Genomic DNA, 70,509 nt, shown 5'->3' on the forward strand with positions numbered 1-70,509 from the left:
ATGATTGCATCGTGAGGTTGCATCGAGTGGTACTAGGTGATCGAGTTGTAAGCCGGTGGTGCTTGTTACTCTTGGAGGTTGCCACCTTCTAGACGGCTTGGTGGCTAGTTCTCCATCGTGAAGCACATAAGAAGATTATGCGGTGCTCCGGAGAAGGATTTGTGAGGGGTACCAGGCTCACCCCGCCGGAGCCACGAAGAGCAACACTAGTAGAGCGTGTTATTGAGTTACCCTCACTTGTGGGTAGGTTCTTGTGATGCCCAACGTATGGGCTTGGCGGGTGATGTCAATAAGCCGTCGAACCACCAAGTGAGCGATCGACACAACGGGGACTAGCGTGTTGGCAAGCACGTGAACCTCAGGATAAAATTCATCATGTCATCCTTGTCTTTCTGTTGGTTTGCATCCCCTTTACACAAGGTTGTCTTTACATTTCATACATTGTGCTTGTGTAGTTGCTCTTGTAATTAGTTAGCTTGTGTAGCTTGCTAGTTATCTTCTTGCTTGTGTAGCATAGAAGTAGCTCCCTTATGTGGCTAGTTTGGTTTTGGTAACCTTGTTAGTCATATTGCTTAGTTTGTGTAGCTAAGTAATTTGCGCTCTTTAATTTGACATTAGTTGCCTTGTTATTGAGCATTGCTAGTGAGCTTAGGAGCTTTGTTCTTTTGCTTACTAGTTGTGTAGGAGCTCTCCCGTGCTGAAGTACTAGTAGTATAGGTTTGTGTGACCTTACTCCTAGAATTAGTTAGGTGAGTTTTAGCTAGCCCGACACTTTAGTTGCTTGTTTAGGATCTTTTTAAGGTGCTTGCGAACTTAGATAGAGGGGTGTAGTCTTGGCTAGATCGATAGTTTCAATTCCGCATTTGTTTCGTTTAGCCAGCGTGATTAATTTTAGAAAAAACTATTTATTCCTCTAGTCCGTCATCTCGACCCTACAACGTGACAAGAGCACTTCTCCCCATTTACCATGCTGATTTCTGGGAGGCAGAGGGATCATACTGTTTTCTGAAAGCCCACGGAGGGATCGTACTTTTTTTCTGAAAGCCAGCAGAGAGATCATACTACATGGCAGAAGTAAGCAGGACGTAGCAGTGCTGTGTTCAAAATGCAGCAGAGCTGAAAGATGAAATCGAGGGGACTATAAACGTCACGTTTGTTTGGGCTGGTTTGGCTTATAAGTCATGGCCGAAAGTACTATTGGTAGATTTGGTATTAGAGAAAAATATTATTCGTTGGCTGATAAGCCATGGCTTATAAGCCAAATACGACCCGGCGAACAAACAGCTGGCCTGTTAGAACAATATTCGTAGACCAGCACTGGATTACAAGAAGAGCAGCATAATTACAAGAGAAGAGTGGTATTGGGTGGGGTGTGTGCGTGTGGGTGGGTCCGTGGGTGTGGGTGTCGGGTGGGGGGTGGGGGGGTGGGGGGCGGGGGGAATATGTCGTCAAGGCAAGGGCTCCTCTGAATCTCCCAGCCGTGACAAGTGGAGGTAAGCATCGGTACCTACACGACGGATAGAAACAGTAGTTATGTTCCCATGTCTGATACTCTGATGCGGACTGCAGAACATGGTTGAGTTGTTTAACGCTTGGATTGACTGGCTATTTACTGTATCAAGTGAAATATGGCCATACCGTATCCTTCCATTGAGATGATTTGCAAGTCGCCACCAAAATACCGAGCATAAAGCCGGCTGATTGGGAGCCCGAAACCATATCCGGCCATAGTTACTCCGAAATTAGGTCTATCTAGCTCAGGAGGATTCTTTGCAGTGCTATACAGATACGTGAAAATTCTTGGGAGGCCACTTCTTGGTATCCCGCCACCTTCATCACTAACCTGCGTTAGAAAGCACTCAAACTTCAGCACCACTTTTGTGCACAATTTAGTTTTCTTACAGCAATACATATAGTATCATATAGATCCACAAACTTAAACTAGCTATAGTTTACATGTAGTCTCTGCCATATCAAGAATGATATGTAGCACCAGACTTCATTTAAGTTACAATTAACTAATATAGTACTGCAAAGTATATATCAAATATCAGTGGCAAACGTCAGCGGAAGTTCCATCAAATTTAGTGAAGTTTGCAAATTTCCATTAAGTTCATTAGTATACTATTGCACTTGACAAATGACAGTGGAAGTTCCGTAAGTTTTGCTGGCCTTTACAAATTTTCAAATTGCAACTGTCATTAATAAATAGCTGTAGCTAGAATGTTGCCAACAATTCATGATAGGTGATGACAAAGACTACTACCTTGATAGTAACATCCTCTTCTCCATCAGCAACTATAATTCTAACTGGAGGAACATCTTTATCAGAATTCATATACCGTTCTTGCACTGCACGGAGAGAGTTCTTCACCAATTCAAATAACATCAGATGTAGGTGATGTGTGACATATCTGCATTTGATGAAGCCAAAAAGTTAGCTAATGTTTCATATTTTGTATTTGTTTGCTTTTCTCATCGAAGAGTAAGCCAATTAAAAGGACTAAAACAACGACGCAATAAAAATGTACACAGACAAATTATGTGATCTATAAGAGGCATCCAAATTGAATTCCAAAAACATTTTACGACATCACATTGGCAAACAAAATGATACAATCGCTAAAGATCCAAGTCCATAAAGGTAACTTACGAGAGACTACAGGACTTACGGAAATGTAAAATTTGGATCACCATAAATGTTAATATCTGGAGCTGATCCATATTCCCTTAAACAAATAGCACGGGCATCTTCACAAGCAGCTTGAGCCACCTGTATTGGGGATAATCTTGTATTAATGAGGCCTATGACACCAGAGGGTTGAGGATCATGCAAAGCCACATGCTGCCCTGAAATTAATCAAGTCCAAATAACTCAGGCCACATATCTAATAGCAACAGACGCTCAACTTTCCATTAATCATTTGACTTAGGCCCCACACATGGGGCCATGAAGATGCAGTTTCAGTTAAAACCATATCATATTTTACATGACCAAAAATCCCAAAGTATAGTTTAGCAACATATAAATGAGGCCAAAAAGGTGTGCTCAGTTTGATAGATTTACAGTGAACTTTTGGATATGTTACTATACTGCTTTCAGGGGGAAAAGTAGTATATGTTAGTACAGTAACTGTTATAAAAAGAAATAGCATATAAGAGAATATTTACCATAGCATATCCAAGAACTAAACTGGCCAAGAACAAAGTTGGCAGTAGATTTTACCCTTCATAAATTAAGCTCCTGACAAAGCAGTTTGAAGGTTGCGAACCTATCAGCATGCGGATGCCAATCCTTGACATGTACAATCGATCAAGGAAATCGTGGATCTGATCATCGAATTCAAAGGGAACCTTCCTTGAGTGGCCCAGTTCCTTCTTCAGCTGCTGCACTCCCAAAGCCATTGTTGGAACCACATTATTGTGCCGCATTTTGACCATATTGATCATCTGTGTGAAAGCGAGCTCGTCGTTCCGGCTCCTCACTTCAGGGAAGTATCTGATGTCGCGGAATGAGTCCAAGTACCAATCCCGCACCTTAATTAACAAATAAGAAATGGTTAACAGACCAAACATCAGTCCCACTCCCACAGCAGAATGGTCACATCGGTAATAATATTCATCTAGCTAGTTAACGAAATATCCCTTACTAATAAAATACACATTCTTTGCTGACTTAATAAAATACTCATTCTTTGCTGACTTGAGATATTGCGTTGACGAAGTTAGATAAAGGAGTTGAAGAACCCCACTCATCACCGAAAAAAAATGTAAGCAAGTCAGCAAGCAAGAATCTCTCAAAATTTACTTTTACAAAAGGAGGAATTAATGATTCCTTCTTATCACAACTTTTTATTGTTCCTACAACACATGCAACTATAATTTCGTAAGAACTAGGAATCGAAGCTAAAATCTACGAGTGGCAAGTTAGAATGAGATACTATGATTTGGACCACGAGTGGAATAGAAAGAAACAGACCTACAAACAAAAAGGAAAAAGAAGCAGCATCTACCCATAAATGAAGCACCTCTTCAGGATTATTCGGAACTAAAATCCTGCTAAGGATCCCTATCTGCTTCAGTTAATTAGGAACTAAACCAAAAGCTAATATCTGCTTCAGTTCATTAGGAACTAAACCAAAAGCTAATCACAGCGGGGCAAATAGTAAAGATACGTATCAGTCTATAAAAAAAAAGCACCCCAAATGAATCTCATGTAAAAGAAAGACCACCCCAGATGAATCATGAACTGAGGTGCGCCAAACCTGTGGATTCACCAGCTGGGCAACAAGGACAAATTAACAATCACGACAAGGGAATGGCCACCCAATCAAACACACGTACCGAGTAAAAACTAACCAAATCAATTCTGGGAGACAGAGACCAGAGACAGAGACAGAGACAGGGAGAAGCGTGGGAGGCATCCAACGAGGCGGACCTTGAGGATGGCGGGCTTGTTGGAGAGGCCGAAGGGCAGCGACTCGAGCTCGAGCGCGCGGCGCGCGAAGCGGATGGGGAGCTCCTTGTGCAGGAACTGCGCGGAGAGGAGCAGGTTGCGTGGGGTGGGGCGGGAGCCGAACTCCATCATGTACCGCAGGCTCACCCCCGTCTGCTTCATGCTCCCCCACCGCCCCACCTCCTCCGCCACCGCCCGCGCCACCGGCTCCGACGCCATCGTCACCCACTCCGCGCCAACTCTATCAGCCGGCAACCGCCGCAGTCACCGGTGGGAATTGGGATCAGCGAGCGAGCGAGCGAGGCGCCCAATCAAGGCTGCACGAGGACACACCAGCAAGGCGCACGGAGTGGAACCAAAATGGCGGAGCCGCGCCCGCGCTTATAAAGGCTGCCGGCCGGAGGCGGAGAAGGGATCTGTGGTGGGCCCGCTTGTCAGCGGGCCGGTGTGGCCGGTACCTCGTGATCTGGCTAGGCCCACTTGTCAGAAGGTGTAGCGGTTTGTGTGGACAGCATCCGAATCCGTTCCGTTGAAGCGCTGCATGCAGGGAGAGGAGAAGGAGACACTTGGCTTTGCTTATCCACGAGGATTCCGGAATAGATCCCCATGCTAATCACACCGCCAGCACGGCAGGCGCAGAACAGAACCTGGTAACTTGACTGGATCATATCATGTGCTTTCAGCGAACAATTCTCAGGACTTTCGCCAAAATTCGCCGAAAAAGGGTGTCCTGCTGGTGTTGAAATTTTTTGGCATCTGTGATTCTAAACGACTTCTGACAGGACTTCCCATACGTGTTTGTGTTAAAGATGGAATCGTAGTTAGTAGTAGATTAGGCTAGCAAAGAGTAGTGGTGGATCAGTGCTAATTAATCCCGGCCACAGCTAGCTAGGCTAGGGACGGTTAAGATCTGGAGGACGCTGTCGTCGCCGTCGCCGTCACCGTTCACCGACGACCACGACTCGTCGGGAGAATTTCCGGTGCAATGGCACTAGCGTCGCGCTAGCTACCAGGAGAATAAAGGAGTGCCAGACGATTCATTCTCGGCAACTAGTGGACAGGATCCATGGCTGGATACACACCACAAAGGCATTGCTCATGTAACAAAAAAATCTTACAAAACGACTAGCTAGTTGCCTTGCTTCGGGTGCAACATATGCATGGTCTAGTTTAGTTTCTCACTGGAGAGCGAGGATTAGATAGAGTTCTCTCCTTTGTCCTTTGTCCTCTGCTGTGAGCTGAGACAGTTACTCTGGGAGGAATTTGAGCCACAATAATCTTCTCCATGGAATCCATGCATGGTTAAATTTGAGTGCAGATAAAGATGGTGCCCTGATAGAATCTATCATCTGATCTCTGCGAAAGTAAATTAAAATGATTCGGAGGTTGTGTGCTGTACCCACTGGCGGAGCCCAGTGGAGGTCAAACTGGGCTCCGGCCCCCCCTTATCCGAGATAACTTTGCAGTACCAGTAAGAAAGATTGAGTGAAAAGATGTTGCATCTCCGCTCTAGCAAGACTGTATTTCTTTACGTGAAGTCTGCATCTCATCTGAGGCAGGGACTCCATGAGTGGCGGCGACTGCACACTACTCAATGTTCAAATGCTATACTAGCCGGTCGGAGACCAATACTAAGGTACCCGAAGAGGAGGAGATAATAACCATCAATATTGACTCATCCGAATAGTCAAGGGCGCAAGCTCCGCTTCGCCCGGCCTCTAGGAGAGGGCACCGCTTCGCCTAACCTTTGGGTCTGCGCTTCGCCTCGCCCGGCCTCTGGGGGAGGACTCTGCCTCGCCCCACCTTTGGGTTTACGCTCCGCCTCGCCCGACCCTAAGGCCGCGGGCTCCGCCTCGCCTGACCTTTGGGTTTATGCTCTGCCTCGCCCGACCCCGAGGCCACGGGCTCCGCCTCGCTCGACCCTTGGGTGTGCGCTCCGCCTCGCCCGACCCTTGGGTGTGCCTCACCCGACCCTTGGGTCTGTACTCCGCCTCGCCCGACCCTTGGGTCTGCGCTCCGCATTGCCTGACCCTTGGGTTTGCGCTCCGCCTCGCCCGACCCCGAGGCCGCGGGCTCTGCCTCGCCCGACCCTTGGGTATTCGCTCCGCCTCGCCCGATCCTTGGGTCTGTGCTCCGCCTCGCACGACCCTTGGGTTTGCGCTCCGCCTCACCCGGCCTCTAGGGGAGGACTCCGCCTCGTCCGACCCCGAGGCCGCGGGCTCCGCCTCGCCCGACCCTTGGGTGCGCGCTCCACCTCGCCCGACCCTTGGGTCAGCACTCCGCCTCGCCCGACCCTCGGGTATGCGCTCCACCTCACCCGACCCTTGGGTTTGCGCTCCGCCTCGCCCGACCCCGAGGCCACGGGCTCCGCCTCGCCCGACAAAGACCCATACCATCGCCAACCACTCCAGGTCCAAGCGTATGGGCCTGAGTCAAAGCTCTGACACCAGGAAAGAGACCGTCACGCCCCGATGTAACCCATGGCCTCGACGGGTCATACCGGAGGATTCACATCAAGAACAGCGTCGAGCGTAGCGGTGCTGTTCTGCCTAACCCCCGTACGAACACTGACGGACGCATCAGTTCACCATGACGTTCGCCAGGACGGAGTGGAGCGCCATGACCGGCATATGACGCATGTGCATGGCACCAGTGACGGATAGGACCACGACTTGAAGCCGTCCCTGTTGACATCTACAGGGGCGGTGGGGCCCGCATGAAGGAGAAGGACCCGGCGATCCTGAAGGACTTCTTCTCCCTCTTTCTCTCTCATTCTCCTCTCTTCCTCCACTGTAACCCGTGCTTTTCCTTTGCCTATAAAAGGGAAAGCAGGGCCTCCCATTAGAGGCATTGGACCATCGCAACACAACACACCGATAGGGACTCGAATCCATCGAACCCCGAACCAATCAGAACACACAAGCACACAGCTGAGAGGCGACCGAGCTCTCGACATCTGTTCACTCCTTTCACCAGAGACTTGGGACATGTCCCTCTCTCGACCGTTTGTAACCCCTACTACGAACTTTCAGTGCTAGTAACACAAGCAGCAGCAACGAACTAGACGTAGGGATATTCTGTCCGAGCCAGTATAAACCTCGTGTCCTCTTAGCACACCATCCAAGCCAGACGCACAATATTAGAAATTTACTAGTCAGTGACAACTCGAAACACCGACACTAGCTTACTCAGAAATGGCATGATTGCATGATATGTTCAATTGGCGTGATTGATGAATTTTCTAATCCTCTCTCTCGTTTTTTAGTCGTGGACCTGATATACTCAAATATGGCACTAGTTTAATATTAGCATCAAATTTTAGTTGAGACTAAATTCGTAATGGTTCTATCATTTTAAATTATATTACAAGTCTGCTACTTTCTCACTAATAAATCTGTAATGGTAATTTAACAACCCCCCCCCCCCCCTCTCCCTAATTTTTAGTCATGCTCCGCCACTGGCTGTACCTAATGACAGCGGCCTCCACGCGAAGAGAGAGAGAGCTCCAACCATAGAGCACATGAGCAAGACCACAAGTTCATCTTTTTGGTTCTGTAGAGTTCCAGACATACCGCGTCCTAGAAGAACACATCTCACTCAAGTCTTGTTCACTACCATCGAATTAGGTAAGCAGATGCATCACACCGAGTACTGGCCACAGTTGATTAATAATGAACAATTAAAATAGCAACAACCTGTGCTCTATCCCTTTGAGACAAAGATCTATATGATGTTTATCTTAAATGGATTGATATTTAATTTGTGAAATGATCGAGATGTCGCCTAGAGGGGGTGAATAGACAAAATCTTGCAATGTCTCATGGTTAGTATGTGGGGGTTAGCTCTCGAAGGTCTTGAGATCGAAGCTCAGGTGCCCTTGTAAATTTGTTCCCTCAAAAAAGAGAGGGGGTAAATAGGCGTTTATGAAAATTTACAACTCAAAATGCGAAAGCCTTTAGAAGGTGATTTCCAATTGCTATCATGTGTGATATTTGTCGCTATCCAGAAACCGTAGAAGAAAAATATTTCCATGGTGGCATACCAACACCAAATTAATCATCTATTTATTCTCCCCTTGATACAATGGCACGGAAAATAACCTAGAAACTAGCATAAATAAATAGTTTTCAAGCAACAATCTCAAATCAAATATGTCTCCGAATAACAATCACGTGCATTTTCTGTTTCAAATGCAACGGTCTAAACTTTCAGTTGACACCAATATGGTAATTAAATCCATTGTAGCTATACAAAGATCATCAGTTCATCTATCAGCCATTGCTAGCAAATCCAAAGACATATAAGAAGAAACAATTGCCTCCATATGATTATATGAATGAGTTAGATTAGCAACTACAGTTATCCAACAACAAAAACTAGGCCCTGTTCGCTTGAACTTATCAGCCTGAACACAACTAATACATTCCAAAATAACTCGGATTCTAACATCTTTGACTTATTAGTCATGGTACAGTGTTTTTCTCTCACAACAAATTAGCGAACAGTATTTTTCAGTCCGGCTTTTCAGCGAAGCGAACGGAGCATAAATGGCAATTTCAAAACTGTCATACCACTACTGGAAACCGCACTATCCCTATGTGCACAAAAAACTTCAAGAGGAAAGGAAAAAAACTATCAAAGAAATCAATTACGTTGGGCAACCAACAAGCAAATCCCATCAAGGATAGATCGACAGAGAAATAGATTTTTGCCTATGGATTTCTAGACTGAAACTCCATCTCTGACGGTAATTTTTTGACAGTGGGTTGATAGAATATCTTAGTATCATCAGGTTTTGAAGACCCTCAATAATCGTCAGGTTATTTTTTCCCCTGAAGGGTTACCGTTAGAGATAGTTCAAAATTCTTTATGCATTCTATAAATAATAAGGTTTGTGACTTGTTGAAACTCTAAGGAGGTAGTAATCGGAGTACATAGCAAAATCCCACTATAAAAACTAATCACACACAAAGAGATATATTTTGGTTTCCATGCGACGTAGAAGAGCTGTAGCCTCTAGAGGAGTACGTACATCCATTGTTCGATGATAGAAACATGACAATTAATTCCACTTCACTGTCGTCGAGTAATTAGACAAGGATAACGCATCACTGCCTTATTAGTTCTAATTAACGAAGGAGAATACAACCTCCACGGGTTATGCCTACGCATATAAATGCGTACGGTTGGAGTAATAATAATCCAACGCAGGTTACTCTAGCTGCAACCGGGATGGAACCGCCTCATGGTTCTTGAGCAGACACAGTCACACAGCTCATGCTCATCAGCTCGTGGATCTGTTTTTGCATAAAAGGTGTGCACCTAAAGATGGGATAGCGTTGAACTATGTACGTCTCAAAATGTATTTTTTTTTCATATAACCCGAAGAAGAAATAAATGGGTAGAGTGCTAAACTGCTAACTGCTGTGTGTGCAGCCCAGCCATTATGGAAAACCAAGGCAGGCAAGGCAGGGCAGGAAGCAGACAACAAGACAAGGAAGGGTAGGGAAAGGGTTTGAGAAGACATGAAGGAAGCCCTCCATCAAATCAAATCACAGCCATTATCCTAGATCTCGGCGGTTGCTTTCAGGGTCTTGTTTAGATTGATGTTAGGAATCAGTATTTTACACTGTAGCATTTTTGTTTGTGTTTGATAATTATTGTCCAATCATGACCTAACTAGGCTTAAAATATTCGTCTCGTAATTTACAATCAAACTGTGTAATTAGTTATTTTTTTATCTACATTTAATACTTCATATATATGTCCAAAAATTTGATGTGATATAGAGTAAGTAAAAAAACTTAGAATCTAAACAAGGCCCAGACGAGGGTTTGGTCGCCTTAGCCCTGGGCCATGGAATTATTGGCTAGCTGGTCCCACGGCCTAGCGGTGACGTGGAGAGCCCAGAGGCACATCTGCTCGGACAGTTGGTACGAGCCATGGGGCCGCCTACCCGCGCGTCCTTGTTTAGTGGGTCGGAGACTCGGAGCAGAGGCGCGTGGATAGATGGGTCGGAATCTCTTGTCCGACTCCGACGCGTCGCCGGTCGGTCGCCGGAGCCAGCTACGCGGCGGCGGACTGGAGCTCAGCTGAGCTGAGTGATTGGAGCGAGCTTAATCACTCTTGTGAGTTGCATGCGACTGTGCTGGCCGCAGACCGCAGTACGTGTACTGATTATTATTGAATAATTAGGAGATCAATCATGGCTGAGACCTGGATTACTATCAGAGAGAGAGAGATGACGTGCGTGAAATGCAGGCAAGCTGACGTGCCTGTTCTTTTGTGCCCACAGTCCACAGACCCAAAAAAAACAATCTTTTTTTTTCCGAGGAAGAAAGAAAAAGAAAAGAAACTACTCGTAGCTGGGATGCGATTATGCGAAATGCGATGAGAGAGGAGTTCATTCTAGTACGATTTGCATGGGTTGCGTGCGTTGGGCGCTTCCGCGCTTGGATGTGCATAGCAAGACAGGTATCCTATCGTGGTCCAATGCCGAAAGGTAGGAATCATGGAATCAGCCTGTTCGCTGTTCGCTTACTTATATACGATCGTGAATTATAAGTTGAAATAGTATTTTTTTTACATCAAATCAGTCAGCAGTAAATAATCCACGATCATTTACGATGAAACGAACGGTGTGGATCGACAGGGGCAACATGCTTCCCATCCGATTCGTTGTTCCACCGGAACAAGCTAAGGCCGCGTTTGGATCGACAGGCAACGTTAATAAGCATGTGCATGGCATCATCTAGTAGAAGAAAAAAAACTTAGCTAGTTGACGCATGTGCACGATAAAAGCTTACGCGGCGGATGGATGGATAAAGCTTATGATTATGAATGCATGGTACGTGGATGGATGACTAGTTAATTAATATAATTGGATTGATATATCACTCCTGGACAGAGACTAGAGTACCATGATTTTATTTATTTAATTAATTCAGGCAGATAGATGCATCATGGACAAGTCCAAATTGCAATTGGAGATGACGTGGAATGCTACATTATTGTGTTATTATCTATAAATAACCTGCTTCCTATGTTTGATTGAATAAATGAATCGTCTGTTTTCCTTCCTTCTCTTCCCTCCTCTGCCGTGCTCTGCTTCCCCGGCAGAGGACAGGAGGTTGAAGAAAGAGCCTGCTCTGCTCAACAGGTGGGAAAAGGGAAGAGTAGAAATCCTTTGGGCATCCGCATCCATCTTCGCCTTGTCCTCCTCGTTCCTCACATGGTTCGTGAAGCAGCGATTTTTTTTCTTACTTTCTTTCATTTCGTTGTGACGACCGGGGATGAGAAGTCACTGCTAGTAGTGCAGGTGGCGAAATATTTCGATAGATCACCAGTTAATAAACTAGAGATAATTACATCTCGTCGTTTTAGCTGGCGACAGAAGATGTATGTTTTCACTAATAATAATATAATATATATATATATATATATATAACTTTTGATCCAGACAATTTTTTAATATAAAAACCATCAATTTTAAACTAGAGATAATTAGATCTCATCGATATTTGGGCCGCTTTCTGCCTGATGGATCGGGCCTGATCGCCGCAGTTGGACAGGAGGGCCGATTCTCAAGCCGCACCGGCCCAATCGCCCGGAGCAGCTGGATTGGATTTGGGATCGGATCGCTTTGTTAGTCAGTTGTCCTATCACCGGCCCATTCACCTCCACGGAAGTGATACAAGAGGATGTCTCCCACCCACCCACCCGTCCCGCCCCCTCTACCTGATGACATCGCCGCCACTCCTTTCCCCGAACCGATCTGCCAACCAAGCCAAACCTAGATCTGTGCTCCTCAGGTGCTGATCTACTGATCCATGGTAGTTTCGCCGACAACCAACCATCCTTGGGAGTGCTGCAAGCTCCAGTGTGTGTGGGGTCGTGGTCTGCATCGGCACCGGAAACTACGGCTGTCTCCTCTTCCCTCTCCCCCCTCGCACCCCCGTTCCATCCGGGGCGTGGCTCAGAGGGCCAGCCCAAGTTCCAACGTTGGACCAAGGGCTTCGTCGACTTCTCCGCCAATGAATGCTACGATGAGGCGAGTTCACCGAGGGATCCCACCTACCTCGACGTCGCCCGCCGATAACCACGTTTGGCTTCGCCACCGCCTGTACGAGTTCAGCTATGCTCTGTCGTGGTCACCGACAGCGCAGCCATGGGGATGAGCGGCCGAGTCGGTGGCGGCAAGGCGGCCGGGCAAAGCAGACGCCATCGACCACGTCCTCGGCTTATCCATGGGCTACCTATCTGCAGCAGGCTCCCGGTGCACCAGCGTCTTGGCCCGTAGTGCAGCGCGTCGGTGCCTGACATTTCTCATCAGCGTCCACAACCTCACTTCCCGGCCGCGCATGTGCCTCGCCAAGGGCCCAACGTCGACGCTATAACACCCTAGTGTTAAGCATTGCATTTGGCACTTGCATTTCATGAGCACAAGCATCATCCAAGCATTCATGAGCATGAGCATATGAAATTTCATCTTATTCTTTATATATTATCATATGTGATGTTGATTATATACATGCATATGCTTGTGATCATGTGTGACCAATGCAAGAGATGGTTTTAGGGTCACAAAAACACCTTAGATATATCTAGAATAGTAAATGGAACAATGTTTGTATTCATGACATGGACCAATTTTGCTTCTAAGTCCTAGTTTACTCAAAATGTAATTTTTCATTATGCTAGTTTGACCAAAGTTGAACAGTAGCTTAGAGTGTTTACATGGCAGTGCACCCTTAATAAAAGGTGTAGCTTATCTTATGGGTAACAAACTTTATTTAAGGGTTATGAGCTAATTCAGTGCCTAACATAGTCAAAACATAGCTCCAAAGTAGCAATCAAATGTTGTTTAGGGATTTAGAAATTTTTCTAAGTCTAAGAACTGATTTACGGATTCAGATACCATACTTTGAAGCTTTGCAATTTGAAAATCAGCTCGAATTAGACCAAGCTCATTTAAAAAAAATTAGAGATCACGTGTAGCTCTACAATTTTTAGTAATGGGTTTTTTGCTAACTCGCTACGGATTAGGGGTACTAATGGCTCGAACTCGTGCTGTCAGTCGACCTGATGGCCAGGTTTGAACTGGGCGCCGCACGCCATCGTGGCCAACCGGCGTCAGCGTGTGCGCGCCGCGTGTCGCTGCTCACCTGTCCTTGCATCACCGTGTCAAGAGGGAGAGTGAGCCGGCTGCTCCTCATTCCCATTCACTCGCACTCACCCTCGCTCTCAGTCGCTCTCTCTCTCTCTCTCTCTCTCTCTCTCTCTCTCTCTCTCTCTCTCTCTCGCCCACGCACGCAGAGCAAGCAGTAGCGCCGTTGTCGCCATCGCCGCGCGCCTCCATCACCATCGCTGCACGCCTCTATCGTGCTCACACGCCACCACCGCAGCCTCGCCGTTCAATCCATCACGCGCATAGCTCCGCTGTGACTTGCTCCACTTCCTCGAGCCGCTAACGCCATCGTTCGTGCAAAGGTAAGGTCGCATTACGCCGCTGCCGTTGCCACCATGGTTGTGGTGTGTCGCCGAGCTTGAGCTCGCCACGACCGGCACTAGCTAGTCCCCGTCTTCTCCCTCTTATGCTTGTTTCCGTGTCGCCGTGAACTCTAGTAATGTACCCTATGATGGAGACTATCCACCGGTTGTCGTCTTATCAGAACGGCACCTCACCACCACCGTGCTCGTGCCGCCGTGCTACCATGCATATGGTCAGAGCACACCGCCGCTCTACCGTAGCTTAGACCTAACCCTAGATCTCTGCTAGGTCACCACGAAGCTATAGCCGTGCTCGCCCGAGCACGCCATGGCCGGGGATGGCCTGAGTGCCACCGCACGCCTTCGCCGAGCCACCATTAGCGCCGCCACCATAGCCAATCACCGTTAGAGGTCTAATGACCTACCTCATTCAATGCGGGATGTTGAGGGAAACACGACGGTGGTGACCGTACCACCGGAGACCTCACCATCGGCGAGCTACGGCCAATCAAAGCGTCGCCCTGCTTTTGTGTGTATGACATGTGGGGTCGCATTGACTGTGGCCCCCCGCTGTTAGTGCCTCCGGGTGCACTGGACCGGGTGCACCTAGCTGCTGGCCCGATTTGAAATTTGATTTTCTTTATATATTTTCAAAGATTTTGTAGCAAATTTCAAAAATTTATATCTTGAGCTAGGAGTGTCCAAATGAGGTGATCTAAATTTTGCTAGATTCATCATGAAGTGTAGTATTTGATAAAAATATGCAACCTACTATTTGAGATATTTTTCTAGGATCATTAAATTAAGCTAGTAAAGTGCTTTTAAAATAGTTTCTATCTTGTAAAATGCATAACTTGAGCTAGAGAGGTGCTAAAATTATGATTCCAATTTTGTTAGTCTTGTGTTCATATGCTCTAGCTAGAAAAACTACTAAACCTACAGTAGGCATACTTGGAATATGGTCTTCCTATTTAATCTTAAATAATTGCTAGTTTCTAGTGAAAATAATTAGAGTAAAAATACATAACTTATGATCATACAAATTTTTACGTAGTGTTCTTATGCTAGGATAAATGTAATAAAAATATTAAATATGTTGTTTGACACTTTCACTAGGCTAAACTATTTTTGCTAAAATAAGCCTATGTAACTTATCATTTTTGTAGAGGTTGCTATACTTATCCAAATGGTATGAAATTTGTATAGTAGACTATTGGGGTCAGATGTAAGCTACTTTAATTTTCTTAGAATTTAGTGAGCATTAGAAATATTTATCCTTTAAATCACCTTATTATATCGGGATATTAATAAATGCACATAAGTAAATTATTTGGGCTTAACTATGATGTTTCCTATGGTGCCTGTGATGCATGTGATTTGTTGAGATGAATAGTTGTGCTTAGACGTAATTAGTTATAGGCAACTAGTTAATTATTGCTTTATAATTCAACTAGATGGCTACATAAGTAGTTTCTGTTGTGTTGACAAATTCATGATGATACTGATCTTTTTTGTGAAACTTATTAATAACAAAGTTGTAGATAACTTGCTCATCTAGCTTGTCCTAAAATTTCATAGTCATAGACCTAATGGTTTAAGAGTTATAGCTATTAGAAGTCTGTTATCAGATTAGCTTGTCCTCTGGATAGATCTGAAAGATTGAATTGTTTGACCTAGATAACTACTAAATCACCTTAAGATGATTAAAAGAAGGTTGTAGGAAATTTCATAAGCTTTCCATAAAGTCCACAACCATATTGTTTGGATGTGTATAACTCTAGTTATAGTCAAAACAAGTAGCTGTTGTCTTGCAGTCCAGAAAATGCTTAAATGGACCTTTGTTTAATTACTAGAGAAGAGATATGCACCTACTCAGTAAACAAAAATTTACCTTGTTATCAATTTAATACATTGCTATTAAGGACACTTTTGAGTATGCATTTTATCATATCATATCATCCACGCCATTATCTATGCATCCATGATATCTTATTTTATGCTCATACATATATGATCGCCGAAGGAGTGACCCTACTAGAATTCAAAGAAGAGATGGAGGACAATCAAGGGACACCCTAACCCATAGCTCCCAAAGGAGAGGAGCTGGCCACTGATGAACGTCTGGAGTGCCCTGATCATCGACCCACGTCTTTCCTGAAAGGCAAGCCCCAAAGCATTCTAAGCCTCCTATGTTTTATAAAATATCACTTGAGTTCTTTATGTTTGATGCATTAGGTTATAAGAGTTAATTTATAAACACTTGATGCATAGAACTACCTTATCTAGATATATACTTTAAACCCTGTGTAGATCCAGGATCAAATATATGCTTAGCCATGCTTAGACCAGTAGAAGTCGGGTGATTTTCTGTCACCTGTGAGATATAGGTGGATACCGGAGCACGGTTGGCTATATTTGCTATCGTGGAAAAGAACCATAGGATAATGTAACTAGAGGCCAGACAGAGTCTATATGTAGGTTGACTCATGTGATTCCATCTGTGCCGATTAAGGACCATATCGTTGGAGGCCCTCTTGTCATTTTGAACGCATGCCTCTCACTTAGCTGGCCAGATAACTCGTTCTGACCACGAAGCCGAGTAGCTCAACTCAGACCGGGCCTTGTTCTGTTAAAGTACGCACTCTGGATGGTAGTAAGGATGTGCGGGGAGCCAGACATGAGCCTAAGGGCAGGATAGTCCTGATCGTCCTGGTAGCTGGTTGTCCCTGGTTGTGCGGCGCTGATCGAACCCGTGAAATATGGACCTAAGTTGTACCAAAGGTGACCTAAGGCTACCGTGGCTGGTAGACCTGGGTTTGTACTAGGAATAACTACCTAGCTGGTTATAATCGATTTGAATCGTCGTCTCTCCCGGATAGTGAGAAACTTGATGGAGCTTCTTCATCGTAGTAATTGGATTATGGAATATGATAGTTCTGATGAATATGAAAATCTTACACCAGCTATGGTTACTATTGTTATGCTACTAAATGATATACCACATGTTTGGCATAGGTTAGTTGCTAATCTAGAGATGAATAGCTATAATCAATTTGGTTACTGAATTACAAAATGTATAGCTCAACTAGTGGCTTTTATGCAAAATATTATTAAGCTAGCTCTACTTATAAAGCCTTGCATAATCCTTGGAGTCACTTTATTTTTGGTTTATAATGAGTAAGTCTAGCTGAATACCTTCTCGTACTCAGAGTTTATTTCCCACTTGTTGCAGATAATATAGTATATCATGGATATTGTAAGAACTGCTTCTATCCCACTGTGGACGACGAGTAGACCCCAGGCAAGGCTGTAAGTGCAATCAAGTCCTATTGTGAGTTTTGGCATAGATGACCACCAAATTAGAGGACTAATGAGTATCGAGATGATAAGCAAGGAATCAAAAAATGAGGATGATGTACAGGTTGTAGGTGCCCTAATTACAAAAGGTGGCAAGACCTAGCTCAAAGGAGGTTTAAATTCTTTTATGTTTTGAACTTGAGTTTAGGGAAAGCCGTACTATTAAGAGGGATTTTAGCACAATTGGTCAACTGTTGAACCAGATGCTCAAATTCTCAGATTTACATCCTCCCACCTAGTCAAAACAACCAGCCAAATTTCACCTCAACTTACCTATTTTGGCTAGGGCGACAGTGCCGCCCTGTTAAGAGCGGTAGTGTCACCCTGTTAAGAGCGGCAGTGCCGCCCTTAACTGACCTTTGGACCTAAGGGGTATTTATACCCTTTAGGCCCAGCCCACAACGGTCATTCACTTCATTCAATCATTCTGCTCGAAACAGAATAGAACCAAGGCTCACCCTCTCTTCTCCATTGTTGCTCCTTCATCCCTTAAGTAAATCCTTGATTCCAACCATCAAAACTTGAGAGAAAAGGTAGCAAAACTCGATTGGAGAGCAGATCCAATGATTCTCAAAGTCTAAGAGCATTTGGTTCATGTTTGGCCGGTGGTTCTAGAGTTTGTTACTCTTGAAGCTTGCTCCTAGCCGGCTAGGTGTTGCCCTTAGGCTTGCCAACTCATGTGGCAGCCTTGGGAGGTTTGTAACCTTATTCTTAGAGCTAAGAAATCACCTCTCACTTCAAGAGTTCATCCTCTTGATTTGAGAACAAGGGTAAGGCAAGCCTTTGTGGCAAGCCCAAGCCTTTTGTGGCTTCCTCAACAATGTGGACTTAGGTAAACCTTTGTGGTGAGCCGAACCACGAGATAAATCTTGTGTCTCACGTGCTTCATCTTATTTACTTACCGGTTTAGCTCTTTGGTAGCTAGTGTTAGGGTTTGGTTGCTCGATCCACTCTTGTGTGGAGTTTCTATGGTATTCAGTCTTCGAACTAGATCTTATCTTTATATTGTAGGATTAAGTAGCTAATGGGGTCAGGTTCATCTCTGTAAAATCTTAGCTGTGTTAGATTTATTTGCAAAGAGCGACAGTGCCACCCTACAGGCCGGTAGTGCTGCCCTCTGTTCTGATAGGGTTTTGAGTTGAATTTTTATAGTCCTATTCACCCCCCCTCTAGGCCTCCTTTATCTTCCTGTAGATCCTACAAGTGGTATTGGAGCAAGGTTGCTTCGTATACGCTTCACCGTGTGAAGTATGGAAGAAGGAGGAGGTTCGAGGACCGTTCGCGATGCAAATGCAAGTGGTGTGCACATCGAGGATGTGGGCAGCAGCAGTGAGCTGTCCATATCGATAGCAAGTGATGCCACCATTAAAGAAGCCAAGACCACTGATGCTGAAAGAAGAAAGGCAAGAAAAGAAAGAAAAGCCGCCAAGATCACAACAAGAGAATCTATAGAAAAGAAGAAGGAAGAGCAGCAGCTCAAGGACAAGAAGAAGAGAAAAGAAGCTAGAAGAATCACAAGAGAGGCAAGAGTCAAGAGAAGGGTAGCAAGAGCTCAAGAGCAAGAGAAGAATGAGTATGATGCATCATCTAGTGAGCTCTCTAGTAGCTCGGATGATAGAGATGATGATGTGTCATACCATGCTTCAAAAGATAGCAAGAAGGTGAAGAGCAAGGACAAGAAGAAGGATAGCAATGACAAGGGCAGCAACAACAACAAGAACAAATATGTTGCCGTATCCTTTAATTATTCTTATTTGTCTAACCATAACAAAAGGTCCTTTATCAATGTACACACAGGCAAGTTGCCTTATTTTGATGGGACAAACTTTGCCAAGTGGAAGCACTTGATGAGTGCCTATCTTGTAGGTCTTCACCCCGGTCTTTGGGAGATTGTGGTGAATGGATTGCAGCCACTAGAAGATCCCGAAGAGCCAACAAATGAGGAGTTAGCTGCTATCCATCTCAATGGCCAAGCCACTAGCATTCTTCTTAGTGCCTTGGATAGAAATGAGTACAATTGAGTGATGAATGTCAATATTGCAAAGCAGATTTGGGACACTTTGCATCTAGCACATGAAGGTGTTGATAAAGTGAGGAAAGCAAAGATTAATTTGTTGATGGCTAAGCTCAATAGGTTCATGATTGTTGATGGAGAGGGGCCACAAGAGATGTTTGATAGATTGATGACCTTGGTGGGCAAGATTAGAGGCTATGGATGTGATGAGCTTGATGATCACAAAGTGGTGAAGGTTATGTTGGAAGCCTACTCACCAAGAAATTAGACCGTAGTTACCTTGATTAGAGATAAGAAGAAGTTTGAGCACTTCACACCAAATGATGTCCTTGGAAGATTGTTGACATTTGACATGCAAAGAGAAGAAGCCAATGAGAGGAGAAGACTTGGTGAGTTGCAAGCCAAGCTAGAAGACATGAAAATCAAGGAAGTAGCTCTCAAGGCCAATAAATCAAGCAATCAAGGCACCTCCAACAAGGCAAAGGGCAGCAAGCAAGCATCAACAAGTCAGCCCAAGGAAATCAAGTCAACTCCACAAAATAATGATCCAAGTTCATCCTCAAGTGAAGATAAAGATGATGGGGCTGATTACATGAAGATTGATGACAAGGCTTTGTTCATGAAGAACTATCACAAGGGGCTAAAAAGGAATGGGTATAAAATAGTGCAAAGAAGGTTTCCAAATAAGAAGAGGACTTGCTACAATTGTGGTAGCACTGAGTATTTCATTGCTAAGTGTCCCTATGAGAAGAAAGACAACAAATACAAGAGGGACAACAATGAAGGCAAGCATGAACACAAAAAGAGATATAAGCAAATGAGAGAGGCACACATTGGGCATGAATGGGACTCAACTAAGGAGTCAAGTGATGAGGATGTGAAGGTTGCAACCATGGCCATTCAAAAGCCATCCTCTACACCAAGGCTCTTCAACAACATGTTCGATGATGATGACCACCACTCCACTCACATTTGTCTTATGGCAAAGGGTGAGAAGGTAAAATGAAGAGCCAAATCTCCTCCACCTCCTAGTGACATCTCTAGTAGTGAACTTAGTGATTCTAGTGATATTGAGAAATATGCTAAATTGACTAAAAATTTAGATCCTAAGACCAAGCTCTTCATCATAAATCTAATGGAGGAATTAGAAAGTGTCAAAGCCGAGCTAGCCGATAGAGATGAAAATCTTGAGGAAACCGAAAAGATGTATGTTTGCTGCAAGGAAGCTCTTGAGTTAGAGAGGAGTGAGGTGGACTCTTTGAACAAGGCCTTGGCCAAAGAACAAAGAGAACATGCTCTCATAAAGAAGGCAAATATTGCACTCAATGACAAGTATTGTGTCTTAGTTGAAAAGCACAGCAAACTTGAGGAGCAATATAATCTTCTATGGGAGAGCACCCCACTGCCCTCTAACATAAATGACATTTCTATTCCCTTCACTAGCCAAGGGTGTGGAAAATACTATAATCTTGACTTAAATGTTTATTCTACTAACCTTACAAACATGGAGGTTATGAAAAAGGAGATTGCTAGGCTCAATGCTATGTTAGGCAAAAGGTGCATGGAAGGCAAGAAATCTGCTGGTGGCAAAGTTGAATAACCAAAGATGCCACAATACAAAGATAGAGGAAATCCACACATTAAGGATGGGCTTGGGCATACTCATGGAGGTAAAACCAATGGAAGAAAGGTAATCAATGGATATGAGTGTGTTCAGTTCATAAGCAAAGAGCATAAATGTATAGATAGGTCTACACAAATGGTGGCATAAGGCTAGCCTAGAGTAGCACCGCAGCCTATGGATGGCAGTGCCGCTATGAAGGGCGGCAGTGCTGCCCCCCATAGAAAAGGGAAGACCACCTCCTCCTCTACTCATGTCAAGCCCAAGAAGAAGGTGTCTCATCCTGAGCAGGTTGTTCAGAAATCAAAGAAATCTATCTAGGTCACTCCAAATAGATATGCTTATCAACCAAAGGCAAAAACACCTCAACAATATTTGAATTCTAACTTTGTTTTGCAACACAACAGTAAGGGGAGAGTGTTTGCCAAGTTTGTTGGCAATGGTCGAAATGTTTATCTTAATGCTTTCATTTGGGTTCCTAAAGTTCTTGTGACTAACGTGCAAGGCCCTAAGAATATTTAGGACCTAAAACCAGGAACTAAACTTATGTTGCAGGCATACTCCTCCGGTGAGTCAAGTTGGGTACTTGACAGTGGCTGTACAAATCATATGACCAGAGAAAGAAGTATGTTCTCATCATACTCCCCAACTACAAACTCAGATGAGAATATCATATTTGGTGACAATTCAAAAGGGGTGTAATTGGACTTGGTAAAGTAGTTATTACACTTGATCATTCAATTACAAATGTATTACATGTTGATTCCTTGAAGTACAATCTGTTGTCTGTCTCTCAATTGTGTGAGATGGGCTACAATTATCTCTTCATGGATAAGGGTATGGAAGTCTCTAAGAGGGAGGATTCCTCTATTGTCTTTACATATCGCCTCAAGAATAAGCTTTACCTAGTTGATTTCAGCAAAAGTAAAGCTAAGCTTGAGACCTATTTAGTGGCAAAATCTAGCATGGGTTGGCTATGGCATCACCGACTAGCTCATGTTGGGATGAGGAACATGGCCAAACTCCTAAAAGGCAACCACATCCTTGGACTAACCAATATTCAATTTGAGAAAGACAAGATTTGTAGTGCTTGCCAAGCCGGAAAGCAAGTAGGTGTACCTCACCCACCAAAGAGCATCATGACCACCACACAACCATTGGAGTTGATTCACATGGATCTCTTTGGACTGGTCGCCTACCTAAGCATCAAAGGTAACAAATATGGTCTAGTTATTGTTGATGATTATTCCCGTTTCACTTGGGTGTTCTTTGTTTATGATAAGTCCTAGGTGCAAGAGAAAGTCAAGATATTTATGAGAAGGACATAAAGGGAGTTCGGTCTTCCTATCAAGAAGATGAGAAGTGATAATGGGACTAAATTCAAGAATACTCTAGTTGAAGAGTTTCTTGATGATGAGGGCATCAAGCATGAGTTTTCAACTCCTTACACCCCTCAATAAAATGGTGTAGTAGAGAGCAAGAACCATACACTTCTTGATATGGCAAGGACAATGCTAGATGAGTACAAGACGTCGGACCTCTTTTGGAGTGATGCCATCAACACCTCTTACCATGCCATCAACCACCTCTACTTACACAAGAAACTCAAGAAGACTTCATATGAGCTTCTAACTAGTAACAAACCAAAGGTATCATACTTTAGAGTGTTTGGGTGCAAGTGTTTTATACTTAACAAAAAACCCAAAACCTCTAAATTTGCACCTAAAGTTGATGAAGGCATTCTTCTTGGTTATGGATCAAATGAGCATGCCTATCGTGTCTTCAACAAAACCATGGGTAGAGTTGAAGTCACGGTAGATATGACATTTGATGAATCTAATGGCTCTCAAGTGGAGCAAGTTGATTCAAGTATTGTAGAAAAGGAGGATCCACCATGTGAGGCAATCAAGCAAATGGCTATAGGCGACATTAGGCCACAAGAAGATCAAGCCACTAATGATGAGGATCCCCAGGCTGTTGCTGTACAAATTTCCACTAACGTACTCCATCAACAAGGGCAGCACTCACCTGCTGAAAATCGACAAGGCGGCAGTGCTGCCCCATCCACCTCAACAGCAGCTCCTTCAACTCCTACTCCACCACTTCAAGGGCTCAACTTGGACCCTATCTTTGAACAAGAAGAAGCTAAAGGTCCAAAAGAAGAACAAGGAGGTGTTGAGCATCCAAGGCTACATCAAAGTATACAACAGGATCACCTCGTTGACAACATCCTTAGGAGCATTCGAAAGGGGGTAACAACTTGTTCACATTTAGCAAATTTTTATCAATGTTACTCGTTTGTTTCCTCTTTGGAATATCTCAAGGTAGAACAAGCACTTGGAGATCCGAATTGGGTCATGGCCATGCAAGAAGAGCTCAACAACTTCAAGAGAAATCAAGTGTGGAACTTGGTGGAAAGGCCCAATACCAATGTCATTGGTACCAAGTGGGTCTTCCACAACAAACAAGATGAAAATGGTGTGGTGACAAGGAACAAGGCAAGATTGGTGGCCAAAGCTTCACTCAAGTAGAGGGCTTGGACTTTGAAGAAATATATGCATCGGTGGCAAGACTTAAAGCAATTCGAATGCTTCTAGCCTTTGCTACCCATCATGACTTTAAGCTGTACCAAATGGATGTCAAGAGTGCATTCCTCAACGGCCCAATACAAGAGTTGGTGTATGTGGAGCAGCCACTGGGGTTTGAAGATCCCAAGTTCCCCAACCATATCTATAAACTCCAAAAGGCGCTCTATGGGCTTAAGCAAGCACCAAGAGCATGATATGAATGCCTTAAGGAATTCTTGCTCAAACAAGGCTTTGAAATAGGCAAAGCTGACCCTACACTCTTTACTCACAAAGTTGGAAATGATACTTGTGTGCCAAATATAGTACTAACCATGTGTATTGTGAGGAGTTTAGTAGGATCATGACTAAGAGATTTGAGATGTCCATGATGGGTGAGCTGAAGTTCTTCCTTGGATTTCAAATCAAGCAAATGAAGGAAGGGACATTCATTAGCCAAACCAAGTATACCCATGATATGCTAAAAAGGTTCGACATGGTGAATGCCAAGCCTATCAAAACTCCCATGCCAACCAATGGACATCTTGATCTAAATGAAGAAGGGAAAGCCGTGGACATCAAGGTATATCGCTCCATGATCAGCTCTCTACTTTACTTATGTGCATCTAGGCCAAACATAATGCTTAGTGTGTGCATGTGTGCTAGATTTCAAGCCAACCCAAAAGAGTGTCATTTAGTGGCTGTTAAAAGAATCTTGAGATATTTAGTACACACTCCTAACCTTAGCTTGTGGTATCCCAAGGGCTCCAAGTTCAATCTACTTGGCTATTCGGATTCTGATTATGCCAGTTGCAAGGTAGATAGAAAAAGCACTTCGGGGACATGTCAATTCCTTGGATGGTTCCTAGTGTCTTAGAGTTCAAAGAAGCAAAATTGTGTAGCCCTTTCCACCGCCGAGGTCGAGTATCTTGTAGCCAGTGCATGTTGTGCTCAACTACTTTGGATGAGGCAAACCCTTCATGATTTCAGATGTCAATTCACCAAAATCCCACTCTTGTGTGACAATAAAAGTGCCATAAAGCTTCCAAATAATCCCGTAAGCCACTCAAGAACCAAACATATAGACATCCGACATCACTTCCTGAGAGACCACGAAACCAAAGGAGATATCGAAATTCATCATGTGAGCACCAAAAAACAACTAGCCGATATCTTCACTAAGCCTCTCGATGAGTCAAGGTTTTGTGCTTTGTGTAGTGAGCTAAATATACTTGATTCTCGTAACACGGTTTGAAATATGGCACACCTCGGTTTGACAACCTAGCGACATAGAAAAATGATTTAAAAAGATATTATATTATGTTTCAAAACCATTTCAAAAGGCCAACTAAGTGTCATGACCATTGTTTGTATTGTTGATTGCTTACTGGTCATGATATTTAGATAATATATATCCATATCTGAGGTAAAGGAGGTCATAAAGTTTTAGCGTAATCCCTATGAAATTGGTAGGGTGGCAGGGCCGCCCTCTGAAAACTAGGCCATTTTCTGCCAATTCTGACTGAGTTGCGGGGCCCATTTTCTTCTATCTATTCCATTCTCTAGCCCCCGACCCAACTCTTTCCTTCTCTCCTAGCCGACGCCGATGCCCGTGCTTCTCTCTCTTTCTCTCTCAAGCATGCACCGTCGCCGTTCCTTGCGGTCTGCCACCCCGGCAGTGCCGCCCCTACAGCCCGCCAAGTCTCCTCATCGCTGGCCCCCTACAGGAAGCTCCTGGCCGAGCCCCTTCTCCTCTTCTCCCTCCATTCCATCATTTTAGAAGCAAGGTGAAACCCTAACCCCATTCGATCTATGCAATATGAAGGTTTTAGTCATGGATTTTTATTTCTAGGGGGAGTATGAAGGGTTTAGAAAGGATTTTGATGATTAAATCGAAGTGATTTTGAATTTCACCGGTTGGAAGATTTTGGGGAGAGCGGCAATGCCACCCATGGGACCATTAATGGCACCCCTAGTAGATTCTAACTGCTATACTCAATCTCATTAAAATGATGAAGTTCAGAATGGATTGAATTCATTTATCAAAATTGTTTCTAAAGTTTTTCATACTCAATCTTTCAAATCCATGGCTAAGGTTTCATATATCTATTTTTAGACTATGATTATGAAATTATGATGATGGATAGACATTGTTGGAAGTAGAATTTAACTAGAACGAGAAAGTTAAAAATGAACTAGTGAAGCAACTGAGGGAGGCAGTGCCACCCTACTTTGCTGATTCCAAATCTAGCAAAGCTTCCTGTGTCATTTTCAAAATTCTTTTTCTTGTTAAAACCTGCTTGCAACAGTTTCTAACGCATTATCTTATACAGTTTCTTATCAAGTCTCATTTAATTGCATAGATGGACCAAGGAAAAAGAAAGGTGATGTCAACTAAGCAAAAGGTCAAGAGAGGCAGGGGATAGGCAAGCTATATTCCCAGTGATAGAGATCTTGATGAAGACCTTGCTGAAGAAGAAAGAATTCAGAGGATGGGAATGACCATTCATGTATGGCCCGATTCTCCTTTGCACATTTCAGAGTTTGATAGCAGCTACATGAGAGAAAACACTGATGGGTTCAACCTCAATCCTCTCCAAAACAGTGATAATCATACAGTTCTTGATTATTCCATGAGCTAGAACAAGACAGGTGAAGCTAGAGAGATTGATCCTTACTCCTCTAACAGGTCCAGTGGCATTGATTATAGATTTTGGAATGCTTTACAATATGATTTTTATGCCATAGCCATCCTGTCTAAGCCAAAGGGCAAGATCAGCAAGATGCAGTACATTGATTTTGGTGACTTGGAGAGCAGGGATGATCATGGGTTTGCTATAGCCATCAAGACCTGTGACCGCTTTGAGATGATAGATATCATGAGTTTCAGGCATGATTGGAACAGGGAGATTCTTACACAGTTCCATACCACTTACTATTGGAACAGGGAAGCGGATGAGCTTCATTGGATGACTGATGGGCGACATTATGGCATTGATTTTGTCACCTGTCATATTCTTGGTTTTGGATACATCCACAGGGGATATGAGAAGATTCATAATGAATGTCGTCTTGAGCCAATGGAAGTAAGCTTATGTCGATGCGGGACCCATGGGGTTTCCCACGAAGAAGAGAGAAGAAGACCTAGTCCAACTAGGATTCTCTACATGTAATCTTACTAGGACTAGTTACACGTAATCCTACTAGGATCTCTACTTTGTAACCGACTAGGACTCCCGCCTCTCCTGGACTATATAAAGGAGGGCAGGGGTCCCTAGATCAACCTACACACATAACCGACAGAACTCACAACCACAACATACCTCGCAACACAACAAATAGCGCAGGGCACAATATACTATCCACACCAGACTGGACGTAGGGCGCCGTGACTTTCCGGCGTGCCGAACCAGTATAAATCATTGTCTCCCTATGTTTACCATCGAGTTCCTACAAATGCCGATACCCCTCTGAACAAATCACCGTCCCGGGTACTCCATGACAGGTTGCCAGTGATAAAACATCGACAGCTGGCGTTGCGTTCGAGAGCTTGGTGGACCTCAAAAAAAACTCGCCGCGGCACTCGTCGGCTCTCGTTGACAACTCGCTAAAGCTCAGAAGACCTCAAGACCAACTCATCACGACACTCGTCAGCCTCGTCGACAACTTACGGTGGCTCTCATCAGTCTCGTCAACAACTCAGCATACTGATGGACAACTCGCCATGCTCACAAAGCTTCATCAGCGTCGTTCATGGAGGCAGGTCAGCAAGAAGAATCCAATAACTTCAGCCACCGTCTCGCATGCGTGTCGAACGAGCACAACTACTGATGCCTTTAATCATCATCACCACGTCAAGAAATATACATCCGCACAAGCCACTCCATCGGGATCATCGAGCACAAGTTGGACTATAATGCCACCTCCATCTAAGGCTTCAACACGGATCGTGGCAAGTACTCGGAATCGCCCGGCAGATGTATGCCAACTCTAGTCAGATAAGAAGTCAGCTCCCACACCAAGCAGAACTTGGACATGACGAGTTTTGGAGATCTACCTGGATACGACAAACCAAGACCATATGACGACGCATCAAAGCAAGATGACATCATACATATATATACCTAGATGTGATCAACCTATACATACATGCAACATGTACAGGCTTCACGTGCTTACTGGCAGCCAATGCCTTCTCAGTTGGATTTCTACTCCAAGCACAAACTGCAACCCACTGCTCTACCATGGTGTACAACAACTCGACCATGGCAACTGACTACTCTGTCGTGGTGTCAACAACTCGACGACTCCGCCTACGCTCGACGTAACAATGAACAACTACTCGGATGCTACACCAACTATTTGGCTGCACATTCGACTACTCGGCTGCGGTGATCAACAATGCGACCACGAACCAAGCTAAGTCACGTCTCATTTTTTATATATTTTAGATATTATTCATATATGTCTCTGGGAAGACACAAAAATCATCATGCGAGCAAACATAGTGCTCTAAAGTCAAATCATCATGCGAGCAAACATAGTGCTCAAGATACAAAAAATCATCATGCGAGCAAACATAGTGCTCTAGGTCTTCTCTTAACGGTCGCCGAATTCCTCAGGTAGAACATGCCTTAATCCGTGAAGCTTGTCTACTCACATGGATGGTCACAAACCGAGTGCCAGGCTCACATGGTCACGTCATGAACCTCTAAACCATACGCCAGAGATTCAAGTGCTTAAACGTAACAGGACACTACCTGAGGAATTTGCATGGCCTAGCAAGAGCAAGACGCAAAAAGTTTATATGCATTTCATAATGCCGGGGCCCGCCCCTGATTGATTATACAAATATGGGACATGCTCCCCACTTTATATCTGGAATGTCATTTACAACATATTTTTATGTTTAACATGCAGGAAAGCTACATCTGTACCATGAGATCAGGAAAAACACGCTCCTGAGAGCTACTTTACTCAGATAAGTCAAGAAACAACCTGGTTTGATAAAAAAAGAACCCCGATGAGGTATGGCAAGAACCAAGACAAGCTTAGAAAGAACCCAGATTGATAAAAAAAGAACCCCGACAAGGTGCGGCAAGAACCAAGACAAGCTTAGAAAGAACCCGGATTGATCAGAAAAGAACCCCAACAAGGAGAGACAGAGATCAAGTCAAGATCAGAAAGAACCCATATTGAAGAAAAACAACCCAGACAAGTTGGGAACAGAAATCAAGACAAAAAAGAACCTGGAGTGATCAGAAAACAACCCAAATGAGGTACATACAAGTTCAGAAAGAACCTGGATGAAGTGCAAACAACCTGGAAGAGGTACATCAAGAACCAGAGAAGTCTAGAAACGACCTAGATGAATAAAAACAACTCAGAAGAACATCGCGGCTTAGTCAAACACTAAGTTCGGGGGCTCGGCATTCGCTTCAACTATGCCCGGGGGCTCGAATTCAAGGATGAAAGACCAAGAATACAAGTACTCAAGACTACAACAAAGACAACACATCAAGACCCTTCATCCGATTTCTATTCTAAAGAAAAGTACTTAGAGAAGGCTCGGGGGCTGCGGGATACATAACCCCAAAATTTTTTTGAAGACAAAAATCTGGACCCTCCAACTTTTGTAAGCAAAAGCAAGAGGCATGGAGGCTACACTCAGTGAGTGCAATTTTTACAAAAAATTGCACCCACCAAAAAAGAACTCGGAGCAATCAAGAAGACTAAAGGGACCCTCTGGCTTCTTGTCCCAACAAGCAAGAGGCTCGGGGGCTACACTCACTGAGTGCACTTTTGTCCAAAAGTGCACATCAGCCAAAGAAAAGACAAAGAAGATCATCTCAAGGTTTCACTTTAGAAGAACCTGGAATGGATTCACAACAACTCAATGAAGACCAAGAAGAACAAGAAGGCTTCTGAAGCTCATCCATGAAATACTCGGGGGCTTGTCGATGTGGGACCCATGGGGTTTCCCACGGAGAAGAGAGAAGAAGACCTAGTCCAACTAGGATTCCCTATATGTAATCCTACTAGGACTAGTTACATGTAATCCTACTAGGATCTCTACTTTATAACCGACTGGGACTCCCGCCTCTCCTAGACTATATAAAGGAGGGCAGGGGTCCCTAGATCAACCTACACACATAACCGACAGAACTCACAACCACAACATACCTCGCAACACAATAAATAGCGCAGGGCGCAATATACTATCCACACCAGATTGGACGTAGGGTGCCGTGACTTTCTGGCATGCCGAACCAGTATACATCATTGTCTCCCTATGTTTACCATCGAGTTCCTGCAAACGCCGATACCCCTCCGAACAAATCATCGTCTCGGGTACCCCATGACGGGTTGCCAGTGGTAAAACATCGATAGCTTCATATGGGAGAATCAAAATCTTGCAGTTCCTGATTGGTCAAGGACCAAGCTCAAGAGCTTCTATTACATCATGAACAATCTTTTCAGGATCACTCTTAACCCCAAAGACAATGCAATAGATTTGAATGGCTACATCACTAATGTATTGTCTAGGTTTTCCAGTAGTGAAAAGTTTAATGTTCCAAGGTTTATTTGGGTTGAGCTAGCATATGCCATGGATGATAGGAGGAGATCTTTGCCCTATGCTCCTTACCTCATGTTTGTGATTGAGAGAGTGACTGGCATATGGTTCTCTAAGGATTGTGAGCACACTATTTACAAAGATCAAAAAGACCCATGGTGGCTTAGGGGGACCTGGGTCAGCTACTCAGCGCACTTGTTCTAGAGGACATGGAGATAGTGGGGCAGTAGGCTTTCACTCTTCTAGAGCTGCACATAGAGATATTCCTGAGCCATCCAGGGCTAGGGAACAAAAGAAGAAGTCAAAGTGGGGAAAGATGAGTGCATGGATGAAGACAATCTTTGCTCATTGTGCATATGCTTCATAGACTGCTTATGAGGATAGAATGAAAAATAGGGAAGCAGTGAGGCATGCTAGGGAAATAGTAGGGCTGCCACCCCTTCCACCAGTGCAGTCACCACCTCAGTTTCCTAATTTGCCTCACCTTTCTTCCTCTGATGAGGAGCAGGATCAGCCACATAAGCACCATTATGAACAGCCAGATGATCAGCAGTATGGGCACTCATATGAGCCATTCAGTTAGTACTATGGGTACCCACAGGGGCAGCATTTTGAGCAACCCCCAAGGCAGCAGGACCTTGGTGCAAAGATTCACTCCATAGAGGTCGATCCATAGGTTCAGGCAGTCTTGTTTCGCACATATTCTAGGAGACCGCGTCCTTCGACGGATCAGCCAGGTCCTTCTACTTCAGCTGGGGCATCTCCTCCACGATGTTCAGCACGCTTCACTTCACACACCCATGTCGCAGGACGTGCCCACGTTGACTCCGACAGTGACGAGTGACTTTTCTTCTTTTTCTTCCTTTTTTGGTACTTGATGCCAAAGGGGGAGAAAATTAGAGGGGTCAACAGATTTTTGACGCCATGAGTTCTCTGTAGATGTACTTTTTGTCCAGATTCTATGAGAGTAGTTGTTAGGTTGTGAGTTTAAGAGTCGCTCAAAACTCTATTTTATGAAATTAAGCTACTTTATGGCTTAATTTGCTTCGGATATGGACATGTATTCATGGTTACTGTTTTAGCTTGTCATATTCTGAGTTTAGATTGTTTTATATTCATATGATCTGTTGTAGGAACCTGATTGCTACATGACCGATATAGTCAGGACGGCAGTGCCACCCTGTGCTGTATCAGCCAGGGTCTTGTGTGCTTGAACTGATATAACATGTCATATACATCACGTTTATTCTTGTGACACCTTGTTCAGCACCCCACAGCAGGCATGGATGTAGGGGGAGGTTCCCATCACACCTAAAATATGAATCGTGGCCTTTTATGCCAAATTGAGAATTCAAATCTCTATTCACATATTTAGGGGAGGCTCCTACATCCATGGCTTAAAAATCTCAGTTTAGATTTTATATCTTTTGTAAGCTCTAATTGGGTTGTCATCAATCACCAAAAGGGAGAGATTGTAAGTGTAATCAAGTCCTATTATGGGTTTTGGAATAGATGACCACCAAATTAGAGGACTAATGAGATTTATCGAGATGATAAGCAGGAAATCAAAAAATGAGGATGATGTATAGGTTGCAGGTGTCCTAATTACAAAAGGTGGCTAGACCTAGCTCAAAGAAGGTTTAAATTCTTTTATGTTTTGAAATTGAGTTTAGGGAAAGCCATACTGTTAAGAGAGATTTTAGCACAGTTGATCAACTGTTGAATCAGATGCTCAAATTCTAAGATTTACATCCTCTCACCTAGTCAAAATAGCTAGCAAAATTTCACCTCAACTTACCTATTTTGGCTAGGGCGGCGGTGCTGCCCTGTTAAGAGCGGTAGTGCCGCCCTTAACTAACCGTTGACCCAAGGGGTATTTATACCCTTCAGGCCCAGCCCACAATGGTCATTCACTTCACTCGGTCATTCTGCTCGAAACAGAACAGAACCAAGGCTCACACTCTCTCCTCTATTGTTGCTCCTTCATCCCTCAAGTAAATCCTTGATTCCAACCATCAAAACTTAAGAGAAAAGGTAGTAAAACTCGATTGGAGAGCATATCCACTGATTTCCAAAGTCTAAGAGCATTTGGTTTATGTTTGGCCAGCGGTTCTAGAGTTTGTTACTCTTGGAGCTTGCTCCTAGCTGGCTAGGCGTCGCCCTTAGGCTTTCCAACTCGTGTGGTAGCCTTAGGAGGTTTGTAACCTTATTCTCAGAGCTAAGAAATCATCTCTCACTTCAAGAGTTCATCCTCTTGATTTGAGAATGAGGGTAAGGCAAGCCTTTGTGGCAAGCCCAAGCCTTTTGTGGCTTTCTCAACAACGTGGACTTAGGCAAACCTTTGTGGTGAGTTAAACCACAGGATAAATCTTATGTCTCGCGTGCTTCATCTTGTTTACTTGCTAGTTTAGCTCTTTGGTAGCTGGTGTTAGGGTTTGGTTGCTCGATCTACTCTTGTGTGGAGTTTCTGTGGTATTCAGTCTTCGAACTGCATCTTATCTTTATATTGCAGGATTAAGCAGCTAATGGGGTCAGGTTCATCTCTATAAAATCTCAGCTGTGTTAGATTTATTTACGAAGAGCGACAGTGCCACCCTACAGGCCAGCAGTGCCGCACACTGTTCTGACAGAGTTTTGAGTTGAATTTTTACAGGCCTATTCACCCCCCCCTCTAGGCCTCCTTTATCTTCCTATAGATCCTATAAAGGCACTTCTATTTATATATATAATCTATGACGCTTTTGTGGGTTGTGATCATAAACTGGCTTGTATTAAACAGTGGTATGAGATGTTGGTTTTAAAACTACTTTGCTTCTGCTGCTACCTTATTTGGAACTTGAGTTGTAATAACTTTAATCGTACTCTGATGTATGGCAATGTATTTGTGAACTCTATGTAACATGTGGCATGTGTGTTGAATCATGTACGATCTTAGTTGTATGTTGGTGATGAATCGAGACCCTTCGAGGTACTCAACGGACTACTGGGTTTATATGGGCTCAAGTATGATAGTGCGACCACTTGCGGGCTACATTGTACTTGCGCTCTTATAAATTGGATGGTTCTGTTACAGCTGGTATTAGAGCTAGGTTTAACATTATTGCGCTCTTATAAATTAGACGGTTCTATTACAGACGCCGACGGGTTCCACATCGTCGTGAGCCGACGACGCTTGCGTCGCCAAAGGGAGAATGGCCCCCCAAACTCCAGCGTCCTGTCCCACCAGAGTTAGTTGGTCGTTGCTTCAACTGCCTGGCGCACGGTCATGTCGCCGTCCAGTGTCGCTCCCCGTCCCGTTGTCTTCATTGTTGGGGCACCGGCCATAGGGCCAGGGCGTGCAAGCGAGGTCGTTCGCCACCGTGTAGGTCCTCGTCCTCGGTGGCCAGGCACGGTCGGCGTGCCTCAACACCGTGTTGCCTCACTAGTCCAAGGTGACCCAGCATGTCGTCGGGACGTCGCGCTGGGCCAAACCTGGCACCACCTCTATCGTCGCCTCCTCGTGTGCGGCGATCAGCCACGCCGCCAACATCACCGCTACAGCACCACAACACCACGCTGCTGCCATCATCAACTATGGGTGACACCGTTAGCCGTCCCAAGATTGAGGTCTTTGTCATCTCAAGGAACACGGACTCGACGCGACTGAAGCGGACCTCTCCCTCATTATCGTCGTGCTCGCTAGTGGGAACCGACCAGCCATCTCGTCAGCAGAGGTTCGGGCGCACCTTTCCTCGGTGTACCGTGTGTCGGAGGGCACGGCCAGCGTCAGTAGCTAGCTAGATCGCGCCAACCGGGGTCCATCCACACAGCCCCAATGCAGCTGGTTCATCGATGCTGCCATAGACGGGCACGACCCCGGCGGTGCCAACGGGATCGAGCTTGACGTGCCTAACCGCACGTACCGCGTTGAGCCCACGCCGAACCCGATGGAGCTGGAGGCAGAGCTTGCTGCTTGGTCGTCAGTCATGCCTCTGGTCTCGTGGGCCCTCTGCCCGCCTAGCTATTCATCTTTTGGCAATGATCAAGACAACGCGCCGACTACGATCGCGCAACCACAACCGGACGTTGATGTGTGGCCACAAACACCGGCCCATGAGTTAGAGATCGTTGAGCATGTCCTCATGCCGCCCGTGGATGACGTCGCGCGTGCGGTCACGCCCAGAGGCGCAGCCTCAACCATGCCGATCGACACTTTCATCAACGCTTTCAAGAAGTCGTTGCAGCAGCTTATCCTTTCGTCGTCACCTAGGCTTGGGATCACAAAGATCCCAGGGGAGGGTGACGATGACGATGAAGGATTTGTCCCCAAGAGGAGTGCACGCCTTGCAGCAAAGAGCAAGTTCAGAGCCCAAGAACCTGAAGCGCAGACGAGGAAAGTAATGATGAAGCGTTTGGGTTTTGAGATCGAAACTGAGCCGTCCGATGAGGCGTCGTTTGAAGAGTTCCAGAAGGCGTTTGCGCCGCCGTTGTCGCCCTCGAAGGAGGCAATACGCGTGCTTTTCCCTAGTAGGCAGAGCATGCGCGTGGCGGCCGAGAGTGCCGTGTAGGCCACTATAGATCCTTGTCTTTGGTCGTGTAACAGTACGGCCGTATAGTCCTTTTTTAATATTGCTGGTTCATTTGTCGCACGGTCAATCTCGCCTGTGTCTCGCTAGTGAGATTATGCCGATATGTAACGTTTAAACTCCTGGCTTCTTAATGAAATACGGGCTAAACCCCACTCACGAAAAAAAAAAACTCCACGGAAGTGTGGGCTCGTGACAGGGCATGCCACCTATCATCCGTTGTATTGCAATTGTGGCAAAGAAACATAAGAAAATTCAAAACCATCCCTGATGCGATCATCGTTCCAGGCGTTCCCCAGAGAAAATCCCGCGTTCCCTTCAAATTCATGCCGTTCCACTTTTTATTTGCTAGTAAATGAACAGAATTTTAGCCAAGACTTGTCCTAAACTTTGCAAATTGTCACCTCCCTTTTCACTTTTCACGTCTTATTTAGTTTTACCCTAAATTTCCAAAAAGTGCTACAGTACCTACCACATCGAATGTTTACGGGTCGTGCATGGAGTATTAAATGTAGACGAAAAAAAACTAATTACACAATTTGGTGAGAAATTACGAGACGAATGTTTTGAGTCTAATTAATTAATAATTGAATACTAATTATCCAATAAAAACAAAAATACTACAGTAGCCTCAAAATCCAACTTCCTGAACGCGCTCAATCAAACTTTGATTTGATCACAAGAGAACGAAAAAGGTACACCAGTGCGACGCCTACGACTTCCCAGCTCACGCGCGTGGGTGGGAACGGGAACGGGAACACAGCTGGGCCCCGGCCCGGACGGACCCAGCTCAGCAACGGCTCGCCCTCCCACCAAACAAACCGAACCACCGCCCGCTGCTTGCTTTCCTTTCCTCTCAACGCCAGCCACGCCGAGACCAACCGCCGCCACCGGAATGGCGGGGTGACGGAGCCCACCGGACAAGACAGAGGACCCGCCACCGCCGCGACCCACAGGACACCGGGTAGAGGAGGGGATCCAGCCAGCGAGCCATGGCGAGCGACGTGCCCATGAGCCCCGAGCTCGAGCAGGTGGACGGCGAGATCCAGGACATCTTCCGCGCGCTCCAGTGAGTCAGATCCCTCTCCCTCCCTCCCTTTCCCCCCTCTGCTTCCACCAATGCGCTTCTCGCCGCCCTCTCGGTCTCGGATTCGGTCTCGCGGCTGCACCGGACTAGACTGAGGAGATGCTTCTACACCGCATTCGCGGCGTCCGGCGCCCGGATTTCGCCGGCTCCTGCTCCAGTCGCAGCCAGTTCCTTTATATACAGCTACTACTTCCCTACTGCTTCCTACGTTCTGCTCTGCTGCACACCATGTCTTAATTCCTGCTTGCTCCAGGAATGGGTTCCAGAAGATGGACAAGATCAAGGACTCCAGCAGGCAGTCCAAGCAGCTGGAGGATCTCACCGCCAAGATGAGGGAGTGCAAGCGGTACGTCTGCCTCAACTCAGCCCCGTGTTTTTTAAGCTAACGCGTACCTCGCCCAGATTTAGCTTTCCCCACCTATACTATAGGTGGCATTGCTATTCCTGACTCGAATCAGAGACTTCAGATCTTTTTTTTTTCGACCCAACATGAAAGCGCCCTGAGACTCTTTAGTTAGCTAAAATAAAATACGCTGCTATCTCTTGCAGCTTGATCAAAGAATTTGACCGTATACTCAAGGATGAGGAGAAAAAGAACACTCCTGATGTCAACAAGCAGCTCAATGACAAGAAGCAGTTCATGGTTGGTACTTGTTTTTCCTTCACGTTTGGCTTTTGTTGTTTGTCACTTTCGGACACGGGTATAATTCTGTTTCTTGTGTGCTATTACAGATCAAAGAACTCAACTCCTATGTAACCTTGAGGAAAACGTAAGTATAAGCCTTTCCTTTTTCTATTTATAATGCCCTCAGAGTTGAAGCATTCTACATTGAATCCCTTATTTGCAAATTTATGCCGGCAGCGTTGTTTGCTCTGTTGCAATACACTTCATGCTAAGATGTTGTATCCACTGCATCTTTTTTGGTGTTTCAGGTACCAGAGTAGCCTTGGTAATAAGAGGATCGAACTATTCGATACTGGTAACGACCAAGTTGCTGACGAAACTCCAGTTCAAATGGCATCAGGTGGTCATCAGTAGCTTTTAATATTTCTAACAATATCCTCTTCAAACATCATAGGTGTTAACTTTCTCACTAATGTACCTGGATGGTTTTACAGAAATGTCAAATCAAGAACTCATTAGCACTGGAAGGAAACAAATGGACCAAACTGACCAAGCCATTGAGCGCTCAAAAATGGTGTGCAACTAACATACACCCTTTTGTTTTATTTTTTAACCATTTTGCAGAATTCTGCTATTGCTTAAAGAGCACAAAATATTCCTCAAATCAATATACTCGGGTAGCCTTCATAAAAGAGAAGAAAGGAACAATAAACTTCAGCTCTTCCATAATGGATTTTAAAGGAACCATTTTCTTGTAGGTTGTAGCACAAACTGTTGAAGTTGGAGCTCAGACTGCTGCAACTCTGTCACAGCAAGTAAGTTTTCTTGAATGGTGATATAACCTGTTTGTTTACAACCAATTTTTTCCATCAAGTTTTTGCTATGCTCTACTGGGGCTTACTGATCACAAAACTTCCTTACTTAATTGGATAAGGCCATAAACCATTATAGTTATGCTTGTCTTATTTTTTTTTGTCACAATCCTGCTTTCCCCTTATCTGAATTCATCTGACAATAGATTTGTATGCTTTATTTTACCTGTAAATGGTTCACTGCTCTGTCCCACTGAGTGTCAGTCACTCAGTCTTGAATATATTTGAGAATGGACAAAACCCAGAGGGCTTCAATTAGATCCACAATAATTGTCTCACACTACTATTTGACATAATGTTAATCAAAGTTTGGCTGTCTATTTACTTGAGACACTGCTGTAGTATTCTAAAAAAGATAGTTCAACCACAATCTGTGCCTTGAGATTGAAGGACTAAAAAAAATCCTGCTACATTTTCCATTTGAAGTATGTTCACAAAGATTTCTTTAGACCAAAGAACAAAGTACCTTGAGATTCCATTTTTCTTAGGAATAAATATCAATCAATCTCGACACTTTCCAGAGCAAATGTAGCTTCTCCTTTTATATTAGTATGCTTCAGGAACTGGATATGTTTATAAAGGCAGAATAGATGTTCTATATGCAATAATCAGTTAATATTTAGAATCTGATTTCTTGATCTGTTACATGTACCTGTATAAGTTGTTTCCCAAGGTCAACATGACAAAGTCCATATGCTTGTGTGATTGTTTTCTGAATATCATTTCATCATTTTTTCAGACAGAACAAATGAAGAGAATAGGCAATGAGCTAGATTCTGTACACTTTTCACTGAAGAAGGCTAGTCAAATGGTGAAAGAGATTGGCCGTCAGGTTCTCCCTCGATCTCTAGCACTCAAATGCTTGTTTTTTTGTTACTCTTATGTGGCTGAATTTACAAGATTTTCCATTTCAGGTTGCTACTGACAAATGTATTATGGCGTTCCTGTTTCTGATTGTCTGTGGTGTTATTGCAATAATTGTTGTTAAGGTATGTTGCTGACTCTGTGAAGGTAGCATTGTATTTCTTTTGTGCCTAAATAGGATTAGCTATGCTTGGTGTTCAGTTTAGGAACAGATTCTCCACATGTAAGAGTAGAACTAGTACCAGTAGCCAACACCTTTGGGAGTGAAAATCCATGTGGTTGGGTCAGTTGTGGCCCCTATCTAACTTTCCCATAGAATCATCTGTTGGAATTAAATATCAAAGACAATTTGAGAAAACTTCGTTGGATAATTTTCAGAAAGTTTTCCTTATATTAAATTATAGGAACTAAAGTTGGGCAACTTTACCTTAGTTCTTTAGGGTCTAGTGCTAACAACTTGAACAAACATAGTGATGACTGAGAATGATGATGCACGTCCAGCCTTATGCACTCAAGCATACTGATTTTGCGTTTGTTTTGAAACCCTGTCTATTCTTTTTCTCCCCACATAAGCCATTATCAGCTTAGTTCCTAATGAGAATCTTAGACCATTTGCTGGTTTCCTACACTGGACAATCAATAACCAATTACCCTTCTTTCTCACAGATTGTCAACCCACATAACAAGAACGTCAGAGATATTCCGGGGCTGGCACCTCCAGCCATGAACAGGAAGCTTCTGTCCATCGATGCTTTCGGAGGGCTCTGATCGCTGTGAATGGCTGCTCCCTGCAGTACAGCGCAGCACATCAGAGTTCTCTTGTGAGCCACGATACATGATTTCGCGATTCTTTTGTGCTTGTATATTGTCTCATGTTGTTTACGTCCCCCCATTCTTTCCCTATTGCATTGCTGAGTTGTAGCTTAAGGTTTCTAGCGGCACTCTTGTTGTTTATTGCTTGCGAGCACTGGCTTTCTGGTTGTCTGTGTATACGCGGTAGTGATGTGAATGCGAGAATTAATGTGAGAATTGAGATTCTTCATGGTTCATTCTTGTGAGTTGTGAACTTGTGACTCTGGTTTGTGATCTTGCGGTGAAGGTTCTCAGTTTGCTATGCTTCTCCTCTGCTTCTGCCCCAGTGCTGGGTTTTCCTGTGCTTCTGTACTGGTAGGTCACCTCGGTCCCAATGCGCCAAGCCATGCCCAGCAGGGCAGCAGACCAGGTGGATCGGGATAGGCGGATGGCCACGCCGCTCACCGCGACCGCGATGGGGTGTCGAACACAAACTGGTAGGTTGCACTGGGAATTCCGATGGCAACAGCATCATGGCAGCGATCCCTGGCAGTAAGACACAGCCATCGGCCAGGAGCCGCGGACCAACGCGATGATCAATTAGACACTAATAGTAGCAAAAGGCGCCCGCGCAACAACAAGCTCTCTTGCGCACACCCAGGCATTACGTTCTCTGCACGTCATAAATAACACACTCCTAAACTCAACACCCTACATTTCTCTGCCGGTTCGCAGATCCGCCTACAGAGGAGGCATTGAAGGGAGCTCGTCATCCTCGGTCATCAAGACATCAGCAAAGAAGGGATCGCCCAGACAATCTCCAGCGGACTCGTAAGACGCCAGGCGTTTCTTGAACGAGCGAAGCTCCCGCTCGATTTTGTTGCCAGAAGCCTAGCCAACAGTGTTCACAGGGATAGAATTTAGAAACACAGACGCTGGTAGATTCCTTGGTTCGCAGATAACATCAGTAGGGATTGAAAAGCGGAGGGGAATGATGAACTCACAAGTGGTTTCAGCTTCTGTAGCACCATATCTACAAGGTAGATTAACCACACCACGTTTGTCTTCGGGAAGCTGCAAGGCAAGTACAGATTCAGGACCAAATATGGCGCCAAGTAACTATTTCAAGGGAACTTCAACATCGCATGTGCAACAGAAGAGGACTCTGATTACTGTTTACCTGCCCTCCCAGCGTTCCTGGGTGATCTGTTTCATTCTTCGATATGTTTCTGCCTGCAAACAACGAGATGCAATGCGTTAGGTAAAGCACATAATAATGTTTTAACATACTACTCTCAGGAAGATCAGAAGAAAACCTGCTTATCTCCCTTTTTCCCTTGAAATAATGCAGGGTCCGCAGACAGGTCAAGGAAAAGAATGGCAGTCCCTATAACAAAATATCAAAGAATATAAGAGAGGCAAAAAAAAAAAGTTACAGCATTACATGTCCTATTCTTTAAAAGTTTAAATGATCTACAATCACTTTTGTGCTAGGAGCAAGAAGTTTCAAAATGATGTTGCTGATTGCGTGGCATCAACTGTTTCAGGTGTAAACCTCAATAAATATTTCATCTACCTACCTCATCGCCTGCTATCATATTATTCCACTGCTCCTCAACTCTGTTCATATATTCAACTTTTCAAGCTGACAAAAACTGCAGTACAGTAGTAGTACTACAACAACAACAACAAAGCCTTTAAGTCCCAAACAAGTTGGGATAGGCTAGAGTTAAAACCCAGTAGAAGCAATCAAGGTTCAGGCACGTGAATAGCTGTCTTCCAAGCACTCCCATCTAAGGCTAAGTTTTTGGGTATATTCCATCCTTTCAAGTCTCCTTTTATTGTCTCTACCCAAGTCAATTTCGGTCTTCCTCTGCCTCTCTTCACGTTACTATCCTGGCTTAGGATTCCACTACGCACCGGTGCCTCTGGAGATCTCCGTTGGACATGTCCAAACCATCTCAACCGGTGTTGGACAAGCTTTTCTTCAATTGGTGCTACCCCTAATCTATCACGTATATCATCGTTCCGAACTCGATCCCTTCTTGTATGACCACAAATCCAACGCAACATACGCATTTCCGCGACACTTATCTGTTGAACATGTCGTCTTTTCGTAGGCCAACACTCTGCACCATACAACATAGCAGGTCTAATCGCAGTCCTATAAAACTTGCCTTTTAGCTTCTGTGGTACCCTTTTGTCACATAGGACACCAGATGCTTGCCGCCATTTCATCCACCCTACTTTGATTCTATGGCTAACATCTTCATCAATATCCCCGTCTCTCTGTAGCATTGATCCTAAATATCAAAAGGTATCCTTCCTAGGCACTACTTGACCTTCCAAACTAATATCTTCCTCCTCCCGAATAGTAGTGCCGAAGTCACATCTCATATACTCAATTTTAGTTCTACTGAGTCTAAAACCTTTGGACTCCAAAGTCTCCTGCCATAACTCCAGTTTCTGATTCACTCATGTTCGGCTTTCATCAACTAGCACTACATCGTCCGCGAAAAACATACACCAAGGGATGTCCCCTTGTATGTCCCTTGTGGCAAGTATTATTTTATTAAGCATACATTGTTTTGTTCTTATCTACTATATGAAGCATTATCTATTCTCCTTTCACCATGAAGGCCTACAAGTTGACATACTTGTAAGTTGGCCTGTGGCTAGATGGCTAGGCTAGGCAGTGGCCGAGCTTAAGCACAATCTTAAGGGGGCCACTAATGATGCATGGATCAAATTAGCCATGGATTACTATATGGTCTAAGACAATTTAAGCAGCTAGGGGGGATGGCCCAGGACCCCAGGTTGATCTTACCTAACCTCTGCCCCTGTGGTTAGGACTATCAGTGTGCATCCACCCCACAAAAGTTCAAATCCTAAATTCTGAGTCAAACGGTAAATTTCTAGTGTGTAGAGGACCAACAGCACCAGCACGTGTGTGCTGAGTGTGTCTACCTTGTACTTTCTAAAAGAGTCAATAAACTTGGACAAGTTAGAAGATTGCCACATTGAACTTTAAGGGATTCCTCTAATCCAGTAAAAGTATTTGTAATTCCCTTCTATCAGTTGCAGCAACTTCTTATTTACGCATGGCAAAAAATTGTTGTACAATTGTCACAAATGATGAAAAACTTCAAAGACTAAAGGAATATTGCAAACTGCAGAAACAACGGTAAATGCAATGCAAAAATGAAGAACTTAGTCTGTTAATAAGTACAGATAATTCTGGGGGCACCTGTGTTGATCCGAGAAAGAGTGAAGTCAATTATGGAAATATTCAGACCAAAAGTTCTTGCATGCATCCTCTTCCCTTGAAGAGTGAAGCTTATTGTATGATTTGTGTCTGGAGTTTCATCTTGAGCCAAAAGAATGTTACCCCTGCCATGCCACGCACATGATGGTGTTAACTAAAATATGAAATATAGCATTAGGTTGTGAAAGCTAAAGCACTTAGGTATGAAATATATTTCCATTATTTTTTCATGCGACACTGTTTTCACTATACAAAATGATATTGGCTCTGAGATTTTAATTTAAAGACATGAATCACCGAAGCTGTGTTGAGAGAACAGACCAGTGCAAATCTCGATGTTCAAATTCACAAGCACTTTCAGCTACTGCTAAGGAAGCAGTAACCTGCATCAATAGAATGAAATATAGCTGTCCTTAGAACTTTGTAGTTGAGGTCACACATGTATAATATAATATATTATAAAATTCATTGTGCGGACCTGAACTAGTAAACTGTGAGCCTCTTTATAGTCAACTAGAGCGAAACTTTCAAGATCAGTGCCACCATCAGCTAGCACAAAGACAATGTAGCACTGAAAACAAAGATTACATGTAAGAGGTAAATTAAGAGGCATGTTCTATTTCCCATGTTCCACGACAATGACATGATATTTTGTTTCCCTAAGGTGAGAACTTACCTGTTCCCTTGTAAACTCCTTTGGATGGTCATTTTCAGATCCACGTTCCGCATCATAGTCTTCCCAGGCACGAATCAGAGAAGGGTCATAGGGTCCTTGACAGACCCGAAAGCTGCAAGATATATGAACTTGAGAGGCACTCAAACCAAGGTATTTAGTGTTATTGAAGTACCTTTGTACAGACAAAATCAAAATTATTCGTAGCCAGGCTTTAATCATTTAGTACAATTTCTAGATAAATAGTGCTGTAGAATTTTGAAAGAATCTGTTGGAAACCGGTCTCACTGCGCAGGTGAGCAGCAGCAGCTCACTCACCCTGTCACAACTCACGGTTAGAGGTAGAAGATGAACTTGAGAACAGAGAGCACACACTCACAGCCTGCGCACACGTCTGCTGGTGCAGCAAACCGAACTGCTTTTTATTGCTAAACAAGTTGTTATATAAACAACTCTAGTCAACTATTACTTGCTAGTAATATAGCCACTACTAACTACAGCTGGCCACTAGTGGGCTGAGATCAGCCGCTACAGACTACCGCCATCCTGTTACAGTAGATAGAGATTAGAGAAGACAGCACGGTTGACTTATTGCCAACTTTTCTACTGCTGCAAAGGTGGAGTGCAGCAGGCCTTTTTCCTGCTGCTGCAAAGGGTGGAGAGTGCAGCTGCTGCAAAAGGTGGACAGTGCAGCAGATTATCTCACAGAATACAGGTTCTTCATACAAGCTATAAATAGTCAAAGTTTTATGTATTTTCCCACTGCAAAGATAATGAAAGGCACATACTCTTTTGTCTCAATGAAGCCATTGCATGAATTTGTTTTAACATCATCACCCTGATTTGTTCTCAGATTATTAAGCGTTAGAGAAAGTAAGACTTCCTCAAGTATTTCTTCCGATCTCTACAAAACAGAACCACCTCATGAGTACCAAACAAATATAGACCAGATAACACTAATTAATGAAGTGAACCTTTTGGGTTTCTCCATTGACTAACAAGTCTCCGTCAAAAGGTACCACTTTGCACACCGTTCTTCCAGCCCTGTAGGCCTCCCCATAGGTCCCTTCACCAAGCTTCTTGACGCTGCCTAGCTCACTATCCATGAACAATATCATTAACTAACAGTAAACCACAAAAGCATCCAGAAAACAAAGGAATAATATTTATATTGAAAGGTTGAACACCTACCAATAAGCAGAGAATACTTCTGCCAGGGTGACTGGTGCAGACTGCCTGCAAACCATGAGGAGCTGGTCAAAAGCACTCAGAGCTTCACCATTCCATGGAATGCTAGCTTCAACAGGCTCCTCCTTAATGTTCACTTTACCGAATGATGTAATCAGGCTGTCTTTTGCACTGCTCTTTAAACTGATATCAGTGTAGCCTACAGGGATTGCCCTTCCAGCGGTGTATGTCCCTGACCCTCTGCTAGTTGTACTGTTGTTACTGAGGACTGATGGTAAGATTGGCGTCTCCATAATGTCAAACAAGGGCTCGGATGACGCACGTCTTGCAAGACTGGAAATTTTCCACCTCTCCAAAATTGCAGGCAGATCATGAATTATGATATTCTCCTCCATCCCTTTGTTCCACGAGGCAAAGTACTTAGGAGAAGGACTTTCTTCCATGAGATCAAAAGCATCGACCTCTTCAAAATACGCCTTCTCCTTGCTAAAATCGGGAGGGCCACCCTGACGTTTCTTCTGTAAACAACATGGCAAGCTTAACAAGAAACTAATTCAACAGCATCAGAAAATATGCGTGTAGAAATAGTAGACCCACCACTAGGTTGCTAGGTTTGGGTGGTCGTTTCAGTGCTCCACAGGGTTTCTGTTGAAGACTTGCACCGGGTGCGACAAAAATACTCTCTCTCCCTCTGTATTCAAAACATTTGTTAGCTAAAAACTTACTTGAGATTCATATAATGCCGAAACTTGCTAACAAGGTGAAAAAGTTTGTTTAGAGGTTGGCTCATAACAACCTGCCAGTACATCGTAACATAGCAAGGAGAGGGATTAAATTAGATACCGTGTGCCCATTGTGCATTCATATGGATGAAGACTGGCCATCTTTTTTTTTTCAAGCGCAAACATGTCAAGGAGCGCTGGTGAACAATGAAATGTGAAAGAGAGAACTATGCTGGAAGGTTGCAATTCAGGTACTGAAACTATCAGTTTGGTCCCCGGTGTGTAACAGCAGGTGGTGCAATAGAAGATTTGATGTCCCCTGAGTTTGTGAGTCTCGGTTTGCAATAGAATTGGTAATCAGGTATCGGATTGTTTAACTACTTATGGTGCAGGTATGTATGACTCTAATCCTCATATGTTGGACCATCCACCAGACTTTGTAAAGGAATTGGTCTCTAGTGAAATTCCTGGAGGCAATGTCTAATGGAACCGTTTGCAAAATGGAAGTAAAACTGCGCGTCACATGAACAAATTTGCTACTGAAGAGAAATGGAAGCTAGGCGCACCTGATGGAGAGCGACCGGTTCCAGCTGGTCCGCTTTCGCGGCACGAAGCTCGGCCGCCGCAGGCCGCTGAAGCTGGCCCTCCTGCGGGAACAGGAAAACGCGTTACCCAATCACGGCAGAGGCAGCCCTAAATCCACAAAACCAGTGACATGCCGGCGAACGAACGAACGAACGAACGGCAGCGGCCAGGAGAGCTCTTACGTCTCTATGTTCGTCCTGCCGGACGACTCCTCGACCAGGCGACGACCGTACACGACGCCGACGTGGAGCGGCCGGGCCCGGCCGCTGGCCACGATCTCCGACCACCTGTCGTCTGCGCGAGAAGAGAAAGCGGGTTATTGGGCGGCGCGATCTGCCCGCGGGGCGGGCGCGGCCGCCGGGTTCGTACCTTCTCGAGACGCCATGGGGGCTGGGGCTTCGGCGGGAGGGCGAGAGGGAGGTGGGCGGAGGGGCGTGGGATTGGGGTCTTGGGGAGGGGGTCGAGGTCGAGGCGGCCAGGCGGGGTAGCCCGAAATTGAATGAGTCTGGAGTGCGTGTGAATTCGAATTCCGCGGCCGTTGGAATGGGGTCCGACCGTCCGAGGGGAAGGGGTAGACGAGCGGTGGTGCGGTGGCCGGCGGAGTGGACACAGTGGAGTGAGGTCGAGAAGCTTGGGCCGGGCCACGGGGGCGGATCTCGTGGGCCTGTCAATTACTTGGCGGTAGGGATGAAAACGGATCGGATACGGACGGATATCACCGATATTACATTTGTTTTTATATTTCTGTCCGGATTCGGATTCGAATACGGATAGTGTCAACTATGTCGGATAGGATACGATTGGATATCGACATCATAAATATGCGATTTGAGTATTCGGATACGGTATCGGATGTTGGATATCCGGACTCGGATACGGACAGATCTCAACCCCTCTAAACAGATTCGGTTTCGAATACGATCGGAAAATATCCGTACCGTTTTCATCCCTACTTGGTGGCGCCTCTGGCCCTCTCGAAATCACAGGGGATCGATTACTGAACATGTAGACGTGAGCAAATACATTGATCTACAAATACATTTATTATAAAAGTATAGTCCATGTTTAATCTAATAGTATACATCATAAATATTAGTATATTTTTTATATTTGTTTAAATTTAAAAAAAATGACTCCTTAAAAAACGAGATGCGCGCTTATTTTAAAACGGAGGGAGTAGCTTCCTCCGTTTGTTTAATTAAATTAAAACGGGGTAAAAAAATGAAAACAATGGACCATTCTTTAGAGAAAAAAATTTGGAGCATGTTATCTGCGCCTGCGCCTCATTACAGCGAGGCCAACGTATTGGGAGCTTGAAGAATGTGTCCTGAACCATGATGATCCACTCGGCACTTAACCCTAACCCTCGGTTACGGGTTACAACTGTACAACTAAAAACAAATCTCAGCTGTTTGGGGAAATCTCACTTCTTGCTGAAAAGCCGGAACCTACAACGTAGGTCTCGTGGAAGAACATACAACGGCCCAAATGGCAACTCTACGCAAGCAACGTGTACATTGCACTATCAGATTTACAAGCGCGCAGTCGCGCAGATCTTACAGACGTGGAAGGTTTCTTCTGGACTTGCCATTTGGGCCTTACGGCTTCCGAACAATCTGTACAGTCCCGGCTACAGAACCCGCGCCGCTGCCAATCTACAAACACAAGCGGTGTCTGACGGCTGACGCATCAGCATTCCAGCAAGCAGCAATGCTTCACCGATGCCGGCCATGGTGCGTCCTCGAGCTTCCGGCCGCATGCTGGCGAGAATGTTCATGTCTCGCATGGGAGAGGAGCATGTCGGACTGAGCTAGCCGCCTGCTGAACTCACTGCTGCCGCGATGGTGGTTATCCCCCTGTAGAAATGTTCAGGTTATCAGAAGCCCACAATTAACTGCTGAACGTGTAGCATTTATAGTGAAGGTACTTCACCATTCTTGGATTTATATCTTGTTGGTTTGATCTGGCTAGAAGTTCAATTGTCTCGTCCATCTCCATGGTCTTCTGTTGAAGGTTGTCTTTCTCCAACTACAAAAACACATATGCACAAGTTTAGCATGATCGAAGTCAGGTAGCGCAATATGTTTTGGAGGCAAGTTCTCGGGCGCAAAAGTATTTTCTGAACCTGTAACATTTCAATCTGTGCTTCCAGCATCTGCTCCCGTTGCTCAAGCTGTTCAACGAGCAGTTGGGCCTCTAATAGGTCCGTCTTTCTTTGGTCCATGTCATCAAGCAAGCTTGAAGTTGAAAGAAATAAAATCCCAACATGTTCACTTGACTCAGTAATTTCAACTATAAGCAGGATGATCAGATGAACAATTCAGGATTAGAAGTTTCACCTGTCCCTTTCCAGAATGAGAAGACCAAGTTGGTCTTTCAACGCTTCAAGTTCTGTGTCCTACAGTGGCAAAACAGATGAAAAAATGAGGAACGCCATCTGATAGTATGATTCAACTTAGTAAAACACAGATTTGTTGGTGGCATACCTTCGCCTTTGATTGTTCAATTTGTTGCTGGGATGCTATCAGCAACTTTTGCACCTCTTCTTGGTCAACCAAATTCTAGACATGTGAACAACAAATCTCACTAAGTGAACAGTATAACAATAACACCTAATATTTAACAGCTTGGAGAAACTTCTGCTACCTACAGCATAGTTTGTCATGTCTAGTTTGACACCAAGTAGTTCTCTTATAATATCATGTGTCATGGTATCCACAGCAGCTAGTCTTGATGTTAGCAACCATATCTATGGTCAAGGAGAAAAAAAAAGCATAAACTTTACAGGAAGTAGCTGAATATTGGACAATAAATAGTCCAAATTATAGTTAAACATGGAGCATAATCACTTGTATCTTATTTCCCAGAGAAATGATAAGCTGTAAAAATTTCTTCAACGAAATAACTTATCCCAGTGCAGCACACAATTGTAAACGTTCACGTCATTAGCCCTTTCTTTTTAAGTTAATAGATGGCACCTGATATATCATAGTATAAGCTATGGTTTCTACTATGAATAATAGTTCTTGTATTGAATAATAGCCTAAGGAGGAAAACCAACTAGGTAGCATGGAATTTGGATTCGGACCAGATGGTGAACCTCATTGCAATCAGAGGACATATACAACAGCAACATTATGATAGTGTGAGACAATATATCCTGATTAACAATATATCATGAATTGACCAGTGCTAAATATTTCAATCCAGACTACTAAAAAAACCAAAGGTCAAAGAAACACATGTTACCTCTTTCTGTTTGCAACTAACCAAACCTTCCAGTTCTTCAATTCGTTGGCGTGCCACCGAGATTTCTTGATCCTTCTCAGAGTTCATTTGTTGAATAATGCTAGATATGCACCGGAAAGGGGAGCTGGATCCTCTTGCTCGCCCTGAAGGCTCTTCAGTTTTGGCATGGACAGTCTCAGAACTAGATTCATGCGGACCAAACTTCTGTCTAGAAACCATGTGTTCCATTTCATGGTACTGCACAACAAGAATTAGTAGCACATAGACAGTAACAAATAGACACAAAACAATGTAGGTAGTGTTCCATACCTTCTCCTGAAACAACAAAGACTGTGCTTCTGAATGCAGGACCAACTCAGCAATATGCTCTTTGTATTGCCCAATCTATATGAATGTGTTTTGCCGGTTTAGATGATTATTTAAGAGAAGAAAGAACTCAAAATCTCAAATAGTTGTGTATAAGTTTGACATGAACCTCATCATCTTTACGCTTTGCTTCCAATTTGAGACCTTCAATCTCCTTTCTGACATCTTGATGTGCAAGAATCTCAGCTTGCAATCTCCTACATTGAAGATGCCATCAGTTGAAACAAGTTCATAGACACCTTATGGGTGCCTCATGGCAACAAGCAATTCAATTGAATTCTTACTTTTCTAGATGACATTTCCCTTGACACGATTCTTCAGCAACATCACATTTTGATGCTTTTTCTACAGCAAGCATGCCATCAAAAGCTTGAAAGTGGGCTTCAGATAGTTTATGTACTTGATGGCTCCTTACTTCCTCTTTAAGGTTGCATACCTTCAGCAAAAATAAGAAATGTGATAGATAATACTGTGCAACAAAGTAGAGTTTGACTCTCCATGTTCACGCACCAATCCTTCCATAGTTACATCTGAAAAGGTTAAATCTAATGGCAAATGGAAATTTGTGGTACTATTGTGCTACATGTATTATAATCACTATTACAAAATGTTTATAGCAGCCATGTATCTCATTATGGCAAGTTGCCCGATAAGCAGAGAAAGCACAAAACGAAGAAAACCAATGAAGAGTGTACCTCTTCCTCAAGAAGAGTCACTGTTCCTTCAAGTTCCTCGACAGATCGTTCAAGAATCTTAACCTCCTCCTCTTTTTCCTCAGCATAGATTTTACTAATCTCTGCAGTCTACAGAAGCATAACAAGTGCCCACTTTCAATTAAATTCAGAGTTGTGGATGGAAAAAAAACTAATTACAAAAATACTTACTTGACGAGCTTCAATAGCAGCAGCTTCATTTTCCTCAGCTAAAGCCATTGCCATCTCAAGCTTGTCCCTTAACTTAAATATCTCTGCCTGGAGATTTTCTCTGTCACTACTCATTATTTTAATGCTATTATTTAATTCTTCAATATCTGACATCAACTGCCCCACTTCAGAACGATTTAGCAATAGTATTTGGCTCTCCAATCCCTCTATGACCTTAACTTTTTCTTCCAACAGCACTTTTGTTTCACTATTCTTCACAGTTTCATCTTCCAACATCACTTTCAGACCTTTGTTCTCCTTCAATAACGCTGATGATAAACTTTGGGAATGCTCTAACTCTGATCTTAAAACAATGAATCTGGCACCATTTTCAGCCAGTTCTTCCTCAAGTACCTTTTGTTTTTTCAACATGGTTTCTATTGTAGAAGTTTTCATATCTAGTTCTCTTTGAACGTTGCTAAGGGCAGTAGATATTTCATCAGCTTTATCTTTCATATCTTTTGCGTTTGAGGTAGACTCTTGCAGTAGTTTAAGATCAAAAGACAATCCTTCTTCAACATTGCTCTTCCTGTCAAATTCTCTTCTGAGTGATGCATATTCTGCACTATAATCAGATTGAGAATGTGAATCTACCTGTTGGCAAGCAGACCCACGAGCATTTGCATTTAGGTGATGGAACTGCTCTGTAGATCTGCCTTTTTCTTCTATAAGTGATACCATGTTCGCTATATATGACCTTGAATCAACTATACATCCTTTCAAGTCTTGGCCAAAAGTAATAATCTCTGAGCAAAGAGCGAAGAGTTCTACCATGGAAAAACTTTGAATTTGCTGAAACGACTTCCTTATTATAGCAGCAAGCTTTGTCATCTCTGAAACGCACTCATTTATCTGTTGATGCAATTTGTCATATTTCTGGGATGAACAAGAGCTTGATGCTTCAAGTTCCTTCAAGTCACCGATCAGAGAACTTTTCTCAGACAACAACAATTCCACAGCTTGCCTGCAATTATCTCTCTCAAGTTTTAATTCTTCATTGGCCTTCAACAAAGCTGAAAGCATAAGTTCAGCCTCTTCCATGGTTTCTTGAGCTTCCTCAAAATTTGAAAATAAGGTCAGAACCTTATTTGATTTGTCTTCAACAAGATGCATCACACTATCAAGCTTTGACTGCAAGGTTTGGCACAATAAAATTCCACATTACCAATCAGATTTTCATAATCCAGAAAGAAACTAACAACTGGGGTGCATGAGAAAGGCGTTTCTGTGCATGAAGAATATTACTGTTATATATTTTCTGTTTTCAGTTGGTATGAAAGATAAAGCATTTTATACATATTTAGAAACATGGTTATACAGATTGCTATGTGCAGCGCTGTAAATAATGTAAGCATTCTTATGCCAGAGGTCAATGTGGCATACTTCCTAGCCTGTACTTGATCTTTAGATAATGTCTGAAAACTACTGTTCAATTCAATTTTTCTGTGTTGGTTTAGTATGGTAGAGTCTCTGTTTATACCTAAATCATTTAAGGCATTGACAAAATCTCAAATACACCTCATTGACCATTACCTTTTCAGTTACTCCATCCATCAATGTAAGAACTAATTTGGAAAGTCAAACTTTGTTTTTTTACTAAGAGTCAATGTAACTCTATGAAGGTGTTAATTTTGTAGCAATTGACAATATACTATAAGGCCCCGTTTGGATCCTTGGAATTGAACTCATTTTAATAATCATAATTTAGACACATATTAACTAAGCTAATATGGTTGTATATGGATTATATTTGTATATTATTGTTGGCTATACGAGAGAGATACTTATGTGTTGCATTTCTACCGTAGGAGAGCGAGTTGAAGAGCGTGTTATAAGTTGCAAAGTAGAAACATAGCATGGTGATCTATAGAAATCAATTTACATCTCTCACCCTATGAATTTGAGATAGGCTTATATTTGAACTTTGGAAAGTGGTGGAATGTCAAATTCCAAGCCAAATAGCTTAATTTATTAAGTAGATTTCAATTCCTCCAATTGAAAGGATCCAAACGGCCCCTAAGAGAAAATTTTCAAGGTATAATAGTGGTATTAGTGTAATCTCCTAGTCTAGGGTTTCCCCCTTGTGTCTCTCATGTACTCTATATATAGCCCAATTATTTGTAACAAAAATTGAAGGTCAAAACCTATATTGAAAGACTTTTCCCCACCAAAACATGTCTTGCTATGATGGACAGAGAGAGTATATCTTAGCAAAATTAGAATATGTATTTTGATGCTAGTAGCTTTTCCATATGAAAACTTGACTTTTGTGTTTCTTAGTGATCAATTTAAACATACGGATGCACACTTTCTACAAGGCAAAATAAACAGGAGAATGAATTTCATCGCCAGTTGCAGAAATAAATAATAAAACACAGTATAGAATCTTCTTGTGAAGCACCATCGTAATGATTTTTTAGCACAATAATAATGTAACAGAAAACACAAGTGACCTACAACTTACCAAGTAGTTACAGTAGAGCAGAAGTGACAATGAGAACAGGTAGGAAGTTGGATAATAAACGTGATAAGTTAAAAAAATGAAACAATGAATTCTGAAAGTCTAAAGTTTGGTATTGCTTGTTTTCACCAATAAGAAAGATCCTATTGGGATATATTCGATTTCAGCTATGATAGATTATGTTGTCTATAGGCAAATAATATCTCACACTACTCACACCAGATGCACGCATCGAAACAAGTTATGTGGCTGTTGCTTAGCTTGGAGTACCTGGTAATCTGGATTAGCTTGACTAGCTGCTGGTTGATTTTCATCACGAGGCAATTCCTCAATCATGTCAACTGAACTATCAGGCAACACTAGGTCATCATGAGAATGTCCTTTTACTCTTTCTGCAAAGACACAATTTTCTGCTTTCAAATTGTTCTTTAGTTCTTGTATTATACAATCCTTTTGGTGCAATAAACCTACTAGCTGTAGTTCTTCCTGAGAGCTTTCTTCATTATCCAACTGCTGAGCTTCAGTTATAACAAGAGTTGCACCTCTTAAAATATGCAGCTTTTCCTTCACTTCCCTGCCAATTTTCTGCGCAGTTTGTAGTTCATTTTGAAGTTTGAATATCAGCTTTTCTTTCTCAATGCTAATTTTCATAGCCTTCTCCACATGTTCACTTACAGAACTGTTACTGTGAGGAAATGAGCTAATCATATTATCAATGTTCTGATATGCATCATCCAGTGATCTACATCCATCTGTTAAGAAGCTTGTTAGATCAAAAATTGCAGCCTCCCATTCTTCTGATAAAGAAGCAATTTCTACATCTTTTGCAACAATAATCTCTGAAAGCTTATTACTTTCTTCAGCCATAATAAACAGCTTCTCTTTGAGCTCTTGATTTGTTCTTTTAAGGTTTTCCAATTCATCCTGTGATAGATGTTTACTTGAGTTCACTATTTCAATCTCTTGGCACAATAAAGTCTCATCATGCAAATGTATACCCCTCATTGGAGCTTTTTCATGGACATGATAAGCCTCATCCTTCTCTAGAAAATTCAGCTCAGTCAGAATAGTGCTTTTGTCAAGTACATCGTGTGAAGACCCCATAGCTAAGTTGAAGCACTCAGACAATACACCATCATACTCCGACGCTGTTGTAGGATCCCTAAAGTCGTGTGTTTCTGGATCATGCAAATGAGGAGACTGCGGATCTTCACTGTCAATTTCATAAGGTAATTTAAGTTGGAATGATTCTGAAATATTAGTTGTGATCCCTGCTTGCATGAACTGCTTGTTAACATCATCTGATGACAAATATGAAAAATTCTGCTTGTCTTGATCCTGTTATGAAGTCAAAATAACAGATAAATGTAAGCTATGTTTAGACCAAGGGTTATGGATTATACACAATGAAAGAGTAAAAGTCCAACATTTTGCATTGTGTTGATGCTTGTGGCCACAACATTCTCCTTTTCCTCAGGAGCAACCTGAAAATAGGATGAACGAATATGAGCATCAAGCATTGAGTTATTGGAGGCTGTGCAAACATCATACGTACTTGATTTGTGCAGGGCTTCTGGTATTGTATCAGTTCACAGCGAAGCTTATTTACTTCACTGCAATCAACATGAATGGTAAATTTATTATTAGATTGCTTAAGGGCCCAGAAATAAGTAGATGTAAGGTGTGTAACAGTTAATATCAGCAGTAGATTGTGATAATCAGGAACTATATATGAATATACACTGAGATATAAGGCAGTTGTAAAAATACTTACCGAGCTAACAGAACATTGTTTTCTAAGCATGCATCCAGTTCCTTCCTGCAATTGTCAAGCTCCTTGATGAGCTCATCACCCTAAAACCAATGCATCCCACAATTAGAAAATAAACTCAGTTTATATGTTGAAGCAAATTAGGTTAACTTGCAAATTATCCCACTTCCCCTTATGGGTTATAATATGGTATTTCTCGATAAAATTTAGGCTAAGCTTTTGGCTTCCTTGGAAACAGAAACAGGGACCACATCAATGCGAATAAGTAATGAACCAAAACTAATGAGAACACACCTGAGCTTCTACATTTTTAGGAGCTGCTGCGTATTTCTGCTCAAGGATATGAAGGAACTACAGATAGAAAATTATCAGAACAGCATGCAAGATTAAAAAAAAAAATCAGCAGAAAGAAGCTCAGGAAGGCTGAACATACATGATTCCGCAAAAGAGATATCTCTGTCAATAACATCTCTCTTTCCCCTTGCTTGTAGAAGTTCTGAAGCCTGTATGTCAGTAAAGTAGAATAACTGAATAAGCTAAACTCACTTTCTTCAAACGCACAAAAGATCCCAAGTCACTATGTAAGTTTTCTGTTTGCAACCAAAATCATTAGGAATTCAAATTTTAATATTGCAATATTACGTTGTAAGTTCCTCAATCAATCTCTTGTTTTCCAACGCGAAGTGAATCAATTGAGGATTTTCATTGATTTGTTCTTGCAACAACTGAATCTCCTGGGATAATGCAGCATTTTCACCAATCGAGTGTAATCTTTGTTTTTCACCACGAAGTTCGAGCCTCTTCCTCAAGCGCTGTGCGTCAGACTCAATCAGGTTGACCTGTCAAAACAGATAGTATCAGTATTGAACCCATACACAACTCATTCTTATAAGAAGATAATTGTATTTTATGTTGCATATTTGAGGATATAAGCACATATTGATTATTAGCTCTTCTTTAAGAAATTGAGACATATGTGATAGAAAATAGTATTACCAAACGGTTCAAGTGCTGTATTTCTGCTTCCAGCTTCCCAATCTTGGTCTCCGCTGATTTCTCTCTCCTGAGGCTCCCAGCCAAGACATGTTCTAGATGGCTAACCTGTTATTAATGTATGAGTAGTTTACGTTGTAATATATGGTTATTATTATTTACCAAAATGGAAAATCATGCCATGTGACCTTTTGCTTTAGGATATTCAGATCATAGTCTAGTTGATCATCTACTCCACATGAAGTTTTGAATTCATTGGCAAAGTCTGAATTAAGCAACAAGCTAGGTGATCCAGGACAATCTTTTTGCTTCTTCAAGCATGTCAGTTGATCCTGTTAGAGTGAAGTCACGCATTATACAAAGAATCACCTCTAATTCAATAAGGGAGTTCTGAAAGGGAAAGAAAGCAACCCTTACCTTTAGTTCCTCTATCTGCCTTTGTAAAGCCATAACATCTCCTGAAGCGTCTTCATTTACTTTTGCCTAACATAAGTAAATGGATCCCCAATTAAGTCAACAGGGAAACATTCCCATATCTTAAAAAAACGATATACTTGAAAAAATAAGTACATTATTTTGAATCAGCTTTGCACGTTGGGCAAACTTCAAGGTACTCAATGTCTCACTGGAAGAACTGCAATAGAGGTAATTCATAGATGACTGAGTCAAGCACATTGTTAAGTATCTGGAAAAAACGTTGAATAGCAGTTAGCGGATATGAAGATACAGAAGATGGATACCAAATAGATGGGCTGACATTGGAAACAATTGTTGTTTTAGAGTTCCCTCCTAGCGAATCCTGCCAAGATATGATAATGAGCCAGAGAAAACAATGGACACATGTGCTTTTATTTGTATTTTAACCTGAAGGAGAAATGTAAGCCTTGAATCTCTATAAGGAACATGACGGCTTCTCCCATTTGCAACATCCACTAGAGTCATAATAACAAGCCTGAAAGAGGATATAAATGGATTATAATTTGATGACTTGTGCGTGGTGTTTCTTAAACTACAACTTCTCATGCTAGCAAAATATCAATCTTGATACCCAAATATGAATATATTTGTTACAATCTAAAAATTCAAAACAACAATATTATGCATCAGTATTATTTACCTGGTCATGAAATAGGGCAGGTTTCATAAAATTGAAAAAAAAAATACAATTATGAAACTTAACATGAAAGGGACTAGCATTTCTTATGCGGTTATGCCATTATAAATGCCACAAGTGTTACAATATAAGCATGAAGTTAGCCGTGCTAGATATAAAATGCTTGCAGCTGGATAGACATTGGAGATGCAGTTATTTACTTTTGTTTCTGAGTTCAAATAGTATGATCCACACCAAAATACATAGAGAATACTGTCGGAGAACAAAAGATTACCCAAGGGTTGACAGCGATCTATTAATGTTTGCAGCTTCTTTCAAACGTTCTCCTTCGGCACCTGAGCTTTTCTGCCTAGTTTGAACACAGTCAATATTTGTGAAGCAAGAGAACTTTGCTACTTTATTATGTAACTCACCTCTCAGAACCGGCAAGATCAACTAAATTCAACCTCCCAAATCGGAGGTGTGTCATCGAATCACTTTCCCAACGACTCTCAATTACACAAGTAAAAACACTATGTGAGCGGCTGCTCTTGCTGTTCATATTTGTGGCAGCCATTTTCCTGTTTGCAACCCCCTAGAAGAATATTTCAGGAATTTCATTGGATTAAGTTATCACTTAACAGTTACAGAACCTTCAATATTCAGATTCAATCAAAAGGAACGATGGAGAAAACATTCTATCACCTGTAGCAATAGCAGCATAGCATCTTCAACAGATGACACATAACATTCCATTAGATTTTCAACATATACACCTTTCTTTATATCTTCACGGATCTACAGAGAAAAATAAATCTGAGATTTAACATTCAGTTTGGAAAAGATGAAGCAAATCCTACTCATAGTTAGCTCACCTGAAGATTGGTTGACGAGGGTTCAAGTAGATCAGTTATTTGTTCATTGTAAATCTCTAGAAAAGAGCATTTGCAAATATATTTAAGCTTTTCTTCTCTCCGGCGCTCTTCTTCCTTCACATTCATTACATTTTAGTCTATTAATCAGCAATAATTCACTAAAGTAGACATACAAACATCGTACCTCATTTATCCGTCGAAAAAGATATTCGAAAATGCGAGGTGTCAAGCCAGCATCCTTACTAAGCTCATTGCCCAACTTTGTAAGTTCTCCCATCATTGTGTAAGTTTTCCCACTTCCCGTCTATAAAAGTATAGTTATTGAGTTACATACAGTTCAGGTAAATTCTTCTGCGGACACAGAATAGCCCAAACTCAGTTTGTCTTACCTGACCATAGGCAAACAGACAACCATTGTATCCTGACATGCAGTTCTCCACCATTGGCAGACCCACAACTCTGAATAGCTGTTCCTAATTGTTGTATAGACAAAAGGTTGCTTAGGCTAAAGGAAGACTGATCCAGAAAGGAACAAAAAGAGTGCTAGCACACTAGAGACCTGTGATATTGTTTCGCATGCAACATGGTCAAACGTGAACATGGTTTCCGGATGTCCTGTCCAGCTCAATGTCTTTGAGCTATCCTGCAGCAAGCATCTTTTCTGACCATGAGTAGCATTCTCGGCATCACTAATTGGTCTTATCCGTATCAAAACCTGTAGAAACCACATCAAAAGTCCAACACATTCGCCATATTAGCTTTAGAAGCCTGAGGGTGTGCGAACACATATCGAATTTGGACACATGTAAAAGAAGTCATAATTGGCATGATGCAGAATCACTGACAAATGGAATGCTAGAACTCAGCGGGCATGACAAGCCATCAAAATGCATCAGCCTTACATGATGGTTAGACATTATTGATTATTCTTCATTTTATTTTCTACAAAGATGGTGACACCATTATTAGTAGAATTACATGATGCGCATAGTTAAGCCAGCATAATACCAGGATTACTTGATCGTCATCAAGACCATTATTTTTCAAGGAGGACGGATGCCAATCTAATTGATACAGGATGATTATTATATAGTTTATTTACTGCTTCTACTGAACGATTTCAACGACTTCACGGGTTCGAGCTGCGAACATCCAAACCTGCACATTGCGATCCTTCCAGAACGCGGGGTCCTCGTCGAGCTCGAAGTGCGGCACCTCCAGGGGCACCTCCGCGGCCGCGACATCCCTCAGATCGAACACCCTCTTCGCCGCCCCAACCGATGAGGTCCGGTCCCTGGCCCCCGACCCCGCCGCGGAGGCCCTGGGCGTGCTGGGCAGCGACTTGGGCGTCGCCGGCGCGGACCGAGGGTTCCGCCCGGGATCCGCGATGGCCGCGAGCGGCGACCTCGGGGGCAGCGAGAAATGCGGAGCGGGGGCGAGGGCGAACGAGGAAGAGGACGCGGCGGCAAGGTCTTCGTTCTCATTAGACTCCGCCGCCGCCGCGGACGCGCGGCGGGCTCGCGAGCTGGAGGCGCGCCGGCCGCCGGTGCCGGCGCCTGGTGCGGCCATGGCGGTGGCGGGCGGAGCAGTGAGTGAGTGAGGTGGCGAGAGCGTGAGTGGGTGCGGGGTGGGCAGAGCCGCAGAGGCGACCAGAAACGGGCGTTGGGGACTCGGAGTTCTCTCCGCTCCGATTCCAATTTGAATTGCGAGTGCGTGATAGGAGCTGGACCGACGGAGGAGGCCTTTGGCAGGGTTACTCGGGCTCCGGGCCTCCGGCTACTGCGAAGGAGCCTTGTGCAAACGTTTTTTTAGATGATGTTTTTCAGTTAAAAATAGATGAGTCAAAGTCATTTTAGAGGAGTCATAAATTATGGTTTCTCCAAAACGACTCTAACTCTTTAAGAAGAGCCGTACCGAACACTCATCCAAAACGACTCTAACTCTTCAAGAAGAGCCGTACCGAACACCCATGGAGACTTTCAGCTCAGCCGCCGGCCGTTGTTCTGGTCGAAGTGGTTATTTGGTTATCGAGAAAGCGCCATTAGCTTAGATTCGCTCATTAATCAGCCTGTTTGCTGGTTGGTTTCTGGGCTGATAAGCTCGGCTGGTGCTGGTTTGTTGTGAGTGAAAAACATTGTACCATGGCTGATAAGCCCTGGCTGAAACCAACAAGCGAACAGGGCGAATATTTGGTGTTCACTTTGGGTTGTTTGACGATGGAGATCGGTACTCCCTCCATCCACATTTGCATAGGTATGATTTTGATTTTTTTTTTAACTAACTATATAGATTTTAACATTTTTTAAAGGAAACTGCTTAATCAAATTACAGAAAAATTATTTGTGTACTTTTAAAAAATGTTAATTTCAAAGTACCCTCTCCATCCATGAAAGAGTGTAATTAGCGGTTTTTTCGAAAAGTCAAATGATTTGAACTTTCCCTAAAGTTATATAAAAATACTAACATTTACGATAAAAATAGTATTGTTAATTAACTGTACAATATTTTCGTAATAAACCTAGTTAGATACATAAATAATATTTTTTCCAAAAAAAATACATAAATATTAATAATATTCACTATAACTTGGTCAAAGTTATGTTAGTTTGACTTGTACACATCTTCTTACTCACCTCCTCACTATTGCTCTATGCATTTGATGCCTCGGGCTGCCCCTCTCCTTCCCTTGTAGGGCCATGACTGGCGTGGTCAACACGCCTTCTTTCTCGTAGCCAAGCTCGTCGCTCACTGTATTGCATCTTTCTTCCTTGCCTCACAATAGTCACGTTGTGATCGAGGTGACTAGCCCCTCTACTTCGCTATCGGCCTCTTGCGTCGATGTTGAGGATGACATAGATCTTGCGGGAGATGTGTCGGATACCGTGAGAAGGGGTACCCTAAGCAAGATCCAAAAAACGACTGCTTAGACTTCGTAAAGATCGAAACCAGCCAAACGCTGCTGGCCTCGGCCGATCCTCTGACTCGCCCGAGGCCCCATCGCCGCGGGCCTCGGCCGATTCTCCGACTCGCCCGAGGCCCCATCGCCGCGGGCCTCGGCCGATTCTCCACCTCGCCCGAGGCCCCTCACCGCGGGCCTCGGCCGATTCCCCGCCAAAGGCCTCGGCCGGGCCACCGACCCTCTGTCTCGCGCAAGGCGGGCTCGGCAGCACTCCGCTACCTCCTTCTCCCGTCCCTCCGGCAAAACGTCGTGTCACGTCAACTCAGCCAACTGCTGCCCCTGACAACAGCCGCACGCCCGGCACAGTACAGCAGAATGGCCGATGGGACAGGAGGCAGGACTGGGCAGGGGTTACCCGCCACTGTACTAACCACCGTGACGCCCATGCCTCACTATGCTGCCAACTCCTGCACCGAGGACAATGCAGCGTGGGGAGCCACATCTGGGCTACTGTAGCCTCGGAATCAGTACCCAAGGCCAATAACTCCCCCCAAGGCCTCGACAGTTTGCTTCACGGGCTCGGCAGCCTGAGGGTCCATGACCACCGAGCCCCCCACGATGGCTCGGCCTCGGCATCTGCAGAGCCGCTGCCCCCTACGACGTCATTACACGGCAACCCGCACGTCGCCCGCCATGTCCTGCATCAAGCCGTACCGGAGCCCCACGACGCACAAGACCGAGTACGACCAGCATGTCACTTCCGCACGTCCCATCGAGGCACTCAACCACTCCGACAAATCACACGACGGCGCAGTGCAGCGACGTGGCAGACCAGACGTCCATCACGTCAGCACCCTGCCATCCACGACGGGACTGTGCAAGGGTTATCGACTACTGTGCTGCCTAAACTCCTGCACCAAGGACGGACACGACGTGGGGAGTCAGAACCGGGTTCCTGTGACCTCGGGACCAGCGAACCGACCGCTCCGCCCCGCTCGAGACCCCCGATGAGCCTCGGACGAACTAACCGAGTTCCGCCTCGCCCGAGACTCCCGGTAGGGCCTCGGGCGAACTGGCCATGCTTCGCCTCGCCCGAGGCTGGGCTCGTCCCGCAATCTCGTCACCTCCGCCTCAAAAGTCACTCTGGCAGGCTATCGCATCCAATTAATGCACCCAGCTGCCCTCACTACGTAAGCCACGATCGGCAGTATGCCGCGACAGGACAACGGTCAAAATCGCCTTTTTACCATCCCTTACTGACGATACAGGGCACCGTATCCTGTAGACGCATGTTCGGCACTGTTCCGCCTAAATCAACTATCGACGATGGCCGCCCAGACCTCACATTGCCACCCGCTAAAGGCCTCGGCACAGCAGGCCTCAGCACAGCGGGTCTCGGCCTCAGCGCGATAGGTCTCGACACAGCCTACTACAGCAGCCACCAGGCCTCGGCACTTCACCAAGTCAACAAAAGTACAAGAGCGCAGCATGTCGTTAGCCTTGAAGACCATACCGACTAGACATCAACGGGAACTCCCACGACGCCATACTGCTTCTGGGAGCGGAATACGTCGGCAAATAGTAGCCTTCTCATGTACCTCTCGCTTCCTCCTTGTAACTATAAAAGGAGGTAGCCAGGGCCATTTCTGGGGGGGGGAAAGACAAACACACCGATAGAACCACGCACTTCCACGCTGCTTGGGAGCAACGTCCCAAGCAGTTCGCACCACCCTCGCCGAGACCTGGGGCTAGCTCCCTCTCTCACTCAGCTTGTAACCCCCTACTACGAGCACTCCGGTGCAAGGAATACAAGATCAATCTCTCAGACTGGACGTAGGGCCTCGATTGCCCGAACCAGTATAAACCTTGTGTCTCTTTGCATCACCATCCGGGATTAGGGACACGCAGTACAAATTCACTCGTTGGTTGAGGGCCCCCCGGTTCCAAAACACCGACAGTTGGCGCGCCAGGTAGGGGACTCTGCGTGTCAGCTTCGTCATCCTAGCAAGTTCCGGATGGCAGACCACATACGACCATTGCGTCTCGGCACCATAGTTTGGTTCGGGAGCCTAGAGTTCATGTCTCTAGGGCATGAGTACGACATGGTACTCCTCACTCCTCGAACCCCACCGTCCGACGACGAAGTCGCGCCCCGGCAGCCCAGGCGCAGGCGGCGCCCGGGCGGCCGCTCTCGCCACGCTCGCCAGGCACGGCGCGAGCAAGGCCACCCCGACGCTACGCGAGCCCGGGGCGGCACACCACTCCCCGCCGATATCCTACGACCAGCTGTTGGTACGAGGTCCCTAGCTGGGGGCCTGTCTGACCTGAGCCTGGACAAAGGAAAATCGCCGGGGGCTTACGGCGATGCCCAGTCATCTAACCCCGCTCCGCCACTCCCTGAAGAACCGACCCCGGCGGGGCAGAATCTGGAGACAGCCCCGTTCCCATACCCCTTTGGGTTGAGAAATGCCGCCACCTACTACGCCTACGCTTACGCTGCCGCTCACGAGCACCCCTCGGAACGCCGCCAGCGCTTCGCTCTCGACCTGAGCACCCACTCTGACCCCTCGGACGAGGACGAGGCGTGGCCCGGGATGGATTTCTCCGAACTCCACAACCCTGGGGCTTTACGCCAATTCTTGGCCGCAAGCGACTACTGCCTCGGCTATTCCGACTCCGACGACGAAGGGACTTACGATCCATCCCGTGAGTGCTTCCACGTCGGGCTCGGGATGCCAACGGTGGGCGAAGAGGAAGAAAGGACAGGCACTCATTCACCGCCCCGGGCGGGGGTGGGTGATGCCACACCTCCGCGTCTCGTAGCCCCGGCAGCACGGAACGAGAATCTCGTCCGCGGGGGGCATCGTCGCCCAGACCTGGAGCAGCTCCGCGAGCTTTAGGCCAAGGTCGAACAGGACCGACTCCTTCTGCAACAGCTCCGGGACACTCTCGAGCAGGAGCAGCGAGGGCGCGGTGAGGGCGGAGGAGCCCGAGGGCGGGCCCGCGACGTTCATCACCGCATCAACGACAACGAGGGCGGAGAGCCACCCCCAATCTTTAACCGCGCTAGCCAGAATGTCGCAGCTGCTGCGATGCTGGTCCGAGCGATGCCCGAGCCCTCCACCACCGAAGGGCGACGGGTCCGCGGAGAGCTCCGCGACCTCCTCGAGACCGCAGCAGTGCAGCAGGCCGAAAGTTCCGCCTCCCGCCGGCGCGGAGGCACTTCGGAGCAACCCACGGCACGACCTCGCCAAGGCCAGGATGCCTCGGTCCGTCCCGAGCCCGCTCGCGCGCCGACGGTCAACAGGGCCCCCTCGGTGCGCGACCGACCTGGACACCAACGCGAGGTACAAGGCGACCACGAGGTAGTTGGCAGGCGACGGCGCCACGACGACGGAGCCGCCCGAGGCTACCACCCGCACCGAGGCGGTCGCTACGACAGTGGTGAGGACCGCAGCCCCTCCCCTGAGCCGCCAGGACCTCGGGTCTTCAGCAGGGCCATCCGCGTTGCTCCTTTCCCCGCCCGGTTCCGACAGCCGGCCAACCTCACCAAGTATAGCGGCGAGACGAACCCTGAGCTATGGCTAGCCGATTATCGCCTGGCTTGTCAGCTGGGTGGCGCGGACGATGATCTGCTCATCATCCGCAATCTCCCTTTACTCTTGACGGACTCGGCGCGAGCCTGGCTTGAGCATCTCCCCCCCTCGCAAATCCACGACTGGCGCGACTTGGTTAGGATCTTCGTCGGGAACTTCCAGGGCACTTACGTGCGCCCTGGGAATTCCTAGGATCTTAAGAGCTGCCGCCAGAAGCCAGACGAGTCTCTCCGAGACTTCATCTGGCGCTTCTCCAAACAGTGCACCGAGCTACCCAGCGTCGGTGACTCGGAGATCGTCCAGGCTTTCCTCTCCGGCACCACTTGTCGGGACTTGGTCCGAGAGTTAGGGCGCAACGTCCCGCACTCTGCCGCCGCGCTCCTCGACATCGCCACCAACTTCGCCTCGGGCGAAGAGGCGGTGGGGGCCATCTTCCCCAACAACGACGCCAAGGGGAAGCAGAAGGACGAGGCCCCCGAGGCCTCGCCCACCCGCGTCCCTAAGAGAAAGAAGAAGGGCCGCCCGGGGAAGCAGGAGGTCCTCGAGGCCGTTCACGTCGCCACAACAGATCGCAGGAATCCCCGAGGCCCCCGCGGCCCCGGGCTATTTGACGACATGCTAAAGAAGCCCTGTCCTTACCATCAAGGCCCGGTGAAGCATGCCCTCGAGGAATGCACCATGCTCCGGCGTTACTACGCCAGGCTTGGGCGCCCCGACGACGATGAGGCCAGGAAAAGGGGCGCCGGCGAAAGGGACGGTGATAAAGATGATGGATTTCCCGAGGTACACAATGCTTTCATGATCTTTGGCGGACCCTCGGCATGCCTCACGGCGCGCCAGCGAAAGAGGGAACGCCGGGAGGTCTTCTCGGTCAGGGTAGCCACCCCCCGGTACCTCGATTGGTCTCGGGAAGCAATCACCTTTGACCGGGATGACCACCCTGATTACATTCCAAACCCCGGGCAGTACCCGCTGGTCGTCGACCCGATCATCGGCAACACCCGGCTCACCAAAGTACTCATGGACGGAGGCAGCGGCCTCAACATCCTCTACGCCAACACTCTGGAGCTCCTGGAGCTCGACCAATCACGGCTTCGAGGTGGTTCCGCGCCCTTCCACGGCGTCGTGCCAGGGAAGCGCACACGACCCCTCGGACGCATTGACTTACCCGTCTGCTTTGGCACCCCATCCAACTACCGTAAGGAAGCCCTCACCTTCGAGGTAGTTGAATTCAAGGGGGCTTACCACGCCATCTTGGGGCGCCCGTGCTACGCCAAGTTCATGGCGATCCCCAACTACACCTACCTCAAGCTCAAGATGCCAGGCCCCAACGGCGTCATCACCGTCGAGTCCACGTACGAACATGCATACGACTGCGACGTCGAGTGCATCGAGTACGCCGAGGCCATCGTGGAGGCCAAGACCCTCATCGCCGATCTCGACCAGCTTGGTAGCAAGGTTCCCGACGTCAAGCGGCGCGCCGGGACCTTCGAACCCGCGGAGGCCGTCAAGGTCGTCCCAGTCGATCCCACCGTCCCCGACGGTCGGGGACTGAAGATCAGCGCCACCCTCGACAGCAAATAGGAGGCCGTGCTCGTCGACTTTCTCCGTGCGAACGTCGATATGTTCGCATGGAGTCCCTCGGACATGCCAGGCATACCAAGGGAGGTCGCCGAGCACGCCTTAGATATCCGGCTAGGCTCCAGGCTGACAAAGCAGCGCCTACGCCGGTTTGACGAGGAGAAGCGCAGAGCCATCGGCGAAGAAGTGCAGAAGCTCGTGGCAGCCGGGTTCATCAAGGAAGTATCCCATCCAGAGTGGTTGGCCAACCCTGTACTAGTCAGGAAGAAAAGTGGCAAGTGGAGGATGTGCGTGGACTACACTGGTCTAAATAAAGCATGCCCGAAAGTCCCATTCCCACTACCACGAATTGACCAAATCATCGACTCCACCGCAGGATGCGAAACCCTCTCCTTCCTTGATGCGTATTCCGGTTACCACCAAATCAAGATGAAAGAGTCCGACCAGCTCGCGACTTCTTTCATCACCCCATTCGGCATATATTGCTACGTAACCATGCCGTTCGGCCTCAGAAACGCAGGGGCCACTTACCAACGGTGCATGATCCAAGTCTTTGGCGAACATATCGGACGAACCGTTGAGGCCTACGTGGATGACATCGTAGTCAAGTCCAGGAAGGCCGGCGATCTCGTCGGCGACCTGGAGGTTGCCTTCACATGTCTCAGAAGGAAGGGCATCAAGCTCAACCCCGAGAAGTGTGTCTTCGGGGTTCCCCGAGGCATGCTCTTGGGATTCATAGTCTCGGAACGTGGGATCGAGGCCAACCCGGAGAAGGTCTCGGCCGTAACCAACATGGGCCCGATCCGAGACCTCAAAGGCGTGCAGAGGGTCATGGGATGCCTTGCGGCCCTGAGCCGCTTCATCTCGCGCCTCGGCGAAAAAGGCCTACCCCTGTACCGCCTCTTGAGAAAGTCCGAGCGCTTTTCTTGGACCGCCGAGGCCGAGGAAGCCCTCGCCAGGCTCAAAGCACTGCTCACTAACCCCCCCGTCCTGGTTCCGCCCACCGAGGGCGAACACCTCTTACTCTACGTCGCCGCGACGACCCAAGTGGTCAGCGCGGCCGTAGTCGTCGAGAGGCAGGAGGAGGGACACGCTCTGCCCGTCCAGCGACCTGTCTACTTCATCAGCGAAGTGCTCTCCGAGACTAAAACACGTTACCCCCACATCCAGAAGTTGGTTTACGCCATAATCTTGGCCCGACGCAAGCTGCGTCACTACTTCGAGTCCCACCCGGTGACTGTGGTGTCGTCTTTTCCTCTGGGAGAGATAATCCAAAACCGGGAGGCGTCGGGTAGAATAGCCAAATGGGCTGTCGAACTCATAGGGGAGACCTTGTCTTTCGCGCCTCGGAAAGCGATCAAATCACAGGTCCTGGCCGACTTTGTAGCCGAGTGGACCGACACACAGCTGCCACCCGTTCAAATCCAATCAGAATGCTGGACCATGTACTTCGACGGGTCTCTGATGAAGACTGGGGCCGGCGCGGGCCTGCTCCTGGTCTCGCCCCTCGGAATACACATGCGCTACATGATCCGGCTTCACTTCGCCGCCTCCAACAATGTCGCCGAGTACGAGGCCCTCGTCAACGGCCTGCAAATCGCCATCGAACTTGGAGTACGGCGTCTCGAAGTACGGGGTGATTCGCAGCTCGTCGTCGATCAGGTGATGAAAGAGTCAAGCTGCCATGACCCCAAAATGAAGGCGTACTGCGCGATGGTACGTCATCTAGAGAACAAGTTCGACGGTCTCGAACTCAACCACGTTGCACGAAAGTTCAACGAGGCCGCGGACGAACTGGCAAAGATGGCATCGGCACGGACCCCGGCCCCTCCGAACGTCTTCGCCAGAGACCTCCACAAGCCATCCGTCGACTACGCCTCGGCGACGGAAGAAGACCCATCGGCCGAGCCCACCGCAGGGCCCGAGGCCCCCTCTGCCGCCGAGACCCCGCCAGCCGAGCCCGAGGCGATGGCGATTGACGAAGAGCCTCCCAAGGCCGACCAAGGAACGGACTGGCGAGTCCCTCTCCTTGATCGCCTCGTCCGAGGAGAGCTTCCTGCTGACAGAACCGAAGCCCGACGGCTTGCGCGACGCGCCAAGACTTACGTCCTCTGCGACGGCGAGTTATATAGGCGCAGCCCATCTGGTATTCTCCAACGATGCATCACCACCGAGGCTGGCCAATCCTTACTTCGGGACTTACACGCGGGAGTCTGCGGGCACCACGCGGCGCCTCGGACGCTCGTAGGTAACGCCTTCCGCCAAGGTTTCTATTGGCCAACAGCGGTGGCCGACGCCACAAAGCTAGTACGCACCTGCGAGGGATGCCAGTACTATGCTCGACAGACGCACCTCCCGGCCCAAGCCCTCCAAACCATCCCCATCACATGGCCATTCGCTGTGTGGGGACTGGACATGGTTGGGCCTCTACAGAAGGCACCCGGGGGCTATACCCATCTGCTGGTAGCTATCGACAAATTCTCCAAATGGATCGAGGCTCGTCCGATCGCTCAGATCAAATCCGAGCAAGCGGTGCTGTTCTTTACGGATATCATCCACAGGTTCGGGGTTCCTAACACCATCATCACTGACAATGGGACACAATTCACCGGGCGCAAGTTCCTAACGTTTTGCGACGACCACCACATCCGGGTGGCCTGGGCGGCCGTAGGGCACCCAAGGACGAATGGCCAAGTAGAGCGTGCCAACGGCATGATCCTACAAGGCCTTAAGCCAAGAATATTCAACCAGTTGAAGAAGTTTGGCAAGAAATGGCTTGCCGAACTCCCGTCAGTCATCTGGAGCCTAAGAAATACCCCGAGCCGAGCCACGGGATTCACACCGTTCTTCCTGGTCTATGGAGCCGAGGCCATCCTCCCCACTGACTTAGAATACGGCTCCCCGAGGCTACAGGCGTACAACGAGCAAAGCAACCGCACTGCCCGCGAAGACGCCCTCGACCAACTGGAGGAAGCCCGCGACGTCGCGCTACTACACTCAGCCAGGTATCAGCAAGCCCTACGACGCTACCAAGCCCAGCGCGTCCAAAGCCGGGACCTGAAGGTGGGCGACCTGGTGCTGAGACTGAGGCAGAGCAACAAGGGCCGCCACAAGCTGACCCCACCCTGGGAAGGGCCGTATATCGTCGCTCAAGTGCTGAAGCCCGGGACCTACAAGTTAGCCAACGAGAAGGGCGAAATCTTCACCAACGCTTGGAACATAGAACAGCTACGTCGTTTCTACCCTTAAATTTCCAAACGTTGTTTACATTGTTTCTCGAAATACAATAAAGAAGCGTTCTTTAGTTGTTATAATCTTTCGAGGAACCCCCTTATAGACAAATCGACTGTATAGAACCTAAGGACCGAAAGATCGTCTCAAGGGCGAAAAGGCCGGCCGAGTCGTGAGAACGGCCTATGCCTCTGGGCTACGGCAGCTCCCTCACCACCGTTTCGCCCAAAGGACAGCTTAGGTTCCGAGGAAGTTCTTTGCAGAGAGGTTGTCTATCGATAGGGGCTCGACGTCACTATAACGCAATAAGGGAGACTCGGCTCTGCCTCTGCAAAGTCGAGCCTCCCTTGGGGGCTAAAAAGGGGGAACCCCCCTAAGTCCCAGACACCATTTCTCAACCGTTTTTCCGAAAATTTCCACGCCAAACTCTCTCGCGTTCCGACGGGACCTTCGCAAGAAACCCAGAGACCAAAAGCCTGTCTGGAGGCCAAAGGGCCGGCCGAGTCGTGAGAACGGCCTACGCCTCTGGGCTACGGCAGCTCCCTCACCACCCTTCGCCGAAGGACGGCTTAGGTTCCGAGGGATTTCTTCGCGACCGAGACAGAGGGCACGGACTTAGAAATAGAATGGAAAACGGTTAAGAAGCACACATACGCAAATACTTTAAGGGCCTCGACGGCCACAAAAAACGTCACGATTCGGCAACTAACTCAATCCGGTTACATGGCCCCTTTTGGCCCAGGTCAAAGCTCAAGGATCGGTGGCTGGCGCGGGAGGGACCACCTCTTCTTTGAACAGCTTGGCCAACGCGGTGCCAGGTGCCTCGGCCGCCTCCAACAGCCTCACGACCTCTGCATCAGCCTCCTCGTCATCTTCTGGCAACACATAGCCGTCGCTGACAGCCTCGAGGTTGATGGCGTAGTGCGAGGAGACGACGGCCAGGGCGCGCTTGACACCCGTGTGCAACGCCCCTCGGAGTCTCTCGCGGACGTGGCCGCTCAACGCGATGAGGTGGCTCCCAAGGGAGCTAGCTGATTGGACCTCCTCGACGTCCAGAGCCTCGCAGGCAGACCGGACAGCGCTGCGCAGCGCCTCGTGCTCCCGGACCTCGACATCCAGCGCTGCTTGCGCCGCGACGGAGGCCTCAGCCGCCTGGGAGGCCTCTTTCTCCAGATCTACGTCGCAACAAGGGGTCAGGAGTCAAGCGCGAACCAGGACAAAAAGAGCAAATGAACGAGGAACATGGTTCAGCGGAACTTACCCTCGGCCTTGCCCTTCCAGGCTGAGACCTCGACCCGAGAGGCCTCGACCGCCTTGGTAGCCTCTGCCAGGGCGACTTTTGTCGCCTGATGCTCGCTCTACTCCGCACCCAGCTGCCCGGCTGTGGCCTTCGCAGAGGCCGTCGCTTCTTGGGCCCGAAGCCTGAAGGAGTCTCGCTCCTCCTCCAGTTCCTTGATCTTGGCCACTTCCGCACTCCGCGCCGACAATAGTCCCTGGGCATCGACAAGCAAGCCCTTCTGGCGCCGGAGCTGGTCCCAGATATCCCTCTCATTTCGCAGGAACACCGATTTCCCAAGGGATCGGGTCTCGAGCTCCTAAGGAGGCAAAACAAAAAACACACGTCAAACACTGCGAGCGGGCTCGGAGAGAAAACAACGTGGCATGAGAGGGGAAAGTACTTACCCGCGTGACACCGGGCAAGTCCTGACCCATAATAGTCATCGCTGTCTGCAGCGACCGCACTGCCAATTGGCGGTACTGCTCGAGGGTGTCCCAATGCCCCCCCTCTGCAGTATCTTCAAGAGCGAACACGGGCTCCCCCTCGGGGTCAGCCCGGTTCCGCCAGAAAACACGCGGGAAGTTCCACCCGCGAGGCTCGGGCCGTAGCCGGACAAGAGCCGAACTCCCCTCGGCGGGATCTGGGACTGGTTGCTCCGCGGTACTGGCCGCCTCGACGTCCGCCGCCTCCTTCCCTCGGGAGGAATCATCAGACGAGATTGTCTGAACCAGGGGCGGCGCCAAAATTTGCCCCGTCTCCACCTCCATCGCCTCGGTCTCAACGGACCCGAGGGCTCTGGCCTCCGCCATCTCTACCTTGATGGCCTCGGCATCCACCGCCCTGACGTCGGAGGTCTTGGGGGCTCCGGCCTCACCCTCA

The 70,509-nt window shown here is 46.0% G+C and overlaps 4 protein-coding genes across 5 annotated transcripts; 1 reads left to right on the forward strand and 3 right to left on the reverse strand.

The window, feature by feature from the left end:
* Positions 1–1,301: 1,301 nt before the first annotated feature.
* Positions 1,302–4,810, reverse strand: LOC136550461 (pyruvate dehydrogenase (acetyl-transferring) kinase, mitochondrial-like). The gene is made up of 6 exons (XM_066542042.1): positions 4,439–4,810; positions 3,273–3,537; positions 2,673–2,850; positions 2,267–2,414; positions 1,639–1,843; positions 1,302–1,507 (listed from the first exon to the last, which is right to left on the reverse strand). Exons 1-6 carry the CDS (start codon positions 4,673–4,675, stop codon positions 1,449–1,451), a joined length of 1,092 nt encoding a protein of 363 aa, XP_066398139.1. The 5' UTR covers positions 4,676–4,810; the 3' UTR covers positions 1,302–1,448.
* Positions 4,811–35,412: 30,602 nt separating this feature from the next.
* LOC136550465 (novel plant SNARE 13-like) lies at positions 35,413–39,125 on the forward strand. The gene is made up of 10 exons (XM_066542047.1): positions 35,413–35,709; positions 35,981–36,073; positions 36,277–36,370; positions 36,460–36,497; positions 36,661–36,752; positions 36,847–36,926; positions 37,111–37,167; positions 37,964–38,056; positions 38,139–38,213; positions 38,755–39,125. The coding sequence occupies exons 1-10, from the start codon at positions 35,633–35,635 to the stop codon at positions 38,854–38,856; spliced, it is 801 nt and encodes a 266-aa protein (XP_066398144.1). The 5' UTR covers positions 35,413–35,632; the 3' UTR covers positions 38,857–39,125.
* Positions 39,126–39,194: 69 nt separating this feature from the next.
* On the reverse strand, positions 39,195–45,835 carry LOC136550463 (serine/threonine-protein kinase haspin homolog). The gene is made up of 15 exons (XM_066542044.1): positions 45,683–45,835; positions 45,496–45,607; positions 45,295–45,375; positions 44,604–44,697; positions 44,010–44,524; positions 43,793–43,916; positions 43,607–43,722; positions 42,822–42,933; positions 42,624–42,716; positions 42,467–42,528; positions 42,128–42,270; positions 40,197–40,267; positions 40,061–40,113; positions 39,885–39,954; positions 39,195–39,771 (listed from the first exon to the last, which is right to left on the reverse strand). The coding sequence occupies exons 1-15, from the start codon at positions 45,696–45,698 to the stop codon at positions 39,622–39,624; spliced, it is 1,812 nt and encodes a 603-aa protein (XP_066398141.1). The 5' UTR covers positions 45,699–45,835; the 3' UTR covers positions 39,195–39,621.
* A 774-nt stretch (positions 45,836–46,609) lies between these two features.
* LOC136550462 (kinesin-like protein KIN-12E) lies at positions 46,610–58,717 on the reverse strand. 2 transcript variants are annotated; one of them, XM_066542043.1, is made up of 33 exons: positions 58,203–58,717; positions 57,604–57,759; positions 57,434–57,517; positions 57,229–57,348; positions 57,045–57,158; positions 56,875–56,967; positions 56,604–56,764; positions 56,465–56,539; positions 55,941–56,028; positions 55,817–55,875; positions 55,647–55,710; positions 55,494–55,559; positions 55,265–55,408; positions 55,080–55,184; positions 54,726–54,922; positions 54,517–54,586; positions 54,378–54,434; positions 54,087–54,166; positions 53,868–53,925; positions 53,740–53,796; positions 52,583–53,650; positions 49,813–50,982; positions 49,624–49,731; positions 49,213–49,364; positions 49,038–49,125; positions 48,872–48,946; positions 48,563–48,799; positions 47,964–48,062; positions 47,800–47,874; positions 47,653–47,711; positions 47,439–47,550; positions 47,246–47,341; positions 46,610–47,169 (listed from the first exon to the last, which is right to left on the reverse strand). In XM_066542043.1, exons 1-33 carry the CDS (start codon positions 58,611–58,613, stop codon positions 47,029–47,031), a joined length of 5,739 nt encoding a protein of 1,912 aa, XP_066398140.1. In that variant the 5' UTR covers positions 58,614–58,717; the 3' UTR covers positions 46,610–47,028. The 2 variants fall into 2 exon arrangements, 1 of the variants encoding a protein (XP_066398140.1); XR_010782306.1 differs by lacking the exons at positions 46,610–47,169; positions 47,246–47,341; positions 47,439–47,550 and having other exon boundaries at positions 47,655–47,711; positions 47,960–48,062.
* Positions 58,718–70,509: the final 11,792 nt, after the last annotated feature.

The sequence above is a fragment of the Miscanthus floridulus genome, chromosome 4 (assembly GCF_019320115.1).
Source record: "Miscanthus floridulus cultivar M001 chromosome 4, ASM1932011v1, whole genome shotgun sequence".
Classification (NCBI taxonomy): Eukaryota; Viridiplantae; Streptophyta; class Magnoliopsida; order Poales; family Poaceae; genus Miscanthus; species Miscanthus floridulus.

Excerpts from the sequence above, each read along its gene's own strand:
- LOC136550461 (XM_066542042.1), bottom strand. The coding sequence starts at position 4,675 with ATGGCGTCGGAGCCGGTGGCGCGGGCGGTGGCGGAGGAGGTGGGGCGG. Across the intron at positions 3,538-4,438 it reads ACAAGCCCGCCATCCTCAAG|GTGCGGGATTGGTACTTGGA; the intron begins GTCCGCCTCGTT and ends TTGTTAATTAAG. Across the intron at positions 1,844-2,266 it reads AAGAGGATGTTACTATCAAG|GTTAGTGATGAAGGTGGCGG; the intron begins GTAGTAGTCTTT and ends TTTCTAACGCAG.
- LOC136550465 (XM_066542047.1), top strand. The coding sequence starts at position 35,633 with ATGGCGAGCGACGTGCCCATGAGCCCCGAGCTCGAGCAGGTGGACGGC. Across the intron at positions 35,710-35,980 it reads GACATCTTCCGCGCGCTCCA|GAATGGGTTCCAGAAGATGG; the intron begins GTGAGTCAGATC and ends TGCTTGCTCCAG. Across the intron at positions 38,057-38,138 it reads TGAAAGAGATTGGCCGTCAG|GTTGCTACTGACAAATGTAT; the intron begins GTTCTCCCTCGA and ends TTTCCATTTCAG.
- LOC136550463 (XM_066542044.1), bottom strand. Across the intron at positions 42,271-42,466 it reads GAACATCGAGATTTGCACTG|GGGTAACATTCTTTTGGCTC; the intron begins GTCTGTTCTCTC and ends GTGGCATGGCAG. Across the intron at positions 39,955-40,060 it reads CAGGAACGCTGGGAGGGCAG|CTTCCCGAAGACAAACGTGG; the intron begins GTAAACAGTAAT and ends CTTGCCTTGCAG.
- LOC136550462 (XM_066542043.1), bottom strand. The coding sequence starts at position 58,613 with ATGGCCGCACCAGGCGCCGGCACCGGCGGCCGGCGCGCCTCCAGCTCG. Across the intron at positions 55,876-55,940 it reads GGCTTACATTTCTCCTTCAG|GATTCGCTAGGAGGGAACTC; the intron begins GTTAAAATACAA and ends ATATCTTGGCAG. Across the intron at positions 49,365-49,623 it reads TGACTCTTCTTGAGGAAGAG|GTATGCAACCTTAAAGAGGA; the intron begins GTACACTCTTCA and ends TTTTTGCTGAAG.